Below are 71,353 nucleotides of genomic sequence, written 5' to 3'. Positions count from 1 at the left end.
GTTTTGACACTGTCCCTCCCCCACCCTTTCTTGGAATTTTTATTCTTGGATATTTAACAACTAACTGACTCTCCGGGTGTTGTTCCTCCAGCCCCGGTGGCCACTCTGCTTCTTGTCAGTATTTGGTGCTTCCTCCTTCCTTTCCACTGGGTTTTAGTTTTTAACAGGGCCCTTCTCATGCTACACTCTCTCCGTGGGCTGTTTCATCCTTTGGGCCATTAGAAAATAGAGCATGTACACGATAGGACCTCCCACAGGCCTACCTCACGCATCAACCTGTGTCCTGAGATCCAGATGTGTCTGTATGTTTGTTGGACGACCGGGAGGAAGCATACACCTCGCATGCCCCAAGCACGCCTCTTCATGTCTTGCATCTAGTCGGTCTCCCCCACAGTCCAGCAACAAGTCCTCTAGATCCGATCGCTGGACTATATCGCCTCTCCATCCCCTTCTGTGCTTACCTACTGCCACTGTTTCAATAGCCACACAATCCCACCAGCTCTTGCCTCCACGACAGCCACTCTGGCGGACTTCTGTTCCTGGAACATGCCAAGCTTATTCCCTCGTCAGGACATGGGTCATCATGGCGCTCTTTGCCTGGGTGAGTCCAGCCCCAGATCATTAAGTGGTTGGTTCCTTCTCAACGGTAAGGTTTCTGCTCCATCACTGCCTTCTCAGACAAGCTCCGCCTGACCACTCTGTGTAAGCTGATTGGTCCTGACCTGGGACCTGAGCTATTTTCTTCCTAACACTTCCCACACTAACTTCTTCATGCACTGGTTGGCTGGTGGGTATTGTCTCGCTCCCCAGGTGAGTGCTAAATGAGCAGCTTTTATAAGAGTACAAAACACCTTTTGAGAGAGGCTCTCCTTCAATGTTGTTGGATACTGAATAGAAGGCTACCTGCGACCTGTTTTTTTTTTTTTTCTTTTTTTTTTTTTTGTCGGGTATGGAAGGGGTGGTGGGGAGTGGAGGAAGGTTACTGGAGACTCTCCCTTTACATCCACAGGAACACCTGTGTACCGCCCAATAGGTCCCGCAAGTTTTGATGGGTCTGCGTTAAAGGCACAAGGAATACCTTGCCCTGCCTCGATTTCTCCTAAGGGATTAAATCAGTTCACTGCTACCTAAAATGACCTACCCACAGTGAGTGAGAGGAGAAAGGAGATGTTAGCATGTGACCCTAAGGTCACCCAGGGTGGGCAGCAGCGCTGTTAGGACTTCATGTGGTAAGCTCTCTGGCCGCATGGCGGCAGCAGGCAAGACCCTTGGTCTCCCTGGGCCCTGGTTTCTCCATCTGCACACGGGGCAGGCAGGCAGGACGTGAGCCCATAGGGTGGCTGAGACTGTCCATTCTCACAACAGGGCAGGCACCGGGAGGTCTCAAAATGAGTTTGAGAGATCCTGCTCTCCCCCTAAGTCCCTGCCCCCTGGAGAGGTCAGGAGCTTGAGAAAAGCTGCTGAGGGCCAGAGCGCCCCGCGTGTCTGGGTCTCCGTGGGACCCGCGCCCATAAGCACCCAGGGAAAGCATGCTTTGTTGGGGCCTGAGCCAGGAACCCGTATTTAAACTTCAGGCAGAAGGCCACTGAAGATCCTTTTCTGAAAATGGGAAGTTGTCCAGCAAACGTTTTCATTTAAGGGATTTTTAAAACGAGGACAGTTGTGGTTTCATTGTATTCTCCAGTAATGTCCACAGGGCTCCTCCTGGTAATCAGAGTATTTCTTTTTTCTTTTTTTTTAAGATTTTACTTATTTATTTGACAGAGATGACAAGTAGGCAGAGAGGCAGGCAGAGAGAGAGGGGAAGCAGGCTCCCCGCTGAGCAGAGAGCCAGATCCCAGGACCCTGAGATCATGACCTGAGCCTAACACAGAGGCTCAACCCACTGAGCCACCCAGGTGCCCCAAAGTATTTCTTTTTAAAGGTGAAACTAGTGAGCCGGTGTCAGATGCTGCTCTTGTATTTATTACACGGTAACCAGGAGACCGGAAAAAAGTTTGGCGACTCTCCAGGACATTTCTGGACTAGAGAGAGAACACGCTCCCCAGCTTGCCCTGTAACTCCTGGCAGACATCACAAGCTCTGGGTAAGTTCATCTCTGCTGCCCAGCTCTCCTGCACGGTTACCAGGCGCTGGTGGGAACAGAGGACTGAGGAGCAAGGCTCTCTGGGCACCGCCATGAAAACTGCTGACACAGCATCTCCTAGGACCCTGTTAAAACATGGTGTCTGTCTTTGAACTCTGAGTTTACTTTTATACATCTTGTCCTGCTGATGAGGGCACAGGCATTCATGTTTGGTAATCCCTTCTATTTTGTGTTTCTTTATCTGTTAGCCAATCCCCTTTCTCAGGAAAAAAAAAAAAGGGGGCAGCAAATCCTAAAGTTTCCCTTTGGGATCTGGACATACTCTGGGGAGGCTTGTGAACATGAAGGTCAAGCAAGCTCTAGCTTTATACCCTTTCATTCAACACTTCCCAGTACAGGTTCCCCTGGGCGTCTTTTAACAGCTGGGGCTTAGGGAGAGCCACTGGGCAGGCAACCGGGACAGGAAGAAAAAGAAGCTGCTGAGGCACCCAGGCAGCAAGCAAAGAGAGGCCAAGTGGTACCGCAGAACGGTTTTGTCAGGGACAGCGTGTCTTCACGAGAGCCCTCAGGGGGGAACTGGACAAATCCAGTTCCAGGCGGCCGGGCAATTCCCAGAGTTCCTCTTTGGGGTCTGGATATACTATGGGGGAGCCCTGTGAGCATGAGGGTCAAGCAAAAGAAGAATGTTCTGTCTAGCCTCAGAGAAGTACAAGACACACGGAGGAAGTGACAAATGGAGGGAAGGCTCTCGAGGCTCAGTCTCCCCTCTATGGGAGGGGACAAGAGAGCTACAGCAGAGAAGTGGGGGACAGGATTTTGCCCCCACTCACGTTTGGGACTCAGAGGAATTCACTTTGCAGGATGACCCTCCTTGGGCAGAGGGATGGCTGACCTTGAGGGACTCAGCTTTCTGGAGCTGATCTTGGGTCCTGCTGTGCTACAGGCCAGCCCCCAGAGGCTGTATTCCCTGAGGGGGGAATGTGGAAAGTGACAAAATCCACAGCCAGAGGCTGGGGAAGTAAACTTAAGTAGAGAAGGGACTAGGGGACCCCGCTGCTGAGATGTGGGCTGACAGCCCTGCCCAGAGTGGGGATGGAGGCTGAGACCAAGATTCAGAGGGGTCTAGAGATGTCAGCAAAGGTGAGATGAGGCTGGGTCGGCCAGGAAGCACCAGGTCCCGACCCAGAGGAGAGAGAGGAAAATGCAAGTTTCACCAGCCACATGCATGGCTGATGCAGGTGTCTCACCAGCTGGACCGGGAGACAAGAGTCCTCCCCTCAGAGGCCAGGAGTGTTCGGTGAGCACCATAAGAATGTCCTAGGTGCCGCCCCTTCCAGCATCACCCAGGAGATCAGTAAACCACCACACTCGCTCCTTCCTCAGCTTGGGAAGAAGTAGGGAGGTGGGGAGGAAATCTGAGAGACTGAGCATTTCTTGAACTAGACCATTCGATTATGAGATTGACACGCTGCCTACTGTGCTAAGGAGGCACCTGAACTAGACCATTCGCATGATTGCATCACACCCCCCACCCCGGCCCGGGCCGGACCCGGACCAGATAAGAAATGATTTCACTGGGTGTTTTCCTCCTTCTCTAGCCGGTTCAGACAGTGAACAATCCTGAAGATCTCACCAGCCAGAGGAGAAGAAATTAAGCAATATGTCCTTGTGGTCTGAGGAGCCCTAGTGGATGTGTGAGGTCACCTCAGCACCCCTGGCAGCTCCCCCGTCTGTCCACCCTCCAATCAGTCCATCTTAGAGGAGACCGGGGCATCTCTACCTTGTCCTCTCCTTGAACTAGGACCATGGTTCCCATCCCGTAAGTGGACCCCAACACGGAGCACAGAAGGAAGAGCAGACCAGACACACAAGTGCCGTTGTCACTCAGGAGAACTGTCACCCAGGCGACCCGGTCCTTCTCCAGTCTGTCATTGCCCCCGCAAGCCATGCCAGGCTCCATCCTCCTTTCACAACACAGGCCCTGATTTCCAGAGTCTGGGCCTCGGAGCCTGGCTTCAGAAACCGGTGCAGCACTGTGGACTGCTGGAGAAAATCCCAGAACCACATTTAGAGCCACTATGGGTTCATAGTCTCCATGCTCTCCTGGGGCCTCAGGGTTGTACAGAACGCGTTCTCTGGGACTCTGGTCCCTTCAGGAGACAGCCCAGGATTACCCCTCTCCCCTGCACCCTGGACCACACAGGGAACCCCTCGGTGCTGGCCAAAGCACACTCCCATTCTCAGTGGAGAGCCCAGCAGGCAGGCAGAGGGAGGGAGAGGGGCCCTTGTCCTGGAAGGAAGTGTGGGAGTCTGTTGTCATGGCAACGTCATTCCGTTCCCCCTCCCTGGGTCGCTCAGCTCAGGCATCAGCCCAGCTGAAGGTCCAGGACTGAGAAAGCCCTTGTCTCCACCTGGCTCTCTTTTGGGAATAGATGTTAAGGGGGGGGGGCGCGGGGGAATAACCCGGTTACTAGGCAACTAAAGCTTCATCCATCAGACTGGAGAGGAAAAAACCCGCCAAGAAGACAAAAGGGTTTAAACTAAAACACAGGATGAATGGTGTGGGCGTCCACCCACAGACAGGGCGGGGCGCTGTGACTGTCAACACATCTGCCTGTCACAAGGGTCCTGGGCACGCACACACAGGTGCACACGTGTGTACCCAGAGGCGCTCCTTCCAGCGTGGGACAGTACAGCACCTGGGGCCTGAGCGACCCCGGGAGGTGGGGGGCGGGGGGCGGGGGCCTTGGTCTGGGACCCAGAGGAGGGGATGGAGGCAGAAACCAGATCAAGGGGCAGAGGGACGACATACCTTTTTACATGGGTTACCTACCTGCTCTTTCTGATACCTGAAAGGGCAGGCTTATCTGACACCTGCCTTTCTTTTCGCCCCATTTGTGCGACTACTTCTTTCCAACGACTTCTAGGCTATGTCACCTTCAACAGAGAGAGGTTTTCTTTCACTCTTCGGGGTGCTAACGTATCTAGAACACAAAATTTACCATTTTAATTTAAAATTAAACCATTTAAGTGAACAGACAGGAGCGTCAGCAAGTTGACACCGTTGTGCCACCATCCCTGGCATCCCCCATCTCCAGAACTTTCCCTGACCCCGAACTCTAGCTTTACACCCTTTCATTAAACACTTCCCAGTACAGGTTCCCCTCGGCGTCTGGTATCGGTCTGGGGCTTAGGGAGAGCCACTGAGCAGGGCACTCGCACACGGAGAAAGAAAGGCTGCTGAACTCCCCCAGGAACAATCAAAGAGACGCCCAGCCAGGGCCGCACGTATTCACAAAGGCCCTAGGACCGGGAACCGGAGAGATCCAGTTTTAGGCAGCGTGCTCGCGCAAGCGCAGAGAGCAGTAACTGCCCCCCCCTCCTTTTTGTTTTAAGAAAACAACCGGCGGCCGCTTTTTTCAAGCACAGCGGGCGGGGGAAGAGGCTGTGAGGAAAGCCGCGCGGCGCAACAGTGCCACCAAGCGGCCAGAGAAACTGAGCACCGAACTGTGCAAAACAAAAAGTTGCCTTTGACTACCATTCCCTGGGAGGCGAGGTGCAGAGCGATTCTGTGGGAGCCCCGTGTATTGCAGCCGAGGGGCAGAGGAAGGCAGAGACCGACTCCAGTGGCTAGACGGCAGCGTCCTCCGCACAAAAACGTTTCCATCGCCCCGTCCCGGAAGTTTTCCAACAGCCGCGGGAAGTGCGCAGCCGGAAGTCCCGGCACCAGGGAGGGAGACTCGTCGGCGTTGCGCCCCGGTGTGGAATGACGTTGACGCCGGGTTCTGCCCCTGGTTCCGTCGGGGAGCCCCGGAACGGTGATATTCGGGTATCGGTCGCCAGAGTCTCTAGAGCTCCGGTGCCCTCGTGCGGCAGTTGTACGGGTCCCCTGTTTATTGTCCTTCTCCCAACCCCTGCCTGTGAACACGCCAGTCCCGTGACACATTCACTGTCCCCCCCCCCCCCCCCCCCCCCCCCCCCCCCCTTTGATGCCTCCAGGGCGCCCTGAAGGCTCAGGTAGAGGACGCGGCCGTCCCGGGCCTCTCCGCCCCAGGGATGTTCTCCTTCTCCCCTGGGGGCGTATCGCCCCGCCCACGGACGCGTCCTGGGGCTCAGGAAACCCCGCGCCCCTCGCTGGTGTTCCCTGCAGCTTTCCTCTCATCACCCGGAACCGAAAGCCCTGGTTCTCCAGCTCCCTCCGTCGAATGCTTCTACAGCCCCAGCATTCAGCCTTAGGTGGGTGGGGTCGGCGGAGGCGGGGTACAGCCCTGATCACAGGGCCACCTCAAGGTTCACCCTGGGTAACAAACACTCCCTGTCTGTATGTGAGCAGCAGAGCATTGATGGAGCGATTTAAAACTCTTACTGAATTCCTTTATGTTAATCCCATGGCCAGAAGAGAACTGCCTTTCATTTCCACTCATCCTTCCCACTCTACTACCTCATTCCTTCGCAGCTCTGTTCCAGTCTGTTGCAACTGCCTACGAATTCATGGAGGACAGTAGCAATCAGGGGGGACTTCCCAAGCTTTCCCAAACTCCGTCCTGGCATTCTCTGCTGCCCCTTTAGCATGCATGCATACATACGTGCTCTGCACTGCAACCAGCCCCTCACCTCTGCTCAGGATCCCTTGCCTTACACCTTCTCAGCGAATTTGCTCTTGCGATGATGTCTCTTCTCTCCTGCTCTCTCTACATTGGATCATTCCACAATAAAGGGGGGGTAAACCCTCACTGCCTTCCCTCAAGTCATCCTGCAGCTACTGGCACCGGATCTGTACCTTTCGAAGCAAAACTGCTTCAACTTCTCCTGCACAACCCCCCCTTCAGTAGAGCTTTTGTCCCTATCTCTCCACTGCGACCATGCTCCTCAAGGCCTCCATTAATATCCACATTGCCTCACACCACTCACACCCTGTGCACACCCTAGGGAACCCGAGGCGCCTTTGGCGGTGTGACCATTCATTTCGCCACCTGCTTTTTAAAATAGATAGATAGATAGATAGATATAGATAGATAGATTTGAGTTGGGAGGTGTATAGAAACTCAGTTTCTATTGTATCTGACAACATGCCAATTTCACGTTATGCTCCTTTTGACCTGGATCTATGGGAATTTAGGTCAATAGGAAAGAGGAACCAAAGAATGAGTATCCTTCTCAGTCACAGAGGAGGTAAAGGCCCCCAGACAAAGTGGGGGCAGAGGCAAAACAGCTCGGACAAGGGACAGGGTGGTCAAGAAGGGAGGAGGAGCTCCAGGTACAGGAGAGTTTCACCTCATTCACCCGTGGGACTCACAGAATACACTCTGCACCTCAAGACCGAAGCGCTCTCCTCTCTGTGAGTAGAGGGATAGCTGGAGCTGAGATATGTAGCTTTCTGGAGCTGCTCTTAGCTCCTGCTGTGCTGTAGATGAGACAGGGTGGGGGGTTGGAATCCCCCATGGGGGATGTAGAATGTGGCTGGGTCCGTAAGCAGAGGTTCATGAAGGATGCTTTAACCTGGTGGAGGCTTCGAGGACTCTGCACTTGCACCCGTGGAGCGGACAGTCCTGGAGCGTGGCCTGGAGGATGAGACCCAGAGGCAGAGGTATTTGCAGATGCCAGCTGAGTGAGGTAAGGCTGAGGCAGCCAGGGAGCACCAGGTCCAGTCCTCGAGGAGGGAGACAGAAGTACAAATTACACCCACCTCCGTGACCGGCATTGGCAGCTGGACCTGGGGGACAAGAGTCATCCCTCCCTCAGAGACCACCAAAGGCACTGTGGGCCACATAGGTGAGTCACAGGACCCCCTTTCCACATCATCAAACAGACCTGTAAGCCACAAAGACCCCTTCCTCATACTGGGGAGGAGGGAGGGGTCAGGGGTGGTGGAAATGTGGGACTGAGCATTTGTAGAAGTGGCCCCTCAGGGACTGTATAGGACCACACCACACTTACTTACCATATTCGATGTAAATGGATGGCTTCCTTTCCCCCCTTGCCTTCCAGTCGGGGCGGGGGGGGGGGGCGGGCGGGGGGCACTCAGGCAGTCAGGTCAGGAGACTAATGGAACCAAAGCGACCGGGTGGTCTGAGGAGCACCAGGGAGTCTGGGATCTGAGCTCACCACCCCCACTGGCTTTTCTTCTGCCCACAGTCTGTCCAGGCAGTCATGTTAAAGGAGATTGGGGTCCCTGTCTCTTCCTCTCCTTGAACTCAGGAAGCTTTTCCCTCCACAGACGGATCCCCAGAACAGATGACAGAGAGAAGGGAGGCCCACGCAGACACACACACAGTGGAGTAGTTGACACAGGTTGTCAGAGAGGTGAGCTGGGCCTCCTTGTGGCCACCCTGCCTCCACAGGCCATCTCTCCTTGAACAACACAGACACTCACTTCAGGGCCTGAGTTCTGGAGCTGAGCTTCAGAAAATGTGTCCAGAGCCAGAGCAGGATGCCTGGAGGAGCGTGCCTAAAGCCGGTGGTTTTCATTAGAAGAAGGAGAGGTTTTCCCTTCTTAATTCTTTTGAAGGTAAATCATGTGAGTGTCCTCCAGAGAGTTGAGAGGCCTAGGTGAGGATCTCAGTACTTGGCTGGCAGAGCCAGAACTAACCCCGAAGATCTCCTCCCCCACCCCGCCACCTCTGCTGGGTGCTCTGAATATCCATTCTTTTTTTTTTATGATTTGATTTATTTATTTGTCAGAGAGAGAACACAAGGACAGGGAATGGCAGAGGGAGAGGGAGAAGCAGGTTCCCCGCTGAGTAGGGAGCCCGGTGTAGGGCTGGATCCTAGGACCCTGGGATCATGCCCTGAGCCAAAGGCAGTTGTTTAACCAACTGAGCCACTCAAACATCCCCAGGATATCCAATATCCATTCTTTTTTTTTTTTTTTTTTTTTGCTTTGGGATGTGTATATTATTGTCATGCATGTCTCATTTACATCATTGGAAGTTCAGGTTTATTGAGGATAAGTGTGCCATTATAGTCATCTTCTTATCTTTCACTACCCTATGGCCTCTGCTTACCCATTGGTGCAGCATTACCTTGTAGAGTTCTCACTCAATGAATCCATTCTTTGAAGGAGATCCACCCCAGGTTGCCTCAACGTGGCATGGCCAGAAGCAGGGGTGTGGGCTTTTGTCTGCGGAGACCAGCAATCAGGCTCCCAGTCAAGGCCACATTTCAGGTCTTCAGCTGCTGTCATTGGTCCCTTAGTGTGTTCTCCGTGGTGAGAGCCCATCAGGTTCTGGCCGCAACACGGTCAGGCAGCAGGAACAGTGTTGGGCAGGCTTTCTTTATAGGAAGCTAGAGGACTTAGAGGGGACTAGCTTATGAACTTTGCCCCCCATGGTTCCTGTAGCTCAAAGGTCATGCTTTCTAACCCCCTCCATCTTTTTTTTTTTTTTTTTACTATTTTATTTATTTGACACAGAGAGACAGACAGCAAGAGAGGGACCACAAGCAGAGGGAGTAGGAGAGGGAGAAGCAGGTCTCCCGCAGAACAGGGGGCCCGATGCAGGGCTCGACCCCAGGACCCTGAGATCATGACCTGCGCCAAAGGCAGAGGCCTAACAACTGAGCCCCCCAGGTGCCCCTACCCCCCCCCCATCTTAATGAGACAGTGGTGCCCTGAGGCCCTGGCGCCTCTCAGATGGAAACCAGGGTCTAGTCCTGAAGAAGCCACCGTGTTCTTGTGTCACTCTGGGGAAGGAAGGGGTCAGCCAGGAGCAAGGGTTTGGGGTCTTTAGAGTCGGGTTTTGCCGGGCCTCCCTTCCTCATCTGGCCTCCTCTCAGATCATGACCGATCCCTCACTCCCTCATCCAGCACGGAGAAGGAGCTTTAGAAAGATGGGGTTTCCTTCACAAAACCCTGAACTCCATGGCCACAAAGCAATGGCCCAAGTGGCTTTCGGTTTGGAGCTTGTCCTTTGCCTGAGAGCATTCGCCGTGAGTTCCTGCACGGTGGCCTGGCCAGGGGCCCTCATTTAAGATCTTGGAACACCCCGGACCTGGGCCACCCCCTGTACTTGCAACAACCCGTGGGAAACCTGGGCCCTGCATCCCCTTCAAGGTGATCTGAGGGCTGCACTCTTGGGCCCAGCTTTGCAGGGGACAATCACATGGTGCTTCTGTTCTGGGGCTTGACGGACCTGCCTCTCTGTTCCTCACTGGGAGGACCCAAAAGCCCAGCCTCCTCACCACCAGACAGGACACGCCGAGGCCAACCTCGTGATCAGGCCTTAGTTTTACAGAGCGTTCTGGTCTAGCCAGGCCCCAGCCGCCGCCGAGGTTGCCCCGAGCCGAGAAACATCTTTGGCACACACCCTCGGTCCGAGTGTCCTGGCCAAATGCCCATGCCCTAGACCTCCCATTGCCTCAACCCCAAGCCCCTGCCATCCAGTGCCCTCAATGGCAGCACTGCTCTGAGCGTCCCTCCTGTCCTCGGATGTCACCTGTGCCACAACTCCCCAGTCCGTCCCCCTCCGTTTCCCTCTAGTCTGACAGCTCAGTGTGGGACTCTCCCCAGACACCATCCATTGTGGCATTTACCTGGACAATGATGAATCTTGAAGCTGCTTCTCCGTGGGTCACAGAGGCAGGAATGGGGCAGGAGAGATGTGACAGAGGAGGGCTCAACCCCACTGCTGCGATGATCCCACCGCTCTGCCCTCAACTTAAAGAAACACTCAAGAGGGGCGCCTGGGTGGCTCAGTGGGTTAAAGCCTCTGCCTTTGGCTTGGGTCATGACCTCAGGTTCCTGGGATCGAGGCCTGCATTGGGCTCTCTGCTCGGTGGGGAGCCTGCTTCCTCCTCTCTCTCTGCCTGCCTCTCTGCTTACTTGTGATCTCTCTCTGTCAAATAAATAAATAAAATCTTAAAAAAAAAAAAAAAAGAACACTCACGAGGCTCGTCCCAGCTCTCTGCTCCTGTCATCGAGTCAAGAGTCCCCACCATCCACAGGGGCTTCTCGAACCTGCATCCAGCTGTGTTTCTGACTTGCTTTGGGACAGAAAATAACAGCCTCTGAAAGCACACAGCCACCCGCTTCTACTACCCTGTGTCTTTGATTCCTGTCAAGACAGGTTTCTTGATAGCGTAGACCAAAGACTAGACTTACTTGGCTCCTTCTGGATTCTTCCACGATGTCCCCCACCTGTGGGTCATCCCTTTGCTAAATTCTCCAAAGAGCTCCATGTTGCCAAACCACGGTACCCAACGCCGTCTTGGCCGCAGCAACATTCCTTGTGCGCAAAGTGCTGTGGTTCCTCGGCTGCCAGGACAGCAGCCCACCCTGCCTTTCCTCCTGCCTCGCAGATCATTACTTCCAAGTCTCTGTTGGCCCATTCCACTTGATCCCCTCCAAAATCTCATTTTGTTTTTTCTTCCAGGGTTCCGACCTCTGCCCTGTGCTCATCTCATTCCTTACATGATCCGTGGGTGACAACACCGCCACCTGACTTGTTCCCATCTGGATCCCCTTGTATGGCCTATGGCTTTTCCCGTCAACAAGTCTCCCTGAGAAATGTCTGCTGGATCCCAGAATCCCCGTGGGTTGAACCTATAGGGCATCTCCACTCAGAGGTCCCACAAACCTTACCAATCTGCAGACGACACCAGAACCCTAGTCCCGTCTCATGGGTGGGCATTGCCATCCACCCACTACCTTAAGGGAAAATCCTGGGAAGGCTGCTAGGTGTGCTCTCCATTGCCTCATGACTCTCTGGGACCTGCTCAGGAAAAAGGCTACACCATGATCCTCATGCTGCCACATGAGGTCCCCAAAGTCTCTTGTGAGGGCTGCTTCTCCACAGATACACTCTTAAGCATGTCCTCAGAATGCTCCTGGTTTGGGTGGGTTCCCCACAGGAATTCCCAAGGAGAAGACCCGGGCCCTGTAACACACCCGGGAGATAGAAATCCTCATCTTCTGTAAGAACCCACCGTGTCAACTCGATGAAGGAGGCATAGCAGGAAGCCCGGGATTTGCAATGTGGAGTTGAGTATCCGGAAGCAATCTCTCAAAGAGAATGTCTGGGGAGACTCGTGTCCTTGGGTGAGCAAGAAACAAGGGATTGCTCAAATTTACTTTTCATCCTAAATACCTCAACCTGTTAGGGCTCTTATCTGAGCATGGGAATGAGTTTGAGAACATAAAGTGTAAAAGGAAGTTAAAAACGCAACTCAGGAAACTTGGCAGCTAAGCCTGACAGCTGAGCCATCTCTATCAACAGATACAAATCTCAGCCAACACTTTTTCAAAGAATTACTGAGATCTGTCTGATGGAGTTATCTATACAATGTCTTCTCCCATTTTAAAGTAGCTAAGCACAAGGGATTCTGACAGGAAGTGAAAAGTCTTGTATGTTTCATGAGCAAATCCAGGGTTTTAACTTCAAACTTTGGTTTTCCGGAACTTGGAGAGCAGCAAATACAAGACAGTTTTAAAGCCCACCTTTACTTTGACGTGTTTTGCCTCTCCTCACAGCCTGTGAGATCTGCCAACCCCAGCCGGTGAAGACGAAAACCTGCTTGCCTTGTAAGGGGAGTCTCCAATTTCTGACTTGAGGTTTTCACCTTAAGGATGGTTCTGTTCCCACAGCTGCAAACTAGGTTTTCATAGGACTTTCCAAATCATGCTCTCGCTGAGGCCACATTCCAGACTCCCTACTTCAGACTCCCTGGGGATGGAGCGCCAGCGTCTGTCCCTCTTTTTTTGTGGTTTTTGGGTTTTTTAAATTTTCAGTAATTTTTACAATTTTACTTCCAGCATCGCTAACATAGTGCTGTATCAGTTTCAGGTGCAGAGTACAGTGATTCAGCAATTCCGCACGTCACCCGGTCCCCATCAGGGCAAGTGTACTCCTTAATCCCTGTCAGTTAGTTCACTGCTCCCCTCACCCACCTCCTCTGCAGTTACCATCAGTTAGTTCTCTATAGCTATGAGTTTGTCTCTCTCTTTTTTGCTTGTTTTGTTGTTGTTGTTGTTAAATTCCACGAGTGAAATCATATGGAACTTGTCTTTCTTCTGACATACTTGTCTTAGCATCATACTCTCTAGCTCTGTGTTTTTGTGAGTGGGAAGATTTCATCTGTTCTATGGCTGAATAATACTCCATTGTATATATGCACACATCTTCTTTATCCATTCCCCTATCCATGGACGCTTGGGCTGCTTCCATGCTTTGGTCATCGTAAACAATGCTGCTATAAACACAGGGGTGCATGTACCCCTCGGACTTGTGTTTTTCTATTTTTGGTCAAATGCCTGTAGTACGACTGCTGGATTGGAGGGCAGTTCTATTTTTAACTTTGGGAGGAAACCCCATACTGTTCTCCAGATTTCGCTGCACCTGCTAAATAAAGGCTAAGATTTACATACCACAGAGTTCCCCCAGTTAAAGGTTCCCATGCAGGGACTCGTAGTAGATTTGCGGAGTTGTGCAGCCTTCACCACGATTCAGTTGTACAACATCTCTGTCCCTCCAGAAGGACCCTGTGTCCCCTCAGGGGACAGCACTCAGGTCCCACTCCTGCCTCCAGGCCGAGGCAACATCTAAGGTAATTTCTATCTCTTGTAGGTTTGCCCTTTCTGGGCACTTCTTGTAAACGGACTCAAGCTTCAAGAGTGGGCTTGTGTGTCCGTGTTCTTTCACTTGGACAGACACTACGGAGGCTCATCCGCGTTGCTGCAAACATCGGGTCATCCGTCCCCACAGACCAGTGGCATCTACTGCCAGGGTAGGCCACAGTCTGATTATCCTTTTACCATCGACAGACTTTTAGACTGTCTCCCCTTGGTTGCCGGGAACGTCTGAGTACAAGCCCGTGCTTGGACATACGTTCCGTTTCCAGTTTCTCCACGTCCTCATTCTTTGTCTCGCATGACTGCGCCGGCCGGAAACTTCAGTCAGTGTTGGAAGGAAACGACGGGACCCAGCCTCCTCGTCCTGGTCTGGATCTCAGAAGGAATGCATTCGTTCTTTCACTCCTCAGGACGGTATGTGACAGGAGACTCATTTTTCTTCTACATACCCTTTACCAGAGGGAGGACGCGTCTTTCTAGCCCTAGTCGGCTGAGCGTTTTTATCACAAATGGATCTTGAATTTTGTCAGATGTCTCTTCTTTGTCTATCGAGATGATCAACTACATGGCTTCTATCTTCATTATACCATGATGGTGTTGACCTCAATCGTATTTTGAATGCTAAAGCAATGTTGCTACCCTGGGATAAGTCTCACTTGGGTAGCTGCACGCTCCCTTGTAAATGCTGGTGGATCTGGTGTGCCCTTTTGGTGAGGAATGACATGTGGATAGTCATGACAGATACCGGTCTATACATTTCTTGTGTTGTCCTGCGCGGCTTCAGTAGCAGGGTGGTATTGTCCTCATAGGCTGAGTTAGGAAGACTTCCGTCCTCCTGTCTGTTCTGGGAGAGTCTATGAAGGATGGCTATGATCTCTTCCTACAGTGGAACAGAATTCACCAAGGAGGCGATTGACAAACAGCTGGTCCAGGGCTTTTGTCTGTAGGAAGGCTTTTTTTCTTTTTCTTTCTTTAAAGATTTTATTTATTTATTTGACAGAGAGACAGAGAGAGAGAGAGATCGAGATTGAGATCTCAAGTAGGCAGAGAGGCAGGCAGAGACAGAGGGGGTTAGCAGGCTCCCCACCGAGCACAGAATCCGATGCGGGGTCCGATCCCAGGACCCTGAGACCACGACCCGAACCGAAGGCAGAGGCTCGACCCACTGAGCTACCCAGGCGGCCTGGGAAGGCTTTTAATTCCCAAATTCCATTTCTTTACTTGCAGTAGGTCCATTCAGATTTTGTCTTTGAGCCTTCTGTTTCACCCCCATTCTCTCCCTGTATTTTCTTGCCTCCCCATGGCTCTGCCTCTGTCTCTGGTCTGGAACCTGGCACGTTGAACATTTCTAGACATCGCTGGATCCTGGCTCCCAGCCAGGATCTTGGGGACCGTATGCCATGTCAGATGGGACCCTCAGATGATGCTCGTACACGCAGGCAAGGGGACCATGGCTTTGAGGTGGAGATGGGGTGGCACCAGTGAGTCCCTCAGGTGCACCCACCGACCCATTCTCCAGGTGCCCCCAGGTCTGTGGTTAGGAGCACCCTCAGCAAGCCCCAGGTCCACAGGGCCCCAGCCCGATCCTCCCCGCTCCTCTCGTCTTGCGGCAAGACAGCGGCACAGGGGATCCAGGACGGCTCGCGCCACACATCTGGGTGTCACAGCTCTCCCTGATTAAAGGCTCAAGTTCCCGAGGGCTGGGACCATCTCGCTATGACTCCCGACTCCCCCGCCCAGCAGGCAGCCTAGCACAGAGTCGGGGAGGCAAGGGAGGTAAGGAAACCTTCACGAGTGGCTCTGCATCTGATGGTGGCTGGCACAGCTGCTGAGGTGAGGCCACCTCGTTCCTGTCTCTGCGAACTCTGCCGGGTGGGGGAAGACCGGCCCTGCCCCCAAGCATCCTGCAGAGGACTCAAAGATGCACCTTGTAAGACTTGGTGCTTGCAACTGGGAAACGTCCAGCCAAGTCACCGGTTCTCCGCACTTCACCCGCAGCCTTTATGGAGGTTACAGGTGGTGAGCGGGTGGAGAGTGCCCACTCTGAATGCAGTTCGCCTTGGTTTGTGTGCACTACCCCTCTTGGTGCCTGCATGACACTGAGCGAGTCACCTCACCTGTCTGTGCTCTGCTTCCCCGCCCACCCACCGAGACTGAGGTCTTGCTCCACCAAGGGTCTTTGGCAGCGGATTACATAAGCTGAGGTACGGAAATATGTAGCATATTGTCTGATAGCGAGGACACCATCAATAAAGGGAAATGCCACTTTACTCCTGCTCACCACACCCCAAATGACCAGTCTGCACTGAGGCCTCAGAGATTCAGGAAAGAAAAGTCCTGCTTGAGGGCACCTGGGTGGCTCAGTCGGGTAAGCGTCTGCCCTTGCCTCAGGTCACGATCTCAGGGCCCTGTGGTAGGTTCCCTGTTCAGCAGGGAGTGGACTTCTCTGTCTCCTCAGCCCCTACTCCCTCCCCACTCATGTTCTTTCTCTCTCAAATAAATAAATCAATAATCATCCAAGAAAAAAAGAAAAAAGAAAAGTCTTGCTTTATTTAGCTTCTCCCTGCAAGTGGGAGACAACCCTGGTGGGGTCAGATGAGCTCCCAAGCTCTGGGACAAGATCCCCAGGTTCAGAACAAAAGAAACATACCTGTGCTCAAGTCACCTGCCTCTGCAGGAGACTCACAGCAACAGCCCAGCTCCGGGCACTACCTAAACACAGAGCCTGAAAGAAAGCAATTTACCATCCATTCAGAGGAACTGCACGGGCACTTCTTGGGTACACAGCACTGGAGTGCGTGTGTGTGTGTGTGTGTGTGTGTGTGTGTGTGTGTGTGTGTGTTGGGGAAGGAAGGTAGATGGATTCCTTCATACCTCCTGAACTGCAAAGGCACATTGTCTAAATCCCAAAATGACTCTTCAGTAACTGAGCGATGCTCTGGTTGTCCTGCAGCAGGCCTGGAACTGGTATTCCCACGCACCAACCCAGTGACACCAGGCAGCGGAGGAGGAGTGGCACCTGAAGATCCTAAGGCCAGGGGAACCGGCACCATCCTGTGGGACCTCCTACCGTGGGCAGCGGACGCTGCCTCCTGCTCTCTGTGGGCAGGAAGGCTCTCTTCCCCTTGCTCCTGGTTGATGTGAAGGCTGGTCCCACCGCAGGGCCGCAAACGGTGACGTGATGCTGTCCCTGGGTGCCCTCCCCAGCCCCTGCTGGGAAGCCACACAGTTCAGAGTTCTCCTCCTGAGAAAGCGTGGTCTGCTGCCCTAGGATTTAGATGTCGTGATCTCAGATCCTACAAAGCAGAAAGCAACAGGGATCGAGAAACCAGAACTCCAGAGCTATTTTCCTTTCATACGTGTATTTATTTGGTGTGCGTGATGAGGGAACCCGTCAGAAATTCCGCCCAGGGGAATACTATCAATGTCACGAAGCAGGGAAATGTGGACCTGCAGTTAGCTCAGCACATTCACAACGGCTTACACAGAGAACACAATGGTGAACCACCACGTTCCAGTTCTACGTCCCTTTCTGCGCCTGGCTTAGCATCAGATTCTTGGAAGTGGAGCCCAGCTGAGCGCCCGGGCATCCCAGCAGACCTAGTGCTGCTTCTGGGAGGCAGTCAGTGACACGGCACAAAAGCACACGGCCGTCACCAGGGCATTCATGCTACAGAGAAAGCCTACATCTTACTGACAACGAGGCAGGGAGGAGAGACAGAGATCCGGGGTGGGAAAGGGACAACATGCATCATGGGAGCTGTGATACAGAAGTTAAGGACCCCTGGTATGCAGCATCCCCTAGAAAGCCCCACGGTGATCCAGAAATTCCAGGCAGGAAAGAGCAGGACCTTCCCAGGATCGGATCCATGCTCACACGGACAGAGTGTCCAGTCCTCACGCTGCTCTTGTTCCTTCTCTGACTTCTCTGAGTGCTTCTTACTCTTTGGTCCCCAAAAGGATTCCACGCTCAGGATCTGGCCACGCCAGCCTCCACCTCTGAATCCGTTGCGATCTCTGTCACGCGAGGATGAGAGCCTCAGTTTTCTTTCAACCACTGCTTTAGGAGCCTCTGGAACATTCTTTTGCTTTCCTGCTGCATCTCCCATTGGAGTTTCTCCTCTCTTTCCTGTTGTTGGAGCACCCCATCGGGCAGAAGGCCGGGCCGGCTGGTCCCCAGGCTGAGGGTCAAGCCACTGAGGCCCTGCACCAGTGTGTCCCAGGAGGAAGGATGCGGGGCCCCTTTCCTCTCTGCAGGCATCCCAGAGACACTGGGCCTGTGGCTCTGGCAGTATCGACATTCACATCTGAATCTGTTCTGATCTCTGTCCCCCAAGGAAGAGATCCTGGCCTTCCTCTCGACCCGGTAAGGTGCCACGTGATCGAGGTGTCGCCGTCTCATGTGCCCCAGAAGGGTTCTCTTCCTCTGAGGGGACGCTGACCTTTCCCACCGCCTCTCTTGGAGGGTTTTCTCATCCCTGTACCGCTGCTGGAGCAGCCCCTCTGGCAGAGGGGCAGGGTGTTTTGTGCCCACACCGGTTTTGAGGTCACCGAGGCCCATCATCAGCAGTTCTGAGAAGGAAGGAGGGGAGGCTGCTGTGACTTCTCGGGAAGTCTCTTCAGAGATCATTGGGGAAGATTCAGGGGTCAACGTGGAGTTACATTTCTGGACTGGATCCATGGAGAGGTGTAGTCGGTGATCACACAGTGCCACCTGGTCCTTGGGTCTAGACAGGAAGGAAGGAAGGAAGAAGATGAAGGTAGCGAGGGATGTGCATGGCCAGAAGAACCCAGACTGCAGCACATGGTGATAAAAGAAGAGAGAAAACCCGTTATAATTCCCCTGACTTAACCTTTGTGTGCCTCTGTCTCCTATCTGTGAAATGGGGACAGTAATGAGCCCTGGTCGCGAGGACTGTTCTGCGCTTTCAGTGTGATAATGCGGTTCCGAGAGCTCAGAATACTGACGGCACAGGATCAGAGTCTCAGAAGTGAGATCCGCTATCGCGTCCACGTGACCTGTCATGGCAAATGATGTCCTGCAGTCAACCATGCTAATTCCCTGCTGACGTTTTATGACCGTTCTCAAGCATCATTTTAACAACAATCCATGGGTGACTGGCATGTGCTCTCCTTCTAGGTGTTCGTGTACCTTCGAAAAGCAGACTTTTACTAAAATCAAAGCGTTTCCACCACAGGGAAGGACACATTCTTTTCCATTTTCACTGGCATTCATCTACCTAAAAAGGACACTCAAGCCTGTGGAAACCATTTCAAAATCCCCTGTAAGAATAAATAAGAATTTACCAAAGCCTAAGAACAGAAATCAATGAAATTTCTGACAAGGCACATTAGAGGGACTCCCATCAAAAGTTGCCTCTTTGAAATAATCAATAAAACTGATACACTTCTCACAGGACTGATGAAGGAAAAGAAGAAAAGCAGAGAGGAGAACAAAGCAAGATACATCCCACTTCCTGCTTTCTAGCCATATGGCAAAGCCAGAGAAATCAGAACAGTGTGGTCCTGGCATAAAAAGTGACACACAGACCAACAGAACAGAACTGAGAGCCCAGAAATGACCCCAGGCGTATATGGTCAACCAACATTTGACACAGGAGTCCAGAATACTCAATGGAGAAAAGACAGTCTCTTCAATAAATGGTGCTGTGAGAATGGGATATTCACATGTCAAAGAAGAAAGCGGGATTCCTGACTTAGACACACAACAATTTACCTGAAGTAGATTAAAGACTTCAACGGAAGACCGGAAACTACAAAACTCCTAGGAGGATACAGAACCAAAAAACTCCTTGACACGGGTCTTGGCCATGAATTCTTGGCTCTGACCCCCAAAGCACAGAAAATAAAATAAAAAAGAAAGCAGCAGGGTTCCATGTAACTAAAAAGCTGCACACCAAAGAAACCACCAACGAGGTGAAAAGACAACTTATGGAACAGGAAAAGGTATTTGCAAACCATGTATCTGTCAAAGGGGTCAGATGCAAAATATACAAAGAACGCATACAACTCCATGGCAAAAAGGCTAGTAATCCGATTTAAAAATGGGTAAAGGATGTGAACGGACATTTTTCTAAAGCAGACGTACGGATGGCCAATAGGGACATGAAGAGCTGCTCCAAACCACTAATCGTCAGGGAAATGCGATTCAAAACCACAATGAGCTGTCACCTCACACCTGTTAGAATGGCTAGCATCAAAAAGACAAGAGATGAAAATGCTGGCTCGGATGTGGAGAATAAAGAAATCATGGGGCGCCTGGATGGTGCAGCTGGTTGAGCATCTGACTCTTGGTTTTGGCTCAGGCTGCGATCTCGGGGTTGTGCAATCAAGCCCCACATCGGGCTCCACGCTCAGCGGGGAGTCTGCTTAAGTATCCCTCCCCCTCTGTGCCCCCACCCCAGTGCACTCTCCTCAAATAAGTAAGTCTTAAAAGAAATCTTTTGCATTGTTGGCAGGACTGTAAACTGGCACAGTCGGTATGGAAAACGGTATAGAGATTCCTCTAAAAATTAAAAACAGAACTACCATATGATGCAGACATTCCATTCCTGAGAATGTACCTGAAAGAAATGAAACTACCATGTCAAAGACATATGGGCATCCCATGTTCACAGCAGCATTATTTACAATAAGCAAGACTTGGGACACAATCTAGGTGTTCTTGACGGATAAACGGATCAAGAAAACACACACACACACACACACACACACACACACACACACACACTTCAGCCATAAAAGAGGAGGAAATCCTGTCATTTGTGACAACAGAGATGGACCTTGAGGGCATTATGCTAAGTGAGTACGTCAGAGAAAGACAAATACGGTATGACCTCACTCATACAGAGGACTGGAAAAACCCTCCCACATTTATAGGAACAGGTATCAGATTTGTGGTTATCACAGGTGGCGATCTAGGGAGGGAGGAAAAATTGGAGGATGGCGGCCAAAACGAACAAACTTCCAGTTGTAAGATAAATAAGTACTGGGGACATAATGTACAACATGATGACTCTAGTTAACACCACCATGTGGTATAGATGAAAGTTGTTAGACAGTAAATCCCAAGAGTTCTCTTCACAAGGAAAACCCTGTTTTCTTTTTCTTCTTCTTCTATCTATAGAAGATGGTGGATGTCAACTAGGCTTACTGAGGTAATCCTTTCATGGTATGTGTAAGTCACAGTATTATGTTGTATCCCCTCTGCGTTGCTGTGTCAATTCTGTCTCAAGGAAACTGGAGAAAAAGAGAGAAAAGAGGGAGAGAAGAAATAGGTTACCAATAGCAGGAATGAAAGAGGACATTTCGCTAGAGACCCAGCAAATATGAAAGAAGTAAGAAGGCAGTATTACATTCAAATCTATGTGTGTAAATGCAACAACTAGCAAACCGATAAACTATTAAACTTATCTAAGGCAAAATAACACGCACGATTCCGTATCGTTCACAGAAATTGAATCGGTTGTTTAAAACCTCTGACGACAATCCCAGACGGTATCGGCAGTGAACTCTACCAAGTATCGACAGGAAAAACAGACACACGCAGAAATTCTACACAATTTCCTCCAGAAAACTAAGCGAAGAGGCATGTGCAAGTGATTTCTGTGGCCACAATTTCACTGATGCCAAGAAAAGAAAAACTACCGACCAATATTTTTTCTGAGCACAAGCACAAAATTCCTCAACGAAATGCCAGCAGTGGTATCCAGCAATCTGTTCAGAGAAAATACACCATGCTCAAGTGGGTTAGCTCGGGAAAGCAAGGGTGGTTCAGTAAGTGAAAACCAACTAAGGCAATCCTCAGATCTGGCATATAACTCATTAATCCATGTCATCTACAGTTTAAGATGAAAGATTAGAAAGAAAAATGACAGACTCCATGCTATGCCTGTCAAAACCCCAGTGGCATTTCTCAGTAATAGAAAAACAATCCCAAACTGCATCTGGAACAACACAAGACCCAGAACGGCCAAGGCCACCTTGAGGAAGAACACAGCTGGGGGTACCAAAGTTCTTCATTTCCAAACACAGTCCCAGGTAACAGTAAGTAAATCAGTACGGTACTGGCGGAAAGACAGACACAGACCAATGGAACAGAACAGAACCCAGAAATAAACCCGAGGCACAGTCAGTCAACGGACCTGGTCGAGGACGCCGGTAACACGCAACAGGGAAAAGGACACTCTGACAAATGGCGCTGGGAAAACTGGAGGCCCACATGCAAAAGGATGACAGTGGATCCTCTGTTACGCCACACATGAAAATCAACCCAAAGGGGACTGAAGATTAAATATAAGACCCCACACTGTAAATTCCTGAAAGAAAACACAGAGGAAAAAGCTGCAGGACACGGGTCTTGGTGATGATCTTGTGGAATCAACACCCACAGCACAGGCAAGAAAAGCAAAAACAGACAAGTGGGACTACACGCAACTTCAAAGCTTCAGCACAGCGAAGGAAACCACCAACAAGGCGAAAAGGCAATCTGCGAAATGGGCACAACATTTCCAAACCGCGTTATCTGACAAGGAGCTGATTTTCCCCACGTATAACGAACTTTTCTAACTCAATAGCAAGAAAACAAGCAAACCAATGTAAAAACGGGCGAAATATCTGAATAGACACTTCCCCAAAGAAGACACACAAGTGGCCAAAAGGCATGTGGAACGTGGCTCCACATCCCCAACCATCAGCGAAAGGCACGTGAACACCACAATGAGACGTCGGGCTGCACACGTGACGACAGGTCTCGTCAAACCAACTAACAAACACAGCAGATCACAAGTGTCACTAGGCAAGCAAGAACACGGGAACCCTTGTGCCCCGTCGGTGGGATGCAAACTGGCACAGCCACAACAGAATAGTGGTATGGAGGTTCCTCAAAAAGTTAAAAGTGAAACCGTCACAGGTTCTTGTTCACAGCAGGGTGCCCCCCTCCAAAGCACCAAGAACTACAAAACCAAAAAACCTACCATGTGATGCAGCAATCCCACCCCTGGGTATACATCCAGAAGTACGGAGATCGGCATCTCCAAGAGATGCCCGCACTCCCCTGTGCACTGCGGCTTTCTCCCCAGGAGCCAGGAGACTGGAAAGCACCCAGCTGTCAGTCAGCAGAGCAGCGGATACAGGAGGGGTGGCACACATACACGATGGGACGGGAGCAGCCGCCCCAGAGAGGAGGAGATCGGACCATGTGCAGGCTACCTGCTAGGGATTACAGAAGCGGGACAGGTGATGCCGCCACTTACTGAGTGCCTTCCGTGAGCCAGGTAATGTCAGCTACGTGGTTCCCATCTATTGTCTCCCGCGGGTCTCCCAACAAACCTCAAGGAGGCAGAGTGACGCCCTTCTACCCGGAGCAATTTGAGGCTGAAGGAGAGAGACTGATGTGGCGGGGTCTGCCCCGGAATCGGGTGAGAGTGTCAACCGAATGCTGGGGTGCAGGGAGGGGAGTTTGGAGATCAAGGCACGCACCGGGACACAAAGCACTGCCGATACCACTTGGCACTCCCAGAGCATCCCGTGCTCTGTTACCTGCCCTGCCCTCCCCTGCCCCTTACCCACCCCCCACGGCACCAGAAGCAGCCCCTAGCTATCTGAGGACCGGACGGGAGTGACCTGAATTCATGTGCACGATGGAACACGATGTATATTTGTGTTCCCCCAAATGGGAGACCCACAGTGGGAAAGCCAGCTTTCTGGTGAGGGGTCATCTGTGCGTGACAAGACAGTGGCACAGAAAGAGAGTCTCTGGGGCTGAAGAGACACGTCTGATGCCGTCTCCATGTTCTTGGCCGTGGCTCATTCAGTGTGAAGCGTGACCTGCAACCTATCCCGTGGCAGCCTCAGAGGTTGTGATGACAGGGAACGTGCCAGGCCCAATTCTGTGAACCACCTCTGCATGACCTCATTACGTACTCAGAAATGCACCCTTCTCTGTCTGGTGTTATTATTACAAAGAATAACAAACCCATTTCACAGGTGAGGAGAGTAAGGCACAGAGGGCCAAGTAAATTTCTCCAGAGGACGTGACTGCAAGTGGCAGAACTGGGTTGGAAGGAAGGGTGTCTAGGGTCAGAGCTTGTGTCCTTACCCATTATATGGTGTGGGTTCCACAAAACAACAGAGCACCAGACCCCATGATGCTCACCATATCAGGAAGTCAGCTTCGTGCTGTGAGTAAGGAGGAGACCCCTCTGCAAACAGGCCTGAGCACAAAGGCAAGTCACAGTCACACTAACGAAATCAGAAGGAAGGGTGGGTGCGGGTGGGCACACCCCGGGGTCCAGTGATGCCATCAAGGACGTAGGTTCTTTCCAGCTCGGATGTGGCCGTTTCTGGAACAGATGTTCCAAGACCAACATCCAGATACAACAAGGTCCAGTGCCAAAAAGAGACTTTCCGGTCCTGTATCTTTTGTATGAACAAGGGAGTTTCCCAGCAAACAGTCTCTTCCTTTCCCACTGGCCAGCACCGGCTCACACCCTCATTCCTCTCATTCGGCCAGGAGGACTGGAGGGTGATGCCACACCTGTCCTGAACGAAACGTTTGGGAAGGTAATGGCAGTGAGGAAGCCCTTCGCCTCTTACCCCGTCTGGGGATTCAGGCAGCGTTTCTATCAGCAAGCCTTCTTCTCCTTCCCCTGAACTTCCCCCGCCATCCCACCCCACCCCCGCGAACTTCCACAACACCCTGCGTTTCCCCTTTCCCGGCCCCTAACCCCACCCAGCCATCAGAGGCAAATTGTTTGGCTCGCTCACTAGCCCAGGCCCTGGCAGAGTCCAGGGACTTTGTCCTGTTCACCCATCAGAGCCTCAACCTCAGGGGGCATTCACGAATACCTACCAAATGGAATAAAGGAGAATGTGAGGCCCTTTCTGAACATCTCATTTGATTTATCAACCCTGCAGAATCCGTGTATCTTCCATGGTCCCAAAGGAGAAAAGGCCTGTGTGGGGAGGGTAAGTGACATCTCAGGAGCTCACCTGCAGCCAAGAGACGGAACTGCAGCCCAGGGGCATCCTGACTCCAGATGTAAGCACCCCTGGTGGCACTGCCTCTCCGGGTGATCTGTAAGCTCCAACGCCTAACCTAGAAAGTAACCCCAGGGGAGTGAGACCAGTCAGGCTTCTCGAGGAGGCGACCTTCCACCAACAGTGTGAACAGGGAGAGGAGTCCGAGAGGCAGGTATCTGGGTCAGGACTTTCCAGACAAGAGGGAACACTGAGGAAGAAGTGTCTGGAGCAGAGGCTGCCGGGCCACAGCACAGATACTGTCGGGGGGCTGGACAGGGAATGAGAGCCTCACAGAAAGCGGGGACAGCAGAGGGTGACAGGCTCCAGATCCTGCTGGGTGAGGAAGCTTCAACTCAGTCGGCTAGACCACAAAGAACACCGAGAGATCACAGATGCTGAGTGACAGCCTGTATCAGGCTGGAAGGTAGGCAGAGGAGGAGAAGACCATTCAGAGAAGAGGCATGTTTGGCAAAGAGCTGGAAGGATAGTGAGGAAGAGCACGTCCCTGAGAGGCTGACAGCACTCCCCCAGACCGACACACCCTTCACCTGGGAGCCCGTGTCCCTGTCCCCAAGGGCATTTGTGCTCTAGCCATAGCATCACACCCTTAATTAGCAGCCTGAATTCACTCAACAGTCCACCTGTTGGACACATCACTGTGAGCACCTGCTGTGTGCACCGGTCCCATGGAAGACACTCCCTGAGCTCACTGGTGTTCCGAGGATCACGATCTAAGTTCCACTGTGAGATCAGAACTGTGGCTGATGGGGCGACAGAGTGTCCCACACAATTAAAAGATCTTTATAGCCTCGCAGTTTTTCTTTTAAGCATCTGCAGTTAGAGGTGGTACAAAAGATGCAACCTTCCTCCTCCTCCCAAAGAGAATCGGAGTACAGAGATGTCCTGTTTCCTCCATTTGTAATCCAGAAACAGCTGGTATGATAGCTACCCTTTATGGTGAAGTCATAAGGTCACCTTGGGTCAGGGTCTCTCATTCGCTGACAAAACGTGCTCTAAGCGCCAGCTGAATACCACGCGTGGGCTTCCTGGACACAGTTTGGGGATGCAGGGACGAGGTAGGCTGAATCTGCCAGCAGATGACCACCACTCGTTCTGTGGGAACACTGATGGTGGAATTTAAGTCGCAGTACCTTAGGAACACAGAGGAGGGCGTCTTCCCCCTCTCTAAGTGTATGTGTGTGTTTGGTCAGGACCCACTTCTCACGGGTGGAGGCTGATGAGGCAAGCACTCGGATTACCCACATTTTCCAGACCTGCCAGCTGCAAAACCCAGAGATCCCCACACGCAGAGCCAGATTTTCGGCCTCAGTCTACCGAGCTCCAACCACCACTGCCCTTTGGCCAGCTCCGCGACGGTGACGCAGCCGCCAAAAGCAGTTCCTCTGGCTCTGCTTGCCTCTCCATTCATAGTCTCTGGGGAACAGAGTGGGACTGGTGGAGACCGAGTTTGGGGAGTGGGGTGGATCACAGAAGTCCCTCTAACGTGGCAAAAGGCCTCTCCACAGGGGAAGGCTGGAAGCTGAAGCCCTGCTCAGCTGCGGGCTCTGAGGCAAGCCTCCCACGCCAAGGGACTCCAGGGCTGTTGCTTCGGGGCCGCTCCTCAGAGGGCAGACAGAGTCTTAGAACCTTTCGGGGTTGCTCTACCCTGCCAGGGACCCGCGTTTCAAGGTGGACACGGTGTTGGGACCACGATGACTATGCAATCGTGGAACAGTATCTGCATTTCAGCAACTGAAACACAATCCAGGTGTGTCGTCACGTGAGCGCCAAGACTGGCTTTCGAGTCAGGCAAAACGGAGGTGGGATTTCCAGATCCACCCTCTCCTGCATCAGCTACTGGCTCCTTTCGGCTTGCTTCCCCGTCTAAGGACGCTGGGCTTTCAGACTTACCCGAGTCCCTGGGTAATCACACTGTATCTACCACGCACACCTTGGCTCCTCAAGACCTAGGCTGCGGGAAGAGGCAATCACACCATTCCTGTGTTAGAGACACGTCAGCAATGGAGGAAAGTAGGCCAGGCCCCTGGGAGTCTAGTCCCACCCTCTGGCCGGGGCTGAGAGTTGGGGCAGTACTGGTTGCACTGGTGGTTCCACCTTTTGTCTTGTCCAAGGCACACACTTCTTTTCATGCTCAGGTGTGCTGTGCTTACAGGGGTTGTAGTGAATGCGGCTAATCCTTGTAGCTGAGTTGAGCCTATGGCAGGGAGAAACCAGTGGTGGGTTCACACTCTCCACTGGATGCTCGAGGGACCGACATAGTTTCCTCTAGGGCTTCCGGGCACCTGGTGGGGGCCCCTAGGGACTCATACAAAGGCACTGTCAGACTCCCTTGGAGAGTTCCCATAGGAGCAGGCAGCTAATCCTTGCTTCCTCCACCGCCACAGGAACAAATTAATCAAACCCCTTGTAAAGGAAAGACCAGTTCATATACTTTCTCTTGTTCCAACAGAAAACTCAGACTGCAACTTCCACTGAAAAACTAGCACATCAAAACAAAGTCCACGGGAGGTGGCTGCAGGCCTGCTTAATGTCCTGGGTCACAGGTGCCCTAATGACATATTCTTCCCATGTTTCGGCTTATCCCTCCTCACCGGAAGGAAGGACCCCTTCACACTGGAAAATGTGGGCCACATTCCAAAGTCCGAGTCACGTGGATCCAAGGCTCCATGTAACATGAGGTGAGATCTTTGCCGAGTGTAATCCTACTCTAAGCAAGGAGGCCTTTTCCAGAAAGGCCAAATTGCCGTCAGACTGCATTTCCAAATAGCTCACTGTGGTCCAGAGTAAAACCTCTGTCCATTTGGGGTTATTTATAATGGAATCTCCATCACTTCTTTTCAGCACAAAGTTCTGTGAACAGTGCCTCTTCATCCAGGTACTCCTCGCGTTAAGTGGAGATTGCCCTCTACTGAACCTGCCAGCTGAACATAGGTAGGAATCAGGCAAGTGAAGTGAATCCTCGATCCACAGGGGATGGCATGCGTGGGGCTGGGGAAATGAGAGGTAGAGAGAAGAGAGAGCGTCTGGGTTCACTGGCCACCTGCTAAACAGAAAGAAGTGGAAGGGGGCTGGAAATGTGGCATGGGGTGGAGCAGGAGGTGGTGTGCTGAAGATGAGGCATTTGAGGGTAGGCAAGGCCTGCTGTGCCGAGTCCAAGAGGCAGATGTGATCTTAAAAACAGCAGGATGCCCCTGCAGAGTTTTGAGCAGGGTAGACAAGACCAGATTAAGATTTAAGAAGGGTCCCTCAGGCAGTGGGATGAAAACACTTGTGGCCAAGGGTCAAGATTGGTGGTGATTATCAAGCACAGAAGAGGGTCATCTGGACTAGGGATCGAACCGTAGTGATGGAAGAAGTGTCAAGATCTTATTTAGAAGGATGGAGAAAGTTGGATTGACAGGCCTTAGTAACTGAGGGGTGGTGAGAGAGGCAGCAAGGAAGGAGGGATTTTTAAAAAAGAAAAAAAAATATTTTATTTGAGAGAGACAGCGTGAGAGAGAGAACGTGAGTGAGGGGAAGGGTAGAAGGAGAAGCAGACACCCCGCTGAGCAAGGAGCCCGATGCAGGACAGGACTCCCAGGACCCGGAGATCATGACCTGAGCCGAAGGCAGTGCTTAACTGACTGAGCCACCCAGCTGCCCGAGGAAGGATGGGTTTAAGGATCGCTGGCCCAAGCAGCTGGGTATGAAGGCTGCTTTTCACTGAGTTTGGCAACACCGGAGGAGATGCAGATGTATGGGGAATGGGGGTGGACGCAGTCAGTTCTGGACATGTTGTGTATTCTCTGCCTCTGCACTCAACCACTTAGTACCTCAAATACTTGGGGGAGCTGACCCAGCTTCTCTGTGCCTGAGTTGTTTCATCTGGAAGGGAAGGATACTAAAAATTAGGAAAAAGAGCTAATTTGTTTCATTCAGTCTAAGAAAATGCTCTTCCTTTGCACAGCACAGAGCTGTTTGACAGTCAGGTAGGTACTCCTTGGGTCAAACGGGATTCTCTCTACCTATCCATATATTGGTTGGTTTTACTTAACTGCCTTGTGTGTTTTCAACACGCAGCACGGATTGTCAGTGCTAAAAGAAAAAAAATACAATTCAAAGCAACGTCCTGAATACACGAGCCATAGGTTAGCCCATCAGCCCGTCTCAGAAACACAAGTCCCTTTCAGGCCCTTCGGTCTTCCTCTGGTAGGCTCTCCCTCAGGGATCGTGGTGAGCCTTTGGGACCTACTTCCTCCAACACTTCTCTTCCCCGTCAGGTCATCCCCAGTGTCCCAGAGATTGGCTAGCACTTTTTGAGTGCAATCTGTCTGTAGGCCTGTCAGTTGTCTCAGGAGGTGTGTAGTTTCAGAGAGGACAGAACCAAATGTGTGGATCTGGAAACCAACACTATGTTCCTGCATGGCCGACAGGTGATGAAGCCATCCATACCAAGATTTGAAATCAGGGCCCCGCCACTTACTCCCTGTGTGACTTTGGGCAGATAACTGAACCTCTCTGTGGTCAGTTTCCTCACTAGTAAGATGAGGACAATGATCTTATTCTGGGATAATGACTCATTCTGCTTCCTTCACTTAGATCAGGAAAAACAGTACTTTTCAAAAACCATGAAGTGCTCGTCAGGTATCGATTACTTCCAGAGTTAAAAAGAGAATCTCTGCTTATCTGGATATCTGCTTGGACAGGCACAAAAGAGGGCAAGCGCATTTTTACCCCACAGACAACGCTGAACTTCACCTGAGCCATGACAAAAGCCACAGGAAAGAAATCTCCACAGGCTTTCGCCGTGCAGAAATGGCTGACCCGGAAGGACCACTCTTGCCCCTTCTATCTTTGAGAAGGCTTGCTGTTCACTCTTTGTCATACCCACCATCAGTCTCTTGGGCGACTCGGGTTTAGATGTGAGAAGGCCAAACACGGACCTTCCTCTTCTGGCTGAAGGGCCAGACAGTCTCCCCCAGCTTCCTGCTGTCTCAGGAACAGCCACTGAGACTTAGAAAGGTCAATCCTCCCGAAACTAGCTAGATACGGAGAGAAACATTTCCTGGTCCACAGACGGAGACTAGTCCTGAATGCAGAAACACCCCTACCTTAAATCTCTCCACTGTAACGTGTCTACTTATCCCTATGAAGAAAAGACAAAACCACCCTGCCGACACACACTGATCTTCAGATGGGGTGCTCTCCAGATTGCCAGAGCTTGAATAGACAAGCTCTCTCCTAGTTTTGCTTTTGCCTTTGCCCGCGTGCATGCCCAGCCTACGCAAAACCCCTAGTAAGAAAACAAAAAGTTTGTAACACAGATCTCGCGCGTGACCCCTGCAAGGGACCTAAACAGGCTGTCATAGAGAAGCCCCTCCCTGGTCAGCCCACCCAGCTGAGAACGACGTGCGTCGTCTGCGACGTGACCTGCAGCCCCCGGAAACGCTCCCGGGGATCTCAGGAAGTACTCGTCCTGTGCAGTCACTCTGATGCGCCGCCATGGGGGCGGGCTCAACCCTCCCACCACCCCGGCGCTCTCATCAGGGTTTCCAGGCACCCAAGCCGCGGTCCACGGAGATGCGCCCACTGTGCCCCCAGACCTCCTGGCTCCCTCCCCGCCCGGCCCCGCCCAGCCCGAGAAAGGATAAAAAGCACCCGGCCTCGGGCCCCTGGGCCCATTCCTATGACGTCACGCAGCCCCTCCTCTCCTGGGGTGTGCGCGCGCGCACGCGGCGCGTGGCTGGCCGGCCTAAGAAGCCGGGAGGACTTTTCCTCTCGGTGGTCTTAGTCTTAGCCCTTCCATTTTTGGAAGGTGTGCTTCACGGCCTGGGCTGAGGAACCGAGGGGGTGTGCTAGCCGCGGGGTGGTGGGAACCTGATCCTGGGAAGGAACGAGCAAAAGCGAGGGCCTGAGAGCGAGAGAGGGAGAATCTCCCTCAACAGGCCGTGCGCACATTAGTGTCTCAGGACTAGCGTTTTCCGAGCCATGCGCGACCGGTTGCTGTCTGAAAGAATAGCTGTTTTTCTCTTTTCTCTAATTAGGTTGCCATTTTTAGCGGAGATGAGACTGAGACTTCTAATGGGCATTGCTAGAGCCTGGGACATCACTGGGCTCCAGTCTGTGTTCCAAGGGTCAGAGTCTGTTTCCTTGGTAGTGCCTCCTGTATTTCCCGAGAAAGTCTGTCTAGGAGGAGGGGCGTGGGGGGACGGGGGAGACACACACACACACACACACACACGCAGAGGTGTCATGATGTGACACAGGAAAAGACGTGCTTTTAATAGGCCCTGTGATTCCTACACTGGTTACAATTACTTAGACCGCAGTAATCAGATTATAAGCTGCAGCCTATGAGATCTGGAGAAAGAAGGCATCTTTGGTTGTCCTGTCAGCTGGAATACAGCCAATCCTGACAGACATCTAATGTGATCAGAAATTTGGTTTTATAATTAATCACAGGAGTCCATTTACATTTCCAATACAATTTCCTTATATTTACTACTGGGTGTACTGGGTGGTGTGTGTGTGTGTGTGTGTGTGTTTTAGGGTTGTTTTGCTTGTTTGGTCAAAAACGTAAAATTGAATGCCTTTCTTGCCTGAGCCTCTCAAGGTACCAGCAAGAGAAAGGATTAAAAAAATATATCCCGTATTTTAAGGAAATTTCCCACAACTCCCTATCAAAAGGGCAGCAGGGTCCCTACCTGGAACCTCTTGGGATTCAGTAAAATGTCTTGTGAAGAGTATCTTTAGGGAAGCACTGGTTCTGGTGTTTTTAGTTGGATACTGACTACCATTTCAAACTGTACTTGAGATTTGCATGAAATAGGTAAGTTACAGCTCTGGATTGGGAGAACCCGACCCTAGGGAAGGGTCTGAGGGAAGCACACCACAGGGAGTCAATGGTCGAGAAGCCAGGTTACTGGGAGCTGAATGGATGAGTCCCGGCGGTTCATTCAGATCGAGCTCCATCTTTCTGGACAGCTGTCAGACTGAAACACTGGGCAGAGGTCACAAACACCTCATGTCTGAACTTGGTACGTGACAAAGTCTCTGTTAGAACAGCCACGTGGTCAGAAGTTTCAATGCCTACAACACAGCACCACAGACATAGGAGACCTCACCCTGGGACCGGAATATCCCCCCCTCCCCCCCCCAGCTCGGAAGCATCACAACCTGGACACAGACTCCCAAATACCTCATGGACCTCACACTACAGCTAGCAAAACCCAAACGATCCCAATAACACATCGAGGGAAGCCAGCCACACAGACTCACTGGCCTAGATAAGAAAGCCAGGTTGTTGGGAGCTGGAGAGAATGAGCTCCAGACCCAGGAAAGGGCAGCGAGGAGACTGCAATGCAGTGGACACACAAGATTAAACAAGGCACAGAACTCAAATTCCTGGAAACTCAAGAAATGAGGAGAGAGACAAGAAACAGCTCAAAGACAAATCAATTCTAAAATACAGACCCACATACATTTTAGGAACCTAACAACCTGCGACATAGAACGTTAAATAGCTCACAGACCACACACCCTGCATGTCACACAACCACAGAGCTCACAACCCTGCATGCAGACGCACAAACAGCACAGAGCACCTGTACTGTGAACACAGAGCTTACTCGGACACCCCCTGTCCTGTGACAAATAACCTTTTTGCTCTCACAACCTAGAGTACTGGACCCCCAGGCGCTCAAATATGCCAACCTCGACACACACTGTCAGGAGAGCTCAAACCCTAATTCCTAAAGTACTGCATGGCAACAGCCCCAAACACCTTCCATGCTGCACCCTGCACCCCAAACAGGTCAAATACCTCACACGCTGGGAGGAAGCCCTAAATAGCCCAGAGAACTCTCACTTGGGACACACAGCACTCCACAGCTCAGTGATCTCACATGCCGGCACACCCTCACACAGCTCAAGACATCTCAAATCCTGGACAGATCCCAAACCAGCTCAGAGAAATGACATCCTGCTCCTCAATACAAAAATTCACCCCATACAAGACAGATGTCAACGAGAGCCACAATGAGGTCTCACCCAGCCCCACCAGTGAGACACGGAGACCAAAAGGCAGAATTACAGAGAGCCTTTCAGGAACACAGCTGTCTCCAGGGTATTAGCCCCTATCCTAGTGGGCCCGTCCAGGCACCCGAGGAACCTCCTTTTCCAGAGGATGGGTGACTCACAGGTTTTGCCATTGTTGGCTGTTTCTGGACAAAGACAAAGCTGCACTAGGCCCAGGCCACGCCCAGGAGGGCAGCAGCCCCCCCGCCCCCCCAGGCTTGACACACAGTGGAGCCCTCCGCCCATCAAAATAGGGATATCGTCTAGGTTGGCAGTGTTCATACCATACTCAGGAGACTCACACTGTCCTTAAGGTCCCAGAGCCCACCTGCTGAGGAGCGAAAGCTGTGGAAGGTGGAGCAGGAGAGTCCCATGCTGCTCAGGGTAGGTCCGGTCCCCGCCACCCTGCCTTCAGGAAGGTCTGGCCGGCGGCTCATTCACCCTGAACACAGTGCTCCCTTCAGCCTTCTCAGCTCCTAACCCTTGCAGGCATTGCAGCCACCTGGTTTTCCCAGTGTCCACCGGAGCCCCGAACAGAAGGGACACCTTCAGCCAGCAGATCCTTTGCAAGCCAGTGAACATGAGTGGGGGAAGGAGATGGTGAAGGGGTTCACACTGCCCTGCCAGGTACACGTGCCACAGACCACGCACCTGACCACTGAGGGGTGCCCCTGCTCCACCCACCCCTCCACCTTATCATCTCCCCAAAGAGGAAAGCTGTCCCCTCCTCTCAATCCCTAATTCTGCTTTAAAGGGAAAGGTGGCATGAGGGTGTGCAAACTGTGAGGCGCATGCATTTCCCCCTCTTCTCGCCCCATGAGGCCAACAACAGAGCAGGGCTATTTGCTCATGGGCATGTATCTACTGTGAGGCTGTGGGATTTGGGGACAGAGCCTAATGTGGGCCCAACTGGTGCACCCTGTCCTCCTCAGGGGACACACACACTGGCCCAGCTCTGAGGCCACTTCCCCCGGGAACCGGGGAACACAGGAACCCAGTCTTACATATGCAGCCTTTCAGACTCAGGTGTGAATACAGTCAGGACTGGTGAGAAGTTCACTGACTTGAGAACCCGCCTATGTCTTCCTTACCTACTCTCACCCAGACATCTCCTGCTTAAAATCCCATCATTTAAGTGTTCACTTCTTTGGGCTGAGTGGGTCACTGTCGGATTCCCTGGAGAAACCTGGTCTGGAGAATGTCATGAATATGTCTCTGAAAGATCTCTGCCCATCCAGGACCTGCATGTAGTCTGCTGGGCACATAACGGGACACCGGAGAAAGATTTCATGACTGCTTATTGGGCACTGGTATCCATATTGTGGGATCCAGTATCCACTGTTTAAAAACCTAACTGGAAGACAGACTAGAGGACAGAATAAAAGCCAGTGATCTCACCGACCTGGCCAGCATCTTCAGCCTTTTTTGGTGAATGAGCAGCCTGAGGTTCCACAGCAGGTTTTCAAACGCTCCACTTCCACCTCCACTCTTTGAAGCCCCACCTATGCACCGTTAACCTCTCTAGGACACCCCGACCTGCAGCCATTGGGAGTTCTCTCCCCTGGAAGATCCTGGTAGACAATTCCATCTAGACCAATCAGATCCACTGGTGTCCTTCATCTCTGCCCTGCTCACCCATCAGGGAAGCGTTCACGTGCCCCACTGTCACCTTCTCTGGTCCCCACACGATTAGAATCTGTAGAGCTGACAGGTTGGGGTCAGAAGGGGGGTGATGGCAACCTTGGGGGAGGCACAGGTCCTTGCATAGTAGTGAGCTCCCCTGCACCCTGCACACAATGGTTTGTTTGGGAACACAAGGCTCCCTCACTCCCACTTGTCCCTCCCAAAGCGGACTGCTTCTTCTGGCTCTCTCAGTGGTACATCCCAGTACAGGCAGGTACTGCCCACTACTCCTCTACCAACCTCTCACCCTCCCCTGTCCCCACACACTCTGGTAATTTGCCCAGAGAAGGTCACATCACCCCCAGCTCCCCTCCTACCTGGGAATACACCTAAATGGGTAGTGGATTGTTGTCTCTCGGTCTTGCTATTCATTCATTCATTCATTCATTCATTTATAAATTTGACAGACACAGAGAGAGCACAAGTAGGCAGAGTGGCAGGCAGAAGGAGGCTCTCTGCTGAGCAGGGAGCCTGATGCAGGGCTTGATTCCAGGACCCTGGGATCATGACCTGAGCCAAAGACAGGCTCTTAACCAACTGAGCCATCCATGTGCCCCAATCAGTCTCACTACTCTTAAAATCCCCAAGGCGGGGGCGGGGCGGGGGGGGGGAGTGGCGGCTGGGTGGCTCAGTGGGTTAAAGCCTCTGCCTTCGGCTCAGGTCATGATCTCAGGGTCCTGGGATCAAGCCTCACATAGGGCCCTCTGCTCGGCAGGGAGCCTGCTTCCCCCTCTCTCTCTGCCTGCCTCTCTGCTTACTTGTGATCTCAGTCTGTCAAATAAATAAATAAATAAATAAATAAATAAATAATCTAAAAAAAAAAAAAAAATCCCCACAGGCATCATTCGAGCTGCAGACTCCATGATCTTGTAGGCAGCCTGGGAGAAAGCGCTCAGCCTCCTGTCAACAGCCCCTGCTCCATGAATGGGGTGCTGAGGTGGCCAGCAAAGGGGCATCTGTTACCCCAGCCACCCCGAGGGAAGCATGAATTGGTAAAAGAACTTCGCAGGGCTCTGTGGCAGCATCTATCAAAATCTGATTCCACCCTGTCCCCACCCTCAGTACAATTTCAGTTCATGAAACGAAGCGCACGTGTGCGTCTTCTGGGATGTCTCCCCAGCATTTAGAACAGTATCAGGTCCACAAGTAAGTACTTCAGAGACATTTCTGTACTGAAGGAACCTCTGATCCAGCAATCTCCACTGCTACCAACTGGTCTTAAATATTCACACAGGCACAGAGCTGTGTGTATAATGACAAGAAGAAATTTCTGGGGGAAAGAAACTCTCAACGGCCCTTAGTAGTCAACACCCTTGGGAAGGGGAAATGAGAGATGACGTGTTCGTATCATACCGTGGAGCACCCACTGGCCTTGAAACGGAATGAGAGGAGCAAATCTGTACTGGCCAGAGAGCTTTATTTTGCTTTTATTTTACTTTTATATATATTTTTAAATGGGGAGTAGCATGTAAGAAGTACTCCCACGTCAACCAGGGTCTGTACGTGTATATGTGTGCGCACGTGCAGTCTGTAAATACGGGTAACAGGGACGAGAAGGACACACCTCATCCGGCTACAAGATTTGAACAGCTTACTATGTCTTTTGGGTGTAGCCAACTGCATTTCTAAAAATGGCCAAAAACCTATTCAAAGGTACGTACTGCTTTCATTTAATTCTTTTTCATTTTATTGAACTGCAAGTCGTGTACCGTCAAATTCACCCTTTTTAGTTGTACAGGCACAAGGTTGTGTAAACTGTCACCAGTATCTAATTCCAAAACAAACCCTTTACCATTAGCAGTCCCTCCCCAATCCCCTCTCCCAGGAACTCTGGATATTCGCTACTGGGCTTCAGGTCTCCACAGATTTGTCCATTCTGGGTATTTCCACTAATTAGGATCACACATCAAACAGCCTTTGAGCATGGCTTCTTTCGCTCAGCTTAATGTGTTCAGGATTCATCCATGTTGTGGCAAGTATCACGGCTCCATTCTTTTTTGCCTGAACGTTATTCTACGATATGGTATCACCACACGTGATAGACTCATGACATGGCTGGCATTTGGGTTGTTTGCACTCTTCGACGGTTGTGATTAAGGTTGCCAGGAACATTCGTATACAAGTTTTTGCGAGAGCTTATGTCCTCACTTGTCTTCAATATACACCTAGGAGTGGGATAACTGGGTCAGACAGCAATTCTGCTTAACTTTTTGAGGAGCTGCCAAACTATTTTCCACAGCAGATGTTCCATTTTGCATTCCCACCAGCAATGTATGAGGATTTCAGTTTCTGCACATCCTCCCCAACACTTCTTATTTTCATTTTTGAAACTCTATCCATACTAGTGGGTGGTAAGTTGTAATTCATTGTGCTTTCAGGTTTTGTTTCCCTAACGACTAATATTTTTGAACACCTTTCCACGCCCTTTTTGGATATTTGTATATCTTTTTTACAGAAATGTCTATTCAAATGCTTAGCCCATTTTTAATTGGGTTGTCCTTTTACTGTTAATTTGTAAGAATTCTTTCTACATTCGGAACACTGGACCCTTATCGATACACAAATATTTCCTCCCATTCTTTGTATTTGTTTTTCCACATTCTTGTGGTGTCCTTTAAAGCAAAAATTTTTTTCCTAATTTTGATGAAGTTCATTTATATCCATTTGGCATTTACTATCTGTGCTCTGGCGTCATAGCTAAGAATCCGTCACCCAACCCAACGTCACAAAGATATACTCCTATGCTCTCTTACGGAAGCCTGATCGTTTTAGCTCTCACATTTTTTGATCCCTTTTGACTTAATTTTTGCCTGTGGTGTGACGTTTAGATTCAAATTCATTTCTTTAAATGTGAGCACCTAGTTGTCCCAGCACCATTTGCGAACAAGGCTGTTCTTTTCCCACCTAACTGTCTTGGCACTGCTGCCAACAAGTAACTCACCATAGTAGTATGGGTTATTTCCGGACCCTCAATTCTATTCCGTTGATCTCTATGTCCATCCTCACATCAGTACGACACCATGTTGATTACTGGAGCTTTGAAATAATGTTTGAAATCGGAATGCGTGAGTCCTCCAACTTTGGTTGTCTCCTGTGAGATGGTTTAAGCTATTCTAGGTCCCCGCAACTTCCACATGAATTTCAGGATCAGCCTCTCAATTTCTAAAACACTGCAGTTAGACTATCAATAGGGATTACGCTGAATGCTTCTTGGATCAATCTGCAGAATGTCGCGAACTTAACAACATCAAGTGCCCAATCCATGAACACAGGAGGTCTTTCCATTTATTTCAGTATGCTTTCCTCTCTTTCAACTGCGTTTTGTGATTTTCAGTGTGTACCTCTCACACCTGTTTGGTTAAATTAGCTCCTAAATATGTCATTCTTTTGCCTCGATTGTAAATGAAATTGTTTTCTTACTTATTTGGATTATTCACTGCTCATGTATAGAAATAGAACTGATTTTTGTGTATCAATCTAGTTTACGGTAGGGTTAAACCAACTATTGCAACAACAGAACTGAAGTCCAACTTGACTAGCGGAAAGACTGACTCAGACACCAACACTGACACCCTCTGATGGGAAAAGCAAAGAAGAGAGTCACGTTACACACACGGGAACAAACAGGATGGCGGCTACTTACTCATCAGAATCGCTGTGACCCAGAATTTTCAGATTCATGCAAATGCTTTTGAGAAATGAAGGTGAAACAGAAATTTCAAAGCAAACAAAAAAGCTGAGGAGAGGCACAGCCAACAGATCTGCCCTATAAAACATGTGAAAGGAAGTTCTCCGGGAAGAAGGTAAATGATAACCAAAGAAAATCAGGATCTATACAGACAACTGAACAGGGCTGGGCATGGTAAAGTCATGGGTGAATACGAATTTTTTTCCTAGTAATTCATCTCTTTAGAAGAGAATATCGAAAGTAACAATAGGAACAATGTATTGCGGGGTGTAAGACACTGAAGGCAACCACAGCACCAAGGATGGGAGAAAGAAGGAGAGGTATACAGTCGTATGATTCTTACAGTGTACATGAAGTGGCAGAATATCATTTGAAGGCATGGTGCGAGAAGCACCAATATACACTGTAAACCCTAGAGCGACCATCTGAAAAGACTGGTTAAAGGTGTTTAACTAGTAAGCCAACAGTGGAGCCAGTGGAGATAAAATGGAATAACAGCAAATGCTCAACTGATCCAAAATTATGGCGGGAATAGGAAAATCTAAATAAAAAACACATATGATAGAAATATACAGCCAGCCAGATGGCAGATGTACACGTAAACTGTTAACACACTCAATGTACACTGCCTGCATGTCAATTAAAAGTCCTAATTTGTCCCTTCAGGTAAAAATAGCAAGACCCAACTACATACTATCAAAAGAATCGCACTTAAGCATAAATACATACATAAGTTAAAAGTAAGTGAATGGAAAATGTTACTGCTATGGTCGGAAGGTGTCTCCTCCAATACTCTTACGTTAAAGCCTGACCCCCAAAGATGATAGTGTTAGGAGGCTGGCCTTCGGGAGGGGTAGGTCCTAGGGCAGAGCCCACATGAAGGGGATCAGGGCCTTAAATAAAAGAAGCTCTGGAGAGATCCACTCACATTGTCACATTGTCTTTCCACTATGTCTATGTGAGGGCACGACCACAAATCTGTGACCAGGAAGAGGGCCTTCACTAGACCCCAACCAGGTGGGCCCCTGATCCCGGATGTCCAACCTCCGTAACAGTGAGAAATAAGTTTGTGTATAAGACACCCAGTCTGTGGTATTTTGTGCCTGCACCCCAAACACACAGAGACACATAAACCCAGCAAACGTGAATCAAATGAGTAGCTAGAGGGGCTAAATTACTATCACACCAGGTAAACTTCAGAATGAGGATCATCACAAGGGAAGAGACAGAGTGACGTAATAAAATAGAGGTCTCGTCATCGAGAAGATGAAAAAATCATGAACGTGCATGCGTTTTTAAAGCACAAGAGGTAAAAACTGATAAAACCAAGAACAAAGACAAATTGGTTATAATGAGAGCCTTCAGCATTCTCCTGCCCACAACTGAAAGTACAAGTGGACAATACAATCAGACACTCTATGGAAACACCTGAGCATGACTCCCCACAGAAATGACCTGATACTTACAGAAAGACAGTGGAACTGACATTCTTCTAAAGTCACAGGCAGTGCTCACCAAGACAGGCCATACGCTGTGCCATAACGTAAATCTCGGCGTCTAAAGGACTGAAACACACACTAGGTTCTCGGACCACAAAGAATTAAAATAGAAATGGGTTGCAGCGAGCTATCCAGAAAACCACAAAATGTTTTGAAATTAAATGAGATTTCTAAGTCACGTGGGGATCAAGGAAGAAACTGCAAGAAGCTGAAAAGGAAAACACGGTGTATCAAAATTTGTGAGGTGAATCTAAAACAATGCACTGAGGGAAATTTCTATCATTAAATACTTATATTAGAAAAGAAGAATCGTCTCCGATCAATGATCTAAGCTGTCACCTTAAGAAATTACAAAAGCAAAATCAATTTAAACCCAAGGCAAGGAGAAAAAGAATTAATGGAGGTCTGAAAAGAAATCAACTTAGTAGAAATCATAGAATCGCTACAATACAAAGGAATCAATGAAACTAAGAACTGGTTCCTTCACAAGATCAGTAAATCTAATAGGTTTAGCCAGACTGGTAAAAATGAATGGGTGGCTCAGCAGGTTAAGTGTCTGCCTTCAGCTCAGGTCATGATCCCGGGGTCTGGATGGAGCCCTGGGTCGGGCTCCCAGCTCAGCAGGGAGTCTGCTTCTCCCTCTCCCCCTGCTTGTGGCTCACGCTCGCTCTCTCGGGCACTGGCTCGCGCTCTTGTCTCAAAGGAATAAAATCTTAAAAAGAAAAAAAGTCGTTAACCCAGATGGCCCTACATCTGTCAAAGAGAATGAATTCAATAAATCAAACACAAAATAAAAACCGTTCCCTCACAAAAAAATTAAGGCTTAAGTGGCTTCGTTGTTTACATTCTAGCTTCCAGGTAACTGAAGAAGAGTTTAGTTAAACTTCCTAAAGCATGTTACAGAGCCAGCCACATCCTGACACCAAAGCAGGACACCATCTCTTAAGAATACAAATTAAAGAGTGTGAAAAAAAAAAAAAAGGGAAATATCAGTATAAAGTAGAGTCCAGAGCCTAGAAGGGAGAGCCATACTGCTCAACATCAATTACAGGAAGGGCTGTCCATTATAGAGCCAACAGAAGAATAATCAACATGAAAGAACCTCAGTTATTGGCCCCAACAGGCCAAGATGTACATGGCGTCACCTATGAGATAGGGACTACTCCTGCAACTCAGCCAGCCAGCAACTGTCATCACTCTGAACTCTTGCTGTTTCTCCAATGGACTTTTGTTCCAAACAACCCCTCCCAACTTCCTCCTTCTCCACAAAATAACGTTCCTCTCCTTTGTTTGTTGGACTTGCCTAGGATTTTGCCTTAGGTTGCTTGCTCCAATTTTCTAATTCTCTGCTATTCCTGAATAAACCCATTTTTGCTGGTAACATAACTGGCTGTTTTACTTTTCAGGCTAACAAGAGCAATGTAACTCATGAACACAGATGCAGCAATCCAAAATAAAATATTAGCTGTTTGAAACCAGCAATACGTACAAAAGATAAAATACCATGGTGAAATGGCATTTGCTCTACAGCTTCAAGATGGGTTGAGTGCTTGATAATCAATCCCTCTAACTGACCATAAAAACAGACTAAAAATACACGAGCATCTCAACAGATGCACTAAAAGCACTTGATTAAAACGTACTTGATAAAAACGCCTAGCAAATCAGCTAGCTATAGAGAGGGATTTCTACCTTAGTCTCTTAGGGCGGATGTAACAAAACTACCACAGACTGGATGACTTACAAAAAGCAAGAGAAATGTATTTCTTAGACTTACGGACGCCGGGAAGCCCAAGATCAAGGTGCCAGCCAGATTCAGGATCAGGTGAGGCCCTGCTTCCTGCCACACAGACTGCTGACTTCTTGTCCTCACATGGCAGGAGGGCTGAGGGAGCGCTCAGGGGTCCCTTTTATAAGGGTGCACATACCACACATGTGGGCTCCACACTCATGACCTGATCGCCTCCCAAAGGCCCCACCTCCAATTACCATCGTACTGGAGAAAGGCTTCACCATAAATGTTGGGGAGATGGCAATATTCATTCAGTCTATGGCAACATCCTTAAACGGATAATTGGCAGCTACAGAAAGAGCTAAAGCTAATATAACCACGAATCCTGAAGGTGTGAATGCTTCCCTTCTGAGACAGGGAACACGGCAAGTGTGTGTACTTTTGCCACTTCTAGTCAATAGTTTACTGCCTGTTCCAGCCGATAAAAAAGTCCAGAGGAAAGAAAGATGTAACAGTCATTAGTCACAGGCAAACCTGAATCCCTAAAAAGAATCCACAGAAAAGTTACCTGAAATAAGAGGCCAGTTCAGCAAAGTAACAAAATACAACATCAGTACAGTGTCAGTACCATAGAGTCCATTGTTTCTATATACCAGCCATAAACAATCAAAAACAGACATTGTAAAAAGCCACACTACAAAGTAGCACACTAAAAAACAGGAAGGAGAAGCATGCCACCATGTGCCACCATCATCCCCACTTCCCAACTACAGAGTTGTGGCTCAGAGGTTTGGAAGCAGATAGTTCCTCCCAGAGGAATGAATTTTTCATTTTCAAATCAGTGTTTTGAAGGTTAGGCCCAGGGGCACTCTCAAAACAGTGGAGCCCGTGGAAAAGGCAACCCATAGCATATTGGTGGAATTCTTGAACGTAGAGGATCAACTGTAGGCTGGCTGGATTACCTGAGACAATCAGGGAGAAGAGACAGCTGGAAGGAGCCTGCTTGGGGTCAGAAAAAAAGATCTTTAACACTAACGTGGACAGCTAGCCCTTCAAAGGAGCAGGGATTTCACAGGTTTCTATTACGAAGCAACATAGCCAGGTACTGCTGAAAACAGCAGAAGCGGCCCCCACTTAGTAGACCTGAACAGCTGGGTTTGGTCCGAGGAAGAGACAATCCAAGAGAGCCCTGCCCGAACCAGTCTCCGCAGGGTGACCGTGGGCATCCCCGAGTCGTCTCTCCCTGAGGAGTAAAATCTGAAGCATAACACAGCTAGGATGGGGGCGAGGCTAGGGGGAGAGTAAGGAGTGAAAACAGACTCTAAATGAACCAGCCAGACACTAAACACCTAAACAAGCAAATAGCAGTAACAAACCCGGGAAGGGGTGGGATGGTCCAGAACCCAGAACTGCTACAGTATTTTAGACAGTGTAGCACCTGGACTAGTTTAGATTGTCAGGTTTCCAGACAAGGATAAAAAACCTGGGATACATGCAAAGAAACAGGAAAGTATGAAGAAGTGAGCCACAGAAACTGCCTATGGTTGTGACCAGATGACAGATTTGACAAGGTATTCCAAGTTGCTGTTATACACAGGTCCGAAGAACAAAAGGAGACCACAATCAAAGTAGTGGAAGGTATGATGAAAATGTCACATCAAACAGAGAATAACAATAAAGAGAGAACAATTACCAAAAAGAACCGAATCAAAGTTCTGGAGTTGACAAGCGCAATAACTGAAGTAAAAAAATTCACTCAAGGAGATCGACGGTAGTTGAACTGCCAAAGATTCAGCCATCTTGAAGAAAGACAGATAGAGGCTGCAGAATCTGAAGAAAGAGAGGAAAACAAGTGCGGAAAATAAACGGAGCTGCAGAGAAATATGGGACACTCTTTTTTTTTTTTAAAGATTTTATTTATTTATCAGAGAGAGAGAGGGGGAGAGAGCGAGCACAGGCAGACAGAATGGCAGGCAGAGACAGAGGGTGAAGCAGGCTCCCTGCTGAGCAAGGAGCCCGATGTGGGACTCGATCCCAGGACGCTGGGATCATGACCTGAGCCGAAGGCAGCTGCTTAACCAACTGAGCCACCCAGGCGTCCCAATTAGGGACACTCTTAAGAACACCCACCGAGATGCGGGAGAGTGCCAGAACACGGAGCAGGATAAATGAGAAGCGATTTGAGACACATCACAGTAAAAGATGCTGAAAGCCTCAGGCAAGGAGAAATTCTTGAAAACAAGAGAAAAGGACCCTTCACGTATGGGGGAAAGCCAATCAGATAAAGAGCAGATTTCTCAGCAGAAAAAACGGAGGACAGAAGGAGGGGGATAATCATTCAAAATGCTCAGCAACCAACAATCTCATATCCAGTAAACTCTTTTTAAAAATGAAAGCAACATTACCAAATCTGCTTGTTAGTTCTAACCATTGTTTTGGTCTGGTGTGGTCTTTGTCAGAGTCTTCAGGGTTTTCTATGGATAAGAGCATGCCGTGCAAACCTGGGGTGCATGATGGCTAAGTACAATAAAGCAGACACAGAAAGACAAACACTGCATTGTCTCACTTGTATATGCAATCTAAAACAGACTCTTAGAAGCAGAGCACAGAACAATGGTTGCCAGGGATCGGGGCAGGGGTGAACCGTGAGGTGACAGTCAAAGGTCCAAACTTGTAATTATGCAAGATAAATACATTCTGGCGTTCTACTGCACACACCATGCCATTTGCTGATGATAACCGTGTTGTATACTTAAAATCACTACCAGATGATCTTATGTTAAGTGTTCTTACCACTAATGATAAGAATATAATCACCACACCCACAAGACAAAGGGGGCAGGAGGAAACCCTGGAAGGTGATGGTTCCATCTATGTCCTAGATGGCACTGATGGCGTATAAGTTGTACACATGAAATACATACAGCTCTACCTATCAGTCATACCTCCATAAAGTGCACCTCTTTGTACCACTAATCACAGGTGTAATTTTTATGTTTCTTTGTATGATGCTTAGATTAACTACTCTCTGATGATTTGGCATAAACTGCACAAAAGCACGGAAGTGTCTTTACTAACTACATCTCCCAGGCACCCAACACAGTGTCCAGATAGTGGCTGGGAACTCGGTGAATCACAGTTAAATGAACAGTCTCTCAGTCCTTATGCCTGTTACGCACTTGTGCACAAACACACACGGTCACCATTACGCTCCTGCAGATCAGTGAGCAGTGCCTGGGCGGACACCCCGAGCTGGATTAGGATGTGGAGAAGCACCAGCAGTTTTGCTAGATGGTGGCTCTGAGCTTCTGTAAGGTGAAGCAGCATGACTCTCAGCAGGGCTAAAGAGCTTTGAGTCTATGGTAAAGGCAGAGGCCTCTGCGCCTTCACACACTCAGTGTCCCCTTGTTACCGCTGATGGTGGGTCCTCAGAATACTCATCACCACTTGCAGTGATTCCTTCCCAGACCTCGGGCCAGGATGCCCTCTCCCCACAGTAACGGAGCACACGATTTTCTTAGCAGAAAAGCAAGGCCAGAAAACAGGATGGCTGCGGTTTGTCCCCTCTTGAGGTGTTCTCTCACCTTTTATTCACTTCCATGTTTCTTCTTCGAGCCTCCCAACCCAACCTGCTAATTCCCAACCAATGACTACAACACCTGTGCCTGCGGCTCACTTGCGATGTAGGGATCTGTTGGAGGAGAGCTGGATCTAACTGCTGCGCTGTGTATTTTCTGTTTTCTCTTCTGAATCCGTCGGCTTCCAGACATCAAGGAAAGTACTCCAACTGGCCCACAAAAGGAGAATGCTTCAGGTGAGGCTGCTGCTCTCACCCACAGCCCAGCGCAGAGAAGTACTGCCTCCTAAGAACCACACGTCGCCCGGCTGCACCACAGGGGCCAACAGAGAATAAAAGTCTAAGAAATCTTCGTGCAGATACTCATCTCAATGGCGCAACTGTCTCCTCCTCGGGATATGCAAGCTGCTATCTGGTTTGATTTGGTTTTGGCTGGTATCCTCTGGGGTGATTTCACAGCAACTGCAGACTTAGCTAATCTTCCGCCCAAAGCTCTCTGCTTCCCCCACGGCTCCTCTCTATTGAACCATAGATCTCCTCTCTCCACTAAATGCCCTGACTGGTGTTTCTCCTGGCAAGGATATCAAAGCTGGAGTCTTCATCAAAATGACTTAAAACGTGTAACAGAGGGCGCCTGGGTGGCTCAGAGGGTTAAGCCTCTGCCTTCGGTTCAGGTCATGATCTCAGGGTCCTGGGATCGAGTCACACATCGGGCTCTCTGCTCAGCAGGGAGCCTGCTTCCTCCTCTCTCTCTCTCTGCCTGCCTCTCTACCTGCTTGTGATCTCTGTCTGTCAAATAAATAAATAAAATCTTAAAAAAAACCTGTGTAACAGAAACACTGGTTGTGCAATAACAGAGAAGATACAGCACATCCAACAGCGAACAAAACGTTATCTGCCAATTAAATAAGAGTTTCACACTTAGGGAAAATGACTTCATGTGGTGTACTATCATCCAGGCTTCATTCTATACATTTTTTAAAATGATGATTTAAAATGAGATTGGAGCGGGGAGGTCATCTACACTCTTTTCTCTGTTGTTTTACTTCCCAACATTATACCATAAACTACTGTCCATCATCATAATGATGGTGACGTCCACACATACAGGCCTTGATATGAACCAGGTACCCACTTACTGATGTGCCTAGAGTGACTTGCCACCCCCCAGTGTTTCACGCACTGAGGAGACATCAGGATCAATCCATACCCAGATGCAGTGTAATCAGATTAAGCTGCTGCACACGTTCACCTGCCTTTTGAGCCAGAGGACACTGGACACTGAGGTGCACTGCAGTTTAGGGGCAAATCCCAAGTCTCTTTATGCTTCTCTCTGACCTGGGTACAACCCTGACTCTGTCCTTGCTGGCTAGGTGGCTTCAGGGAAGTTATTTCCCCTCCTCTTAACCTCTACGTGTCTCGGTTTTCTGGTTTGTAAAAAGGGGATGTTAACATTAAAAATATTTACCTCCCAGTGTTGAAGAGACTTTTAAATGACTTTTAAAATTCTATCTGTAGAGAAAGAGCTAAAAACAATGCCAAGCCTATAGGAAGCCTCCTGACGTGTGAGCCTCTACTCCTATGTCTCTTTACATCTTTCTGCTTGTGCCCCTCATCCTTCCCCTTCTCTTTGCCGTGACGTCTCTCCTTCTGCCCCCGCCCCCTCCCCCGCACACCTTCACCTCACCCTCCGCCTTTCCCTCCCCACTGCCCCTTTCCTCAGACTCTCCAAAAACACTGTTTACCATCTCCTCAGGACAGAGCTCTGAAAATATTAATACATCAGCCTTTGTTAAAGGAATAATGAGTATTTGTGGAAGAGAAAAATCCATACAATAAAACTGGACAGGTGAAAACTCCATGAGAAATAAAGTCTTGCCGATGACAATTTGACTAGTAACGGTTTCCTATCTTTCCCAGGTTCACTTGTGACCATCTGATGCAGAAGTGGATTCAATAGAACTAACAGCAAGAAAAGAAGCCACATAATGAGGGTCCCTGGCCTTGAAATTTCACTCTTTGACATGATTATGCAAATTCAGAGACGTGTGCTCTGTCCTTATCCCGTGACCACTTACTTTTCCAACCATCCTGTAAGACGTATGAACAGGTCATTTGTCCTAACTTCCTAGAGAAGTTTCCATTCACGCTTCATAATAACCCATAAGGTTGGCCGAACACTCACTATGGTAAGGAAAAACACGCCCTCCCCTGGGCACCCACCCCACCCCCACCCCCGACTTGACTCTGGAGTCTCTGAGTTGCTGACGTGAGAGTGCCAAGTCCCTCCAGTGAGTCAGAGGTAGTCTTGACACCACGCGTCTGGAAAACGCTTCAGGGAAATGTGAGAATGACAACAGGAACAGCAGCTAGAACTCACTGACAGCTCTCCACATGCCAGGCACTGTCCTGACAACTTTCCTTGTCTTAACACAGTCAGTGCTCTAAACTGCCCCAAGAAGCAGCTCCACTTAGCATTAACTAGTATTTCCATGTTGCTACATGAAACGAGGCTCTCAGATGTTAAGCAGCTTGCTCAGTGTCACCCAGCTGTGAGGGCTGGAGGCACGGGTCTGAAGGCATTGTGGAAAACTCACCCTGCTGTGTGTTTGTTCAGTCAGTGGTAAGCTCCAATGGCCATTGCAAAGTATGTAGAATAACGGCTAACACAGACCACTAACTGGTTGCAGGGCATGGAAGCACACAGTAAACAGAAATGTGAGTGCAACCGCAATCACGCAGACAGAAGCTCGAATGGATTGGATTCTGGAGACTTTCTGGAAACAGTTCTCTCAGAGCCTCCTTAGAGAAGGCACCAAAAACCGGTGTCACTTCTGCGCCCTCACAAAGGAGAGAGAAGCCTGGCGGCAAGAAAAATAGCACCATTCCCCTGCTCCAGTAGTTCCCAGACAAGCTGTCCACATGAGTCAGAACCCAGGAACTCTTAAAAAAATGCACATGCTGTGATCCGCACCCAGTGAATCTCACTTAGTGTGGCCACAACGGTGCCCTAGAATCTGCGATGTTTTTTCTAACTCTGCCTAGGAAACACTCAAGAACTGAATGAAGCCCCTTTGGGAGCAAGCCTGTCTCCAACGTACTGACTTTCTGGACAGATACACACATGAGAAGACCAGCCTGAAAGCAGGCAAGATGACAGGGCATAAAGAACACATGGAGTGAGAGTCAAAACAGGGGTAGGGCAGTGGATTTTCTGAGAAGACACCATGACCCCACTGGCCTTTCTCCCTGAAGGGTTCTGTCTATCTCAAAACCATTCTCTTCCAGGCCAGTGGGTGGCGGGGGTGACAGGAGATGACATTTGGCTCCCACGACAGCATGGGCTTTTCTCAGGGACCACGTAATCCATAGGATGTGAGGTTATGCGTCTATTATCCCCACCTCCTCTCAGCCTTCGGTTCATTCTTGCACCCACACTCCATTCCACGTCAGCCTGGAGCAACCAGAACTTGGGGCCAATGTCTTCCCTTCACCTGCCAGAAACCTGCCCCTGACCTTAGAAGATCGTCTCCCTCTTCTCCTTGCAGCTGTCCTTCTGTGATCTCATCTGCTGTCCCAAACAGGACAGTAGTTTTCAAGCCCTAGCCCAGCCCCTCACCCTGTGTCCGCACCTGGAAAGGCTTCTCATCAATGAGGAGAACCCCAGGTCCAGAGCTAAGGGCCGTGACTACCACAAAACCATCCTGGACACTGACATCCCGTGACAGTGGTGACCTCTGAAACAAAGCTTTACCTCACACCCCCGCTGTCCCTGAAACGTTTTCTCATCACAGGAAGCACACAGAAGAGGAAGGTGCCCAGAATCCTTCCTGGAAGGTACTGTGCCCTACTCCACGCTGCCACGCTATTTCCTCTGACCAAATGCAGACAAGGACCAAAACCTTCCTATCTTTCGTCTGTGAATACCAGGCTTTGGGTGGGATGGGGGTACCTGCATAAGACCGTCTTCTTGTGGTTTCAAACCACATCATACTTAGTATTTAAACCAAAATACTGGCACATTTTGGAAAGTTCAGAGGGCCATTTTGATTGCTGAAATGATGAAAGGGTGGTACTGGCATTTAGGAAGGCAAAGTTGCAGGGATGCAAATCTGTTTTGCAGAGACTTCAATACACTGGATTTTCCATAAATGTAACTTCCCCGTAAACTGAGGGAAACTGGCACGAGGTTTTACCTGGAAAGGTACCAATAACCCTTGACCGTTTGGGAAAAACACATCAGCGAAAGCCTTTCCCTTCTTGGCTTGGAGTCTGCGACCACACTCCAGTATCACTCGAGAGCTGCAGCGGGACATGGAGGAAACAGGATGAGGGGAACCCAAGTGTACGGACCAGACGGATCTTCTGTAGGATATGCTGGGAAAGGACAGGAAGAATTCAGTGGGAGATGCTCATCCTGTGATCTGCCAGGAGTAGATGAACAAAACCAGCTTAACGGCTGCCACTTTGTTTCCATGTCTGTCTCCCTCACCAGAGTTTTACCTCCTTCTCGGAAGGCCGGAAACAACACCCCGCTCATCCTGGTGCCCTCGAGCCAGAGGACCTGACACTCAGCAGAAGGCCAGTCCACACCTGTGGAACTGAGGGACTGGGAATGGCTAGATCCCGCGTCGTAATGACGAGCCCGCGACAGAACCATGTCCAGACTGAAGCACGTCAGGCTGTGGAGGGTGGGATGCAAGTGCCACAGGTCTCCGTCTTAAGACCCCTGCAGCAGGGGTCACAGGAGCCTGCGGTCCTCACCTCCATTACATCCCTCAGGGGTCCCCGATTTGACCGGTTAAAACAATTCTCAACCAACCATAAAAGTCTAACACAGAAAAAGAGATAACTTACTGCCGAAGTGTCTGTATGAACCTGGTTCTTAGCCAGCCTGAGGCACAAATTCGGGCACAGCACACTCTGGTCGGGAAGCAGAGGCTGACCCGAAAGTCTTCCAGGCTGAGGCAGTGTCGGGCTAGTCAGAGAGCACACACAGGATGTGTCATCGCAGAGGGCACACGGGACACTCCTGAAACAGAGTTTACAGCTGTTAGGGAGCCCAGAGCTAGACACACACAAATCAGGCGATGCACCTCGCCAGGGCCCCGATGTGGCTTCCCACCATGGGACCTTCCCCTCCAAGACTCCCTGTCCATTTCCTATATTCATCTGAGCCCTTGGTTTCAGAGGGCTGCCTGGAGGCAGTCGGTTCCAAAAGTATGGTCTGTCCACAACACCAGTTCAGCCTCCTTCTGAGGGAGGAGGTCACGGGGAAGTGCTGTGCGTGCAAAGCCCGAGAACTGGGGGAATGCCTGCTGTCCCACACTCAGAGCTCTGGCAGGTGTGGTGGGGAGCTGTGGGGGGATCAGCAGCCAGTTTGCATCAGAGTGCTCACAGACACTTGGAAAGATGGCACTGCGAGTATTATCTTTCTTTCTTTCCTTTTTTTTTTTTAAAAAAAAGATTTTATTAATTTGACAGACAGAGATCAGTAGGCAGAGAGGCAGGGAGAGAGAGGGGGGGAAGCAGGATCCCTGTTGAGCAGACAGCCCCATGCGGGGCTTGATCCCAGGCCCCTGGGATCCTGACCCCTGGGATCCTGACCTGAGGGAAAGGCAGAGGCTTTAACCCACTGAGCCACCGAGGTGCCCCACCGTGAGTTTTTCTTTAAAAAGGTTTCCAGGAACAGTTTGGGCAAACAGAGGTCATTAATGTCTTTGCTTCCTCCCTCTGCCTCTCCCCAGGTGCTAGGTTTGGGTTTCCTCCACTGCTACAAATCAGTGTACCTTTCTGAAATCAAACCTTTATGTTTCTTTACTTATCCCCTACTCTCCTCCAAACCCTTTGTATGGAGGGGCTGCTCTCAAAAGGGACAAGAGCATTTTCATAGAAAAACCTATTGCATAACCACAAAGACTTATGATCATTAGGAACCGTCAGGATGAGATCCTGAATTTTCAACATTTTCAGAATGGGTTTACATCACCTCCTGCCCCTTTTGTCTCTCTCATTCACACAGTGACCAGGCTAGACTAGGTTGTTCCCTTCTGTGCTGGGCACAGCTGCATTGAATAGCGGCCCCGCCTCACATCTTGAATCAATTTTCTCAATACATCCAGACACTACAACGATCGGAGCCATTCTGAAATCCTCCCTTTCCCCCTCTCATTGAAAGCTTATGCAAAGGGCTAGCAGTAAACTGACACTTACCGGGTGGCCACACAGGGGCCAGGGGCCTTTCTAGTTGGAATGCTGGGAGAGGCAGCCACAGCAGCAGGAAGCAAGGTGAAGAAAAGGCTGGAGTGCCTTCCCATGTCTCTGCCTCTAGTTTATGGAATGCTTTTTCTGGCTCAGGGAACTAATTCGTTTCCTCCCGCTTGGGAGGAGAGAGCAAGTTAAACCTGCAACATTTTTGGCTGACCCAAAGCTCACCTTTGGGAAGGCTTGTATCCTTTCCCCTGGCCCTGAGAAAATAAAGCACTAAGTCACAAGGTGGCTACAGGAGTTCAGCCGCGGTTCCGTACCATGGGTACATCCACAGTCACCGGGGCACAAAAGGTTCATCATCTCTACCACATCACCCTTCCCTTACTCAAAGAAGTCTCACCATATTTTAGTTGAGTCAGGGTCTTCTCGCTAGTGAGTCCCACGGCTACCACGAAGCAAAATTACCCAAGTAACATCTGGAGGAAACCAGTTCAAGCTTCCAAGTGTCCTTTCCCAGTAGAGTCATGCTGTTTGTGCTTCCAGCCACAAATCATGATGTCGCACACGAAATCTTGTCTACAGGGAAGCTCATGCATGACTAACACCGTGTCGGGAGGTCTGTTTTGGGGGCCGGTCGCGTAAGTACTCTCCGCATAAGCATGTACCAAGATTTCAGATTTCCAAAGGGAAAGCAGGTGTTCAGCATGAAACGTATTGCTTGGACAGTTTAGGAAGAGTAAAGCATCCTGCTTGGGTAGGGAATGGTGGGAAGCCTTCTGACATTCAAGTTCCCAGATGCAAGGTAGGGGCCAACATGCTGATCTCTGCAAGGATAGTGGTCTCAGGCCTGCTCTGTTAACTCTTCTCTGCATAACACCCAACAACAAAGCTTCAAGATACATAGCGAGGTCAGAGAGAACGGGAGGATAAATGAACCTACCAATGATAGCTGTAGAGTTTAACACTCACTCAGTAGTGTCAGAAGGAACAGAAGAAAATCAGCACTATGTAGATGAACCGAACAACACTGTGAACTTCCTGGATGTAAGTGACAAGTACAGAACTTTTCCCATAGCAGCGGCAGAACACACATTTTTTTCAAGGGCGTAGGGAGTTTCACCAAGGTACTCTGCATCCTGGGTCGTAAAAGAAATATTACAAATTATAAAACAGTTGAAATTATATAGAGAATGTAGTCTGAGCAGAAGAGAGAAACTTCCAATATGTAAGAAAGAGTAAAGAGGAAAATCTCCCAATACAAGGAAATTACACCATATGCTTCGAAATAATCCATGGTCCAAAGGGCAAGTCTCCAGGGAAATCAGGAAATATTCTGGATACTGACCCTTCATTAGATGAACTGAACGGAAAGGAAAATACAACATACCCAAATTTGCAGGATGCAACCACCCCAGAGCTTAGCAGTAAAGGTACAGCATCAAATGTTTGTATTAGAAAGAATCAAGGATCCAAATCAATAATGAAAGCTTCCCCCTTAAGAACTAGAGAAAGAAAATAAAAATAAACTCAAAGCAAGTAAATAAGGGAAACAGACATTACAGCAGATATCAGGAAAAGAACAGTGGGTGAAACCAAAAGCTGGTTCTTTGAAAAGGTCAATGAAATTCCTAAGTTTCTATCCACACCGAGGCAGAAAGAAAGGTAAGGAAAGATACAACTTAAGACTATGAGGAAAGAAATGGGTTACAGACTCCACAGAAACTGAAAGGATTCTAAGAAATAACTCTGTGCACCGACATCTGGTAACTTAGATCAAACAAATAATTGCTTGAAAGGCACAAACTATTAAAACTCAACCAACAAACAACGACAACAACAACAAAAACCCAACCCACCCAGATAATCTGAAAAACAAACATAAATTTAAAATTTTTATCTTTTAAAAGCTGTCAGGAAAGAGGGCGCCTGGGTGGCTCAGTGGTTAAGCCGCTGCCTTCGGCTCAGGTCATGATCTCAGGGTCCTGGGATCGAGTCCCGCATCGGGCTCTCTGCTCAGCAGGGAGCCTGCTTCCTCCTCTTTCTCTCTCTCTCTGCCTGCCTCTCTGCCTACTTGTGATTTCTCTCTGTCAAATAAATAAATAAAATCTTAAAAAAAAAAAAAAACTGTCAGGAAAGAAATCTCCAGGCCCTGCCGGTTTCTCTGGAAAATCCCACCACACATTTAAGAAGAAATAACAGTAATTCTACACAACCCCTTCAAACAGAGGAGAGGGAACATTTCTTGAATCATTTGATCAGATCAGCATTACCCCGATGCCAAAATCAGACAAAGACAGTACTAGCAAAACAAATTCAATAATATACAAAAACTGTAATACAACATGATCCAGTTGGGTTTATCCTGGAAATGCAAAGGCAGTGCAGTATTCAAAAACTCAACGAATAGGGGCGCCTGGGTGGTTCGGTTGGTTGGTTTTGGCTCAGGTCAGGATCTCAGGGTACTGAGATGGATGGAGCCTTGCCTTGGCTCTATGCTCAGCAGGAGTCTGCTTGTCCCTATCCCTCTGCTCCTCCCCCCCCACTCCCTCTCACTCTCACTCTTTATAAATAAGTAAATAAATCTTCTCAAAAGTCAAATAATAAATTCATTAGTGTATCAAAAAGAAAAGAAAGGAAAAGAAAAAGAACCACAGGATCCTATCAATTCATTAAGAGAAAGCATTTGACAAAACTCAATAGCCATTCATGATAAAAGCATTCAGCAAACAAGGAACAGAAGTGAGTTTTCTTAACCTGGATATAAAGTATCTTGGAAAAATACCTACACCATCCATTCTACTTAATGGAGAAAATCTACATACTTTCTCCCAAAGACCAGGAGTGAGGCTAGGGTAGCCACCCTCCCCTTTTGTTATTCAATATTTGCTGGAAGTCCTAGCCATTCCACAAAGGAAAGAAAAAAGAAAGATCAGAAAGGAGGAAATAAAACTATTTCAATTCACAGATGACATGATTTTGTACATAGATAATCCCATGAAATAAAACAACAACCTCCTAGAACTAACAAGTGCAGTCAACGTTGCTGCAGCATACAAGCTCAACACAAGAAGTCAAGCAAATTTCTACATGCTAGCAACAAAAAATTACCTAACAAAACAAAAAGCAGACATCCCTCGCACATACCATTTACAATAGCTTCCCTCCTCAAACCTAGCGGAACGTACACAAGATCCGTGTGCCCTAAACCACAAAAAGCTGAGGAAAGAAGCAGAGGAAGACCTGAATAGGAAGGCCTGATAAAGTCAGTATAATTTAGATGTCTATAGGTCCCAAAGGGATCCCTCATTTATTTACTTTTTAAAAGATTATTTATTTATTTATTTATTTGACAGAGAGAGAGAGAGAGAGAGAGAGATCACAAGTAGGCAGAGAGGCAGGCAGAGCGTGAGGGGGAAGCAGGCTCCCTGCCGAGCAGAGAGCCTGATGTAGGGCTTGATCCCAGAACCCTGAGACCATGACCTGAGTTGAAGGCAGAGGCTTAACCCGCTGAGCCACCCAGATGCCCCGGGATCCCTCATTTAAATACAATTCCAACTGAAACTCCCAGTAGGACTTTTAGGAAATATAGACTGATCATGCAGTTTAGGTGGAAAGGCAAAGGAGCTAGAACAGTCAAATAATTTTGAAGAAGAAAAAGAAAACTGGAGGAGTAACACCAATTTTATGATTTTCTATGAGGCAACAGCCAAGATGTGGAAACATCTGTGTCCACGGAGGGATCCATGGATCCTGAAAATGTGCTACAGATACACGACAGAATATTATTTGGATATACAAAAGAAGAAAATCCTGCCTTTTGCAACTACATGGATGGACCCTGAAGACTTTATACTGAGGTAAGTCAGACAGAGAAAGACAAACACTGCATGTTCTCACGTATGTGGACATTTAAAAAGCAAACTCATACAAATAGAGATGAGAATGGTGTGTGCCAGAGGCTGGGGGGAAACGGTGGTTCTGGGTACCAAATTCCAGCCATAAGATGAATAAGTTATGGGGATCTAATGTAATATAGATAGCATGGTGACCATCATTCACAATACTGTATTAGATATGGCAAGTTAAGAGCCTAGATCTTACATGTTACCACCACACAAAAATGGTCATTACGTGAAAGAACAAGAGTGTTAACTAACTTTTCATAGTAAATATTTTACAGCATATACATGTATCACATCATCACCCTGTATACCTTCAGTTTACTTATGTTATATATCAACAGTACCTCGATAAAGCTGAAAAAACAAAACTATCCCCAATATGTTCCAGTGGGAGCCCCTTCAAGAGATTTCCTGTGTCCTTCTGACATCAGCCAATCCTTCCTTGACCTGGCCCTTATTACTGGTACCACAAGTTGAGCCAGGCTCGTTTCTTTTTTCCCTCTGCCATCCCAACACACACGCATATCTATCTATCACACATCTGTATCTATCAATCTATGCGTATACGCACACGTACATACTGAAAAGCACGAGTTCACATGCTTAAGAACTCCACTCCCAACGCAACACCTCAGAAATTGTTTTCTTCAGTGAGAGTCATGTCTCCCAATATCCTTCCTCATTTACTGAGCTGACGAATCCCACTGGATATAAGCCATAACACCTGCACAATAGAGCCACCCCCACTCCCATGCTCTGCTGAACCACTCCCCGACCTTGACCACCGTACCCCACTCCAGTTGGAATCCTTGAGCCAGTAAGCCTTCTTCCTATCCAACTCCCAGGGACATCGTCCTCACCACCGTGGGCTCTGTCCCCCATAGAGCCTGCTCCTATGTATGGATGCCCTTCTCCCCATGCCTGGGCTCTGACTCCTCAAGCGTCGGATGCCCCTACACACATACACTTGCCATGCTCTGTAGCCGCAAAGGGCTTTAGGGCTGAACTGCTCAGGTACAGAGGAGAAGAGAAGAGAAGGGAAAGAAAGGGGAGGGGAAGAGGTGAATACATCTCAATACAATCAGTTAATTAAGGTGAACTGGGCCAAATCTGGGCAGTATCACGAAGCCAGTGCTTTTTGCTTCTTTTCTTCCTCACTGCTCTCCACCTTTCTCTTTCTGCCTCTCTTCTCTACCCCTGTGCTTTCTCAGTCCTGTCCTCCATCAAGTGTAGAAAGGTAATGAGGGTAGTGATTCCCGTATGATCATTTCTGTGAGCTGGCTGACTGACATCCAGTGTGAATGGCGTCTACCCTGCGGCTTCGACACTCAAGCCCTCTCTCTGTCTCTCGTGACCGAGCACAAGGTTTCCCCCTCCTTTAGCAATTTCGGGTGTAAGCAGGAGAGCAGATTCTGTGTACTTCTTGGAGCCTTGCATCCTTTGTCTGTGAAAAGGGGATGAAGACCACCTCTCTCTCACAGGTTGTGGGAGAAACAGAGACAACACCACCAGACACCTTTCGATGAACTCTGTGTGTCAAACCCCGTGATGAAGACTTTGAGCATCATCACAGGAATCCCTGATATCCAGGAACACACCCAGTGGATGTCCCCTCGGCACTACTGCACCTGCTGTACCTTCTTCCTGCGATGTTCTAACAAGGCAGGTGGTTCCATGGCCTGCTCCTTCGTTTCCTCAGTCCTCTGCTCAGTCATTACGCTGTGAGGGAGTCCTTCCCTCATCACCCTGAATAAACAACAACATGCTCCCCACAAACTCTTTCCTCTAACTGGCCTTATCTTTCTATGTAGCACTTGCCCCTCTCTGATAGTCAATATATATTTACTGGCTAACTATGAAAGGCGGGACTTCGTCAGTTTTGTTCTGTATTCTATGTGCTCCCAGAAAAGTACCCAGGCTCACAGCAGGTGATCAGAAAATTCTTGGGGAAGGATGGCTGGGAGTCAGGACATCTACACTTCTAAGTTGCACAGGTACCCTCCAGGGCAGGCACTGGCCCCACTTTTTTTTTTTGACTGTGGTCCGTATTTAGGCTTCAGGAGACAGGTGACTTGCCCAACGACACAAACAGGACTTGGGGCTCTGGACTTTGGCATCACCTCTGCCAGGTTCCAAGACCCTCAGTTCCTGGACAGAGACCTCAAAATTACAAAGGTAAAAGATTTCACTTCTAAGACAAAGACCCCCAGACAGCTCAGATAGAAACAACAAAAACAGATCACTGAACACGACCTAAAAAGCCTTCCAAAAATCTCTGCACAAAGAGCTCACAACTGGAGTCACAGATTCCCCAAAGCAACAGAGATCACACACACTGAGACAACTCCCACACCTCAACAGGCCAACGTCTGCACTCTAGGACACAAATTAAATCTGCTCAGATATGTCACATCTTAGAGAGACTCCCAAACCATGCAGACACCTCCCAGGCTAATACAAAGACCTCCACAAAAAGAGAAAGACAGAAGTTCAAATAACTCGGAAACATCACAGAACCTTCCGATAAAGCCCCCATACAAATCAGAGAGCCTACACCTTGGACACAGACTCCCAACAGCTCAGATCCTTAAAACAGTGCCCCCCCCCCACCCCAGGTAGCTCACGGACATCACAACTTAAAACCCAGAATCACAAACAGCTTAGAGACCTCACACACTAGGGTGCGGATGCCAACATAGAGACCTCAAACCCAAGGACACCAAAGCACAAAGCGCTCAGAAAGCGCACCCCCCGATATACAGGCACACACAGCCTACGACACTTCATCCCATGACGAACACAATCCACTCCGATATCCAAAAGGCTCAGAAAGATCAAATGTACCCAAACTGCATCTGTACTGACCTACCTAGAGCGATGCACATCCCCTAACTGCCTGACACACTTCACTTCCTAGGTAGGGACGCCAACCAAGCGCACAGACCTCGCCCTGACCATTGATTGATTGCATCTGTACGACTGAGGCGCCGTGCCAGACGGGCCCCATTAGGCTTGTGACCGAGTTTAGGTCTGAACAAGACTGAAAGAGCTCACGTGAAGACGGTACAGTCACCGCGCGCGTCCAGCGCCAGACACTGGCTACCAGCCAGCTGTTGCGCCGAACTTCGCCACCGACTAAGGCAGCATCTTCATTCCCTCGCAGCAGCCGGTCCCCGAAGAGTTGAACTCGGAGAAAAATTCTACACTCCGAAAGGCATACGCACGCACGATCGCACACCCAAACACCACACACACCCCTCCCCATGTGCTCCAGCTCAGCTGTCGTACTGCCTGTCCCAGCCCAATGACCAATGGGAACTGGGTACTTGAAGACAGAGGCGGGGACTAGGGGGTTCATCCGGAGGCACTGCGCGCCCGGGAAGGGTTTACTCAGATGAACTCTCCGGAGCCAATCACCACCTAGGGAGTCGCAGTCCCCGCCCCTACAATGGAGAGCCAATCTCTCGCCCCGTTGTTGCCCAGCTGGACGTGACCATGTAGAGACGGCGAAGTGAAATGACGGCTGCCGGCTCAGTCCGGCTGTCCACTCTGGCTCAAATGCGCCGGGAGAACGGAGTGGAGCGGGTGGGGAAAGGCTCGGAGGCGTATTAGCGCCTCCGCTGGGGGCCGTGGCTGATGCAGACCTTTGGTGTAGTGTCCTACACCGTGGGTTATTGCAAAATCGGACCCCGCGTCTCTAGTGGTACCTTCCTGCTCAGATGGTCCTACCTCTGTGCCCCTGGGAGGTACGTCCGGAGAGTCTTCCTGGTCCACCTGGAGCGCCCCTTAGTGGTGCGAACCTGGAATGGCTGGTCGATGCGGAGGCCCATGGGCTCTTCCAGGCTGGCCCCAAAGGGAGGGAGGGCAAAGCCAGGATGCAAACCCCACAGCTCACTGCAGTCTTGGACTCGGGGGGAAAAGTCTTGCTAAGCTGAAGTTTACGTCCCCGCAGTGGCCACCATTGTACCAGGGAGCGTTACAAGCGTTTTCAATGTCCTGGGCGTTACGCTGGCTTGTGTCTCCCTGAGCAATGCAGAATGGGTCTAGTGGGGGTGTTAGAGGCCTGGTGTGGGGCAGGCCACTGTGGTTGGCTGTCAGGATAGATCAGAGAGATAGAAGGATCTTTGGTTTTGTTAGGGAAGGAGCCATCTTCCAGGAGCCCCGAGGACACCGAGAAAGTGAGATAAAGACCGCCGACTCCGTCACCATCCTGTCACCCCTGAACATGTTCCCTAGGAGAATCCATTACCCTTTGTGGCTTTAGTTCTCATCGCCCGCCACGCATTTATTTATTCATTTTCTCATTCATTCATTCCCTCCAAATTAGGTGTCAGACCATATAATGGATGTTAGGAATCCAATTGTATGGATACGGGGGGCGGGGAAGAAAACCTTGCTTTCATGGAGCTTACATCCTACTGGGATCATACAGCACAAAAATGTTAGGAAGTTGTCTAGGTTTTGGCAATTGCGATGGAAATTAAATCAGCAAAATGAAATAGAGGGGTGAATTTCTAGAAGCATGTCAAGGAAATTCTTTCAAAGCATGTGATCCTTGAGCAGACCCCTAAAGGAGATGAATATCTGCAAGAAAAGTATCCCAGACAGAGGTGGGAGCCAGTGGAAAAGGGCAGGAGTGGAAATTGGCCCAGGGTATATGAGGCACTGTGAGGTCTGTGGCTGCCTCAGTGTGGCTGAGGGAGAGAGGTAGGAGATGAGGTGGGAGGGGCCAGATCTTATCGTGCCTTCAGAGCCAAGGGAAGGACTTTGATTTACTCTCTGAGCCCTGGAGGTTTGGTTTTGGGGGTTTTTGTTGGTTGGTTTAGGTTGGGTTTGTTGTTGTTGTTGTTGTTGTTGTTATTGTTGTTGTGTTTTGTTTGTAGTAGAAAAGCCCCTAGGGTTCTTTCAGAGGCCAGAAGCCCAGGGCACCCAGTTTCATGGGAAACAGCTCCTTGCTTGCCCCCAAAGGAGAACCTTCTCTCTACCCTCCCTGCAGCTGAACATGCCTTCCTTGGACAGTTCCATAGACTCACGAGCAAACACCCCCCCCGCCCCCCGCACGGGTCCCCATGAACAGCCATATGAAAGGATGATAGCCTCAGGAGAGGCCAAGCAAGGGCCTCTGGCATGACTGAGGTCCCACACAGGTGGGTGGGCAACAGAGACAAAGTTACAGACACAGAGAAGCCAGAGAAAGAAGAGCATTAGAGACATCAGGACAGAGACTCTGGCCGCACACCCTCCCCACTGAATTAGTACCCACCTAGGGGCCCCCAGCTCTGCTACTGGAGGATGTGTCTGTCTCTCCAGAGCAAAAGATGCCCCTGACGTAATAATACAGCTGTCTGTGATCTGGGCCTCAGTCACACTGCCTTGACCCACATTGGGACGCTCTACTCCTCAGGACAAGGACACACTTCAGTTACGGGGAGGCTTATGCTGTACACATGGTTCCTCATACTCCCTCATGCCCTTGATGACCCTCCTGCTGATCTCAGTGCCCAAAAATGCTGCAAGGAGGGAAGCGAAGGCAGGAATTTCTAGGTCTGCTTGAGGCTTTGTGCAACGTGATGCACCGAGGTACTTCCCTCACCTCTGTACCTTCCATCCCCACCTCCACATTTCATACATCAAGCACTGAGCCGGGGAACAGGGTGTGTGCATGAGAGATGGGGAGACAGACATCCTGAAAGTGAGTCGGTTACATGGTCTTTGTGGCCTTGGGCAACCCTCGCCCTGCCCCCATCCTGGTCACCCCCTACCAGGCGTTGCTGTGCAGAGCTGTGCCTGCCTCCTTCAAAGAGCTTAAGTCACATCCAGTTTCTCCCTCCTCAGGAGCGGAGATTGCCCTTCCTCCCTCGTCTTCAGCCCCCTCATGTGCAAATGATGACCTTCTCCTTAGGTGTTGGGCAAATTAACTGAGCTGGTACATGTACATCGGTTTGTGACAGGGGTTGGCCCCTGGCAGGGACGGGGATAATGTTAGCTAATATGTGTCTTATCTGTATTGTTACCGTGGGTTCCCAGGAGCTGCATGTGACTGAGGAAAGGCCCTCCCTGAGGATGGGGAGCCGAAGCTTTCTTCCCTGTGGTAACAGGCCAGGCAGGGGGACAGCACAGCAAATGTGAAGTCCCAAGTCTAACGCTAAGCCCTCTGTGACTGAGGTCCATCCTGCCTTCCTCTCTGCCACATTCTCAGATGCAGATACATGAAGAGCTCAGAGACCCAACTCTCTGGACAAAGACCACCCCCCTTCCCCACCCCAAATAGTTAGGAGACCTCGTACCCTGGGATAGAGACGCACAAGTCGTTCGGAGAGCTCTCATCCTAGACATGAACCAAAAAACAGCTTGAAGCTGGTCACACCTGACAACATAGTGCCAACTCGCTGAGAGGTTTCCTAGTCCTAGGAACAGCTGCCCTTCTGCTCAGAGGCCTCCCGCACCCACTCCCAGAGCCTACAGGCTGCACCCGGTGACACAGAGCCGCAAATCTGCAGCTCAGGGCTGCTGTATGGGCAGTGACAGTGACTCTCTGTTCTGTCCACCCTGTGGGGGACAGGCCTGGTGTCTCGCCATGCTCACTGTCCGCTGTCACCACGGTGTCACCCGGAAGTTGGGTTCATCTCAGGGCTGGGGGGTTCCCTGGGACTGAAGGGTTCTGAGAGTGACCTCTCAGATCTGGATCCTGGAGATGACCGTGATCTGACCCACTCTGGTCACGTCTGGTCACAGTGACTTCTGCGTCTTGCCCCTCGGGGTGTTAGGGTGAGAGTCCTGGGTGCAAAAGGAGACCCATGGATCCTGTCATCTCTGCCATCTCTCAGCACCCACTGTAGGATACTGTATCGTGGAGAGTGGAGAGGCCTTTCCTTCTCACTGCCTCTGCCCTCTCCCCTTAAATCCCTCTGAACAGTCCTTTCCTTTCCCCAAACCTCCTCTTCTGGTGGCAGCTGCTACACCCCTTCTCTCTGCAGACAGCTCTCTTTTCCCCTTGCCAGCCACCAGGCCTCCCCTTCCACCCCGGGAGCCTCTTTAACCCCATTCCCAAACCCTAGTCACGGGGCCTCAGGTACACCCCACATCTGCCATTTTCATCCTGTCAACCAGCACCGCAGCTGTGCCTCAGAGCACCCACTCAGGACCTGTCCTGCTCCCTGCTAGTGCACAGCATTGTCCAGGACAGAGCTCTTTTCTTCATCACACAGGGCTCTGTCATAACATCCCTGTTTGGGAGGAACTGAAATTCTCCAGTATTCAGGTGAAATTTCAGCCCTAGACTGAGAGTCCTGGGCAATGAATTCCCCAGGGCTGAGGGTAAAGGGAAGGTTTTCTGAGAGGAGGAGCTGCAGTGAGTGTCCCATCAGGAGGCAGGATGACACTGTGCAGGGCTGGGGCAGTGAGCACAGAGAAGGGTCCCTGGGAGGGACTGGGGCCTCATGATCACATTAGTGTTCCTGTGGCTGTCCTTAGGGGCTTTTTAGCCTCTGGCCAGCCGTGCCTCAGGGCAGCTGGACAACCCAAGTCTGTTACCTGCTTTGTCTGGGCCCCGAGTGGCCTCATCGGTGACTGGGTTTTCTTGTAAAGGGGCTTAGTGAGGATTAAGTGAGCTGGGAGCTAGGAAGTTCTGAGGACACTGCAAAACAGATCAGTGATCACCTAACACTCAGCGCCAGGTGCACAGGGTGCTATCTGACTCCTGGAGTGATCTCACTTAACCCTGCCCTGATGGGCAAGTGTCTTCAGGCCTATTGACTGGACAGAGGACCACTCCTGGAGTTGGGCTTAGATGGGTCCTTCAGAGCTGCACTTCGAATGCCCACCCATGGACCACAACACCTGACCACGTGAGCACAGGCACCGGGCTTAGGGCTCCTTCCCTCTGTCCTGCAAGAGCCAGAGCTGGCAGTCTTCTGGTGGACCACCCAGAGCCGCCCTGGATTCCTGCCTGCTTCATCCCACCACCCGTAAGTGGTGGCGTGGCCAAAGTCTGACTGGAGTGGCCCCGTGGGGATATCCTAGAATTGGTGTATGCCCTGTGCTGGGCTTGGCGTCTGGGGTGCGAGACAGCATCATCGTCACTTCTGTCAGAGGCTGGGACTGATCACCGTAGGGTGGGATGGACTTTATGGCCCTGCCATACACAGCATTTGCAGTGGTTGTGGTCCCTCCCTGGATCTACAGTGCTGAGTCTCACGGGGGACAGTTTCATCCTCACACCTCATCCGCGGTATACCACCAGGAGGCGAGACCTCAGAGGGGCGGTTTCTCACTCAAGTCCTGTGGATCATTCTGGTGGTTCTAATGCTAAGGTGAAACTTTAAGAGCACCTGTTGGTCTTGTTCAAACATGACTGCTGGGCCCTACCCCCAGAATTTCTGATTCAGTATGTCAGGGGTGGAGTCCAGGAATTTTCATTTCTAACCAGGCTGAGCTTCCCTCTCACACAACTGAGTGAAGTCTGATTCCCATCTCCTTCCACCTCATCAGTAGTGGACCAGTCCTTTCCTGTGTCTCTCCCTCTTCACCCCATAACACACCCAGATGACAAGTCTTATCCCTAGACCCTGAAGATCTTGATGAGGTTAAATTTGTAAGTGTCTCGTACCCTGCATCAGGGCTCCTGCCCCATGAATGATGTGATGGTGTAAGTGAATATGCTTTCCCCGACCCTGGACCAGTGATGAACAGCATTGTGGCCTCATCTACCAACCTGAAAAAAAAAAAAAAAAAACCTTGCAAGTCTAGGCTCCTGAGGATAAGGACCTTTTTTGTTCAATATCCTTAGTCTCTGTAGTGTCCAGCACAAAATGAACGCTGACTGGATGCTCACCGAATGACTGATCTTTGACCCAGTAATTCCCCTTAAAAGGATGTATGATCAACACCCACATGAACAGAGCTGTGTGTATAAGAGGGTAGTAGATTTCAATCGGGAACAACCTCTAAATGTCCATTAATAGTGATCATTGGATGGTAACTAAAAGATGAGGGGTTCACGTTTACCATGGAGGGCCCACTGACTATGGAACTGAATGAAGAAACTTGTCTATACAGAGTAGAGGGATATTTTCAGGATATGCCAACAATGGGTGGAGCAGAGAACAAATGGGAGATGCTCATAGTGGGACCTGGATTTGTGTGTGTGTGTGTGTGTGTGTGTGTGTGTGTGCGCGCGCGCGCGCGCGCGCGCGCGCACGGGCAGTTTAAATACAGAGAAATATATTTGAAAGAAACACCCAGAACTAACCCTAAGAGTAGGACCAGGAAGGCAATGATGTACTAATGGAATCTTTCACATTTGACCCACATTCATATATTCTTTGAGTAACTTTATAATGCAAAGTTATGTGATGAAAACAATACCTGTTCCACAGAGTATTTGTTTGTGAGGGTATCTGGAGGGTGTCCAGGAACAGGGTTCTCAAACTTAATATGCCCCAGGGCCAGGCAGTTAACGTGCATAAGAGAACCCAGCTCATCTGAAGGTGTGGAAAAACAGCCCTTGGGTAGGTTTTATGTTCCCTGCCAATCAGCTTCTGGGATAGGTAGCGCCCCCATCTGAGGATACATCCACAGTGCAGCTACTGCTTACTATCCTTGGGCAGAAATGAGATCCCTGCATGGCCAAGGGCTGTGATTTTCCCAGTGAAGCTGGTAGTTGGGGTTCTTGTCATTTCCTGTTGTTGTAAATTGTAGAAACAAATTAAATTGACAGAAACTGTGGATCAGTCTAGCTCTGGATATGTCATATAGAACAATGTGTCTGGGAGTGAGAACGGGTCTAAGAGCTCTCTTCCAAGACAGATCTTTCTGAAACCCTTCTGTATCCCTTTCAGAACACAGCAAGAAGTGAGGAAATGCTTTTGAAATGACAAATGTGTGAATGAATACACCCTGCGTCTTTTTCTCCTCTGTTCTTTGGTCCTGGATCACTACTCTGATTCCCACTATCTGGAGGGCATCATCATTTGCCTTCTGACCCCTTCATCCTCTTGGTGTATCTTCCCAGTAATCACTCCGCACATAGCCCACTCTGATTCCTTCTCTGAGTTTTCAGCCCCAGTAGAGCCCCTTCTGGAATGGACCACTCCATGCCATACCCCTATCCCTGGCAGTGGTCTGGAACTTGCATTCTGATGTTTTCCTGAGTGCCAGTCTCAGCTTGTTCTCTTCATATCAGCTATGTGACTGGAGATCTGCCCTCACTCTCTCTGTGCCTTAGTCTTCTTCACCGTGAAACCGTGTCAATCCTCACAGGTTATAGTGAAAAGCAAATGAGATGATCCCAGCAAGAGTTTTCACAGGACCTGACACAGAATAAATATGAGGAAAACACTAGCCAGTATTATTATTGCTTTTGTCATTATTACTGTTTACAGGGATGCCCTATTTTGACCATCAGTTAACTCTGGTAGTAGTCGTAACATCCTTCGGAGGTGTTTATTATTAATCACCATTTTACAGGTAAGTAACTGATGTACTATGTATTAGCCAACTATCTTACTCAAGTTCACCAGAGGCAGGAGAGGAGATGTCAACACTCACTCCCAGAAATGTCTGACCCCAGAGTTCCTGCCTGTAACCCCTGGCTGTGCCTCTTCCCACAGCAGTGTCAGTGACAGCAGTAGCTGTTGACATTATAGAGGTAGCCAAAGCCGAGAAAAGACCCTGAAACAAATATGGTCCCCATAACCTGAAGTGGAAAAACTAGATAAGCAGAGTACTCTCAGTCTCAGGCCATCACTCCTCCCTGTACATGTCCCATGGGCTGGAGAATTCATCTTGTGGGTCTTGTTTTCCAGGGGACTCTTAGCCACTTGCAGGATTATGTCCAAGGCTGATCCAAGGAACACCCGCCACTCCCTCCTATGCTGGGTGGGACATGCTGATGTCCCATGTTCTAGAGAACCTCTGCTCCTGGACCCAGAAGAACCTTCACAATCTACTTCCTGGCACTCTCCCCTCTAAGTGGGTGCAACAGCCACATTCACCCCTGATTCTGTTAATAGACCAGTGGATGAAGAGACTGATGTACCAAGGCATTAGACACGTTGACCAGGGTCCCCCTGCTATTCCACAGCAAAGCCTGGATTCACACACTGCACATTGTGACGCTAGGTTTACTGACCTAAAACGTATTCCCTTCTGTCCTTAGTAATAGCAGATGCTCTTTAATGATGCCCACATGCCATATTCTTTACACACAATTTTATGACATCCTCATTATCATAAATAGTGGTCATTGTTAGGAAAGCAACAACTGTTATGCCCTTATACTGACAAAAGTTCAGGAGTTTCCTTGAACTTCTTCATCACAGGTCATGCATGTGTCATATGAAAAAGATAGCCAATCATCTTAATACGGCATCCAAGGATTAAGTCAAGACTGACAGGATTTGGATCTGGCCATGATGGAAAAACAGGTCTGGTTTTATCCTCCCACTTTAAATAATTTTAAAAATTGGAACAGATGGTTCCTAGAGAAGGTACAACAGGCAGTTTAGGACCCTGATGCCTGAGAGAAAGGGAGAAATGAGGTAAGTAGTATAATTTCCCACATCTTACTGCCCGGAGAAGGTTTTCAGGCATCAGTGCAGGGAGAGGAAACCCAGAGGTCCCTGGTCTCCAAGAGTTGAGGAAACAGTTGAAATTTCAGGGAGGCCAAGACAAGCAAAAGTCCTAGAGTGGGGGCACCTGGGTGGCTCAGTGGGTTAAGCCTCTGCCTTCACTCCAGTCATGCTCTCAGGGTCCTCAGATGGAGCCTCGCATCAGGCTCTCTGCTCGGCAGGGAGCCTGCTTCCCCCTCTTTCTGCTTGCCTCTCTGCCTACTTGTGATCTCTCTCTGTGTGTGTCAAATAAATAAATAAAAATCTTTAAAATAAAAGCAAAGTCCTGGAGTAGAAGACAAGAGAAAAGAGAGATGCTGCTTAGAGGGCAGAGAAATGCAAAGAGAGAGCGAGCACACGTGCTCTGGAGATCTGCATAGGGTTCCCCTGAAGTCTCCAGCTGAATTCTGATTAGTGCACCTGTGTGAAGGAATTACCCAAGTCAGGGAGAAGTACCACCAAAAAAGAATGGGTGGAACAACTCCAGAGTTCAGAGAGGGATGGAATTCATTCATCTTCTCACCTACTAGAGGTGAGAAAACCTCAAAATACGCAGGGTACTGGGTAGAGCTAATTACCTCAGTCATCAAGAAATTTTACCCTGGACTATAGGCTGTTCTGGTTATATCTAACAATCCTAGAAAGCAAGCCTCAAAAGGATAAAACTGTTTCCAAGTAACTTAGCTGCATCCCAGCACATGGTTCAAAATTGCTTAAATAAATTATTACTATTCTAAAAACCAGAACCCAACAGGTAAAATTCAAAATGTCTGGCATCTAATAAAAAACTATTAGGCAGGGGTGCCTGAGTGACTCAGTCACTTAAATATCCAAGTCTTGATTTCTGCTCAAGTCATGATCTCATGACGAGCCCCACGTCGGGCTCCATACTCAGCAAGGTGTCTGCGTGAGATTCTCTCTCTCCCTCTGTCCCTCCCCCTCCTAAAATAAACAAATAAATCTTAAAAAAATATTAGTCATTCACAGAAGCAGAAAATGCAACCAACAATGAGTATAAAAAAACAATCAATAGAAACGCATCCAGAAATAACACAGGTGATCCAGTGAACAGATTAAATCAGCTATTACAAATGTATTCTGTATGTTGAAAAAAATAGAGGAAAGAGTGAGTATGTTAATAGGATACATAAAGTTATTTTTTAAGACTGTATTTGAGAGAGAGAGAGCTAGGGAGAGCAGGAGTGGGGAGGAGAGGGAGAAGCAGACTCCCCATCTAGCAGGGAGCCTGACGCAGGACTCAGTCCCAGGACCTTGGGATCATGACCTGAACTGAAGACCACCCAGGTGCCCCTAAAGTTATTTTTTATAAGACTTTATTTATTTATTGGACACAGAGAGAGATCACAAGTAGGCAGAGAAAGAGGAGGAAGCAGGCTCCCCGCGGAGCAGAGAGCCCAATGCAGGGCTCGATCCCAGGACCCTGGGATCATGACATGAGCCGAAGGCAGAGGTCTTAACCCACTGAGTCACCCAGCACCCCCTAAAGTTATTTTTTTAAAAGACTCCTTTTGAACTGCTAGAAATTAAAAATACATGGACTGAGGTGAAAATTACATTGTATGAGATTAACAGACTAGATATTTCTGATTAGCATTTCAGAAGAAAAAATTGGTGAACTTGAAGACATAATAAGATAAAACAAAACTTCCTGTGAAGCTTTGTTAAAAACGAATGGAGCAATAATGAGCTGTAGAACAACTTCTAGCTGCTTTATATACATAGTATTGTAGCTGCCAAAGGGAAGTGGACAGAAAAAATATTTTTAGAAGTAATAGCTGAAAAATTTCCAAATTTAATGCAAACCAACCATAAACCCACACCCAAGATGCTCAATGAATCCCAAGCACAAGAAACATAAAGAAAACTACACTGAGTTACATTATAATCAAAATGTTTAAAAGCTGTAAAAAAGAGAAAATCTTAAAAGATGACAAAGGGGAAAAAAAGAGACTCATTATGTAACATGGAACAAAGATGAAATTTAACAGCACATTTCTCTTCAGAAACAATGGGAACCAGAAAAAAGTGGAGCAACATCATTAATGTAGTGAAAGAAAAGAATTGTCAAACTAAAATTGAAAACAGACAAAATGATTTTCAATAATGAAGACGAAATAATGCCCTTTTTTAGAGATAAAAATTCTCAAAGAATTCATCAGCAAATATGCAAGATTACAAAAAAAGATTTTAGGGGCACCTGGATGGCTTAGATAGTTAAACATTTGACTCTTGATTTTGGCTCAGGTCATGATCTCAGGGTTGTGAGATCAAACCCGACATCAGGCTCTACCCCAGGCATAGGGTCTGCTTAAGATTATCTCTCTCCCTCTCCCTCTGCCCTCCTCCCCACTCACCCTCTCTCTCTGGGAAAAAAAAGGGGGGGGTTAAAAATCCTTCAGAAATAGCATCAGAAATGAAATATGTGTATAAATATAAGCCACCCATTTTTTAAAATTTTTTTTTAAGATTTTATTTATTTATTTGACAGAGGGAGAGAGATCACAAGTAGGCAGAGAGGCAGGCAGAGAGAGGGGAGGAAGCAGGCTCCCTGCCGAGCAGAGAGCCCGACGTGGGGCTCGATCCCAGGACCCTGGGATCATGACCTGAGCTGAAGGCAGAGGCTTAACCCACTGAGCCACCCAGGCGCCCCCATTTTTTAAATTTTAAAAATAACTTTAAAAATGGACAGTTTATGGCAAGAATAATATTATTTTGGGGGGTTATAACATAAATAAAACCAAAATATATGCCAACAAATGCAAAAAAAAAGGCTGGAAGAAATAAAACAGGATTATACTGTTATAAAATTCCTATACTCTATTCAAAGTGGGATTATTATTACTTGAATACATTGTGGTAAATTGTAGATGTATACTATAAACCCTGAATTGACTACCAAAATAAAAGTCTGGCAAATAAGCCAAGAAATTAACAAAGGAGACAAAATGGAATTAAAAAAAAGCTACTGTGTTTGTCTAAAACAAAGCATAAGAAGGGAATACTGGGAATGAAGAACAGATTGGACAAATAGTAACCAAACAATAATATGCACTATGTAAACCCAAACCAATAATCATTTTAAATGTAAAGAATCTAAATGACTCCATTAAAAGACAATGATTATGGGGTTAAATAAAAGCAGGACTCGGTTATATACTGCTTGAAAGAAACCCAATTTGAATGTAAAGGTACAAATAGGTTAAAAGTGAAAGGACAGGCCATTCAAAGGATTCCACTTCCAGAATGGCAATACAAGGAGTTCTGTGGACTAATAAAACATTTATTAGTCAAAACATTTAAAGTCTCCAGAAATTGTCCTAAGGGAATACAACAAATAAGGAAACATTTATTCAAGAAAAGCTATTAAATCTTACAATGATAGTCTGTGGCCCTTGAGCCATTCCATCCTCCACCCCCCAACTCAGCTAGATGGAAGGTCCACTTTGGGAGGATGTGGCCACAAAAATGGAGCTCCCTCTCCATTCAGCTCCGAATCAAGGGACACAGTATCACTAGAAGGAGCAGGATACCAACATTTCTCATTCACTCCCACTCCACTGCAGAGGCCAAATTCCTAGTGAAAGTGTCTAACATGTCTGGTATTCCCTTCCTCTATCCAGCCCCCACTCACAGGGTGGAAACCTTGCCCCAGGCACAACAGGCCAAAAATACTAGAGTCTCTGTAGCCTTTGCCCCAGCTCACTCATGAGAAGACGTTTCAGTTGGGAAAGGCAGAAGCTACCACCCTCACCCAGTGCCTGGAGCAGTGGATCAGAGATTTTGCCCAAGGAGAGAGGCAGTTCATAAGGGAGAACTCCATGTTGTCCTCAAAGGAACTGATTTTAATTGAAACAGAATTTGTAGAAGTTCAAACTTAAGTATTCTCTCAAAAACAATGGAATCCTGCTGGTGAGCAATTAAGAGAAGGCTGGTAGTTCTCTGAGAGCAACAAGCTAAACTGTCTAGAGGCTCTAGCCAGGGCAGTTAGGGTGGGCCCTAAATTCAATGACAGGTGTTCTTATAAAAGTAAGGTGGAGAGAGATTTGAGACAAGGAGGGGAAGGCAATGTGAAGACAGAGGCAGAGATTGGAGTAATGGATCTATAAGCCAAGGAATACCAAGGATTGCTGGCAGCCACCAGAAGCCAATGAAGAGAGGCATGGAATAGATTATTCCTCAGAGTCTCTACAAGGAAACAACCCTGCCTATACCTTGATTTCAGAATTCTGTCCTCCGGAATGTGAGAGAATAAATTTCTATTGTTTTAAGCTATTAAGTTTGTGGTAATTTATTAGGGCAGCCTTAGGAATCTAATACAACCATATTGTGGACCATAAAACAAATCTCCATAAACTTAAAAGATTGAAATCATACAAAGTATTTTCTCTCAGCACAATGGAATTTAATTGGGGGCACCTGGTGGTTCAGTGGGTTAAGCCTCTGCCTTTGGCTCGGGTCATGGTCTCAGGGTTCTGGGATCGAGCCCCGCATTGGGCTCTCTGCTTAGCGGGGAGCCTGCTTCCCCATCTTTCTCTCTGCCTGCCTCTCTGCCTACCTGTGATATCTCTTTCTCTCAAATAAATAAATAAAATCTTTAAACAAAACAATGGAATTTAATTAGAGATACCTTTTTAAAAGGTGTTTGGGAAATATGCAAATATTTT

General features: G+C 49.0%; 1 protein-coding gene and 1 long non-coding RNA gene across 9 annotated transcripts; both read right to left on the bottom strand.

Moving 5' to 3' along the window:
• Window positions 1-1,538: 1,538 nt before the first annotated feature.
• LOC132007395 (uncharacterized) lies at window positions 1,539-6,976 on the bottom strand. Of its 2 annotated transcripts, none has more exons than XR_009401336.1 (3): window positions 6,701-6,976; window positions 4,920-5,070; window positions 1,539-2,211 (listed from the first exon to the last, which is right to left on the bottom strand). It is a non-coding gene; the product is annotated as an uncharacterized LOC132007395 (long non-coding RNA). The 2 variants fall into 2 exon arrangements; XR_009401335.1 differs by lacking the exon at window positions 6,701-6,976 and adding an exon at window positions 5,625-6,060.
• A 9,261-nt stretch (window positions 6,977-16,237) lies between these two features.
• FAM156A (family with sequence similarity 156 member A) lies at window positions 16,238-58,388 on the bottom strand. 7 transcript variants are annotated; one of them, XR_009401190.1, is made up of 4 exons: window positions 58,114-58,388; window positions 52,098-52,293; window positions 51,558-51,981; window positions 49,893-49,979 (listed from the first exon to the last, which is right to left on the bottom strand). XR_009401190.1 is itself a non-coding variant. In XM_059384645.1 (3 exons), the coding sequence occupies exons 2-3, from the start codon at window positions 49,185-49,187 to the stop codon at window positions 17,689-17,691; spliced, it is 732 nt and encodes a 243-aa protein (XP_059240628.1). In that variant the 5' UTR covers window positions 49,188-49,324; window positions 49,805-49,893; the 3' UTR covers window positions 16,238-17,688. The 7 variants fall into 7 exon arrangements, 5 of the variants coding, with proteins under 5 accessions (XP_059240628.1, XP_059240631.1, XP_059240630.1 ...); XM_059384645.1 differs by lacking the exons at window positions 51,558-51,981; window positions 52,098-52,293; window positions 58,114-58,388 and adding exons at window positions 16,238-18,376; window positions 49,144-49,324 and having other exon boundaries at window positions 49,805-49,893; XR_009401189.1 differs by lacking the exon at window positions 51,558-51,981 and having other exon boundaries at window positions 49,892-49,979; window positions 58,114-58,382.
• Between the last annotated feature and the right edge of the window lie 12,965 nt (window positions 58,389-71,353).

The sequence above is a fragment of the Mustela nigripes genome, chromosome X, assembly GCF_022355385.1.
Source record: "Mustela nigripes isolate SB6536 chromosome X, MUSNIG.SB6536, whole genome shotgun sequence".
NCBI lineage: Eukaryota > Metazoa > Chordata > Mammalia > Carnivora > Mustelidae > Mustela > Mustela nigripes.
Note: the sequence above shows the minus strand (reverse complement) of the source record. Positions and strands in the feature narration are given on the sequence as shown.

Bases quoted from the DNA above. Each gene is read 5' to 3' on its own strand.
- FAM156A (XM_059384645.1), bottom strand. From the start codon at position 49,187: ATGTGTTTTTCCCAAACGGTCAAGGGTTATTGGTACCTTTCCAG. The intron at 18,377-49,143 runs GTAAAACCTCGT...CTTCCTGTCTAG, and splicing joins GGTTATTGGTACCTTTCCAG to ACCCAAGGACCAGGTGGCAC.